The 72,089-nt window shown below is 43.4% G+C and overlaps 1 protein-coding gene across 1 annotated transcript; it reads left to right on the forward strand.

The window, feature by feature from the left end:
• The first annotated feature begins 9,766 nt into the window (after positions 1-9,766).
• LOC141102992 (uncharacterized) lies at positions 9,767-49,897 on the forward strand. Its single transcript, XM_073592082.1, has 12 exons — positions 9,767-9,861; positions 11,750-11,779; positions 22,818-23,374; positions 23,574-23,605; positions 23,682-23,878; positions 23,934-25,930; positions 25,988-28,774; positions 30,950-31,011; positions 35,169-35,311; positions 42,788-42,906; positions 44,565-44,678; positions 49,693-49,897. The coding sequence occupies exons 1-12, from the start codon at positions 9,816-9,818 to the stop codon at positions 49,717-49,719; spliced, it is 6,111 nt and encodes a 2,036-aa protein (XP_073448183.1). The 5' UTR covers positions 9,767-9,815; the 3' UTR covers positions 49,720-49,897.
• The last annotated feature ends 22,192 nt before the right edge of the window (positions 49,898-72,089 follow it).

Raw genomic sequence — 72,089 nt, forward strand, 5'->3', positions numbered from 1 at the left:
CTTCTGTCGCTGGAGATCGGGTCGGATCACCTGCAGAAAAGTTATGTATACTGATTTTTTGTGACGGCGGCGAGCTGTGTCCTCCATGCATCTTCTCCCCTCCTCCTGATGGGCTCCAATCACAGCACCTGTCGTTTCAGCCAATCAGGTGATGGGTAACACACCTGCGCTTCCTGATTGGTGGAGAGGCAGTTCAGTGTTAGAAAAGCGAATATTCATTCGCTGTTCTAACACACCTGGGTGAACTACGAGCGCGATGCTCTGCACTTGCAGTTCACCTTTTTTGAAGCCTATTAGAGCCTATGGCTCTAATCAGGTGCTTCAAAAATACCCCCCACCCCCGCCGCTGTAATTCAGGTGCCCGAAAAGGGGCCGGACGACTGAATAGGGGGTGGCAGTGGCGGCCATGGATAGATTCATGCAATGCATGAATCTATCCATTAGTTATATAGTGGGGTGGCTGGAGACAGGGGGCGGCCCCCATGCACCCTTAATGGACGAGGGCCACTGAGTAAAACATGTTTGTTATTTTAATAACTAAATATGACAACTGGCCTTTAAAATCACTTAAATTGTGACAAATGTTCCTCTTTATTTATCAGCCCTTCCATTGTCTATTTTTCCTCCAGGCCTTCTAAATGTATCTTCTAATGAACCTATGTGACTGCTGACTGATCTTGATCAAAAATCAAATATACATTGATTACTCGCCAATGTTACTCTTTTTTTATTACCAACAATACATACATTTATGTATTGAGACATAACTGCTCTTTGCCAACTGTAATTGCATCTTATTTTATACAATAATTAAAGAATGCATTAAAAAAAAAAGCAAATTTGCACTCTCCCTTATTCTAAGCTGCTGCATAAATAATGCTAGTAAATAATATGTCGCATATAAAATGATGTTCTTCATTTTTTCATCACTGTCTGATGAGTCACAAACTTGGAACAAAGTGTGTATATCAGATGTCAGGTCAGTAAGTCTAAAGGAAGTAGGAAGAAGAGTCTTGAAATTTACACCTTCAAAAACATATCATCAATGACAGCTCACATATTTCCTGGCTGACAGGTCCCTTTAATTAAAGCAAATTATCCAGGCTTGTCTATACTATACTATGTACATTTTGTCCCTTCACCCTTACTGACATTTCCCCCACCACTTTTACCAGCAATTCCCAGCTGTTAAAATGACAGCCGGAACTTGTAGTGTAAACCCGTCAGTGGACTCAATCCGCTGCTGTCAAAAGCGAACATTCTAAATCAGTATTTATAAACTCTGTAGCTGTTTATAATTACTGTTACTTTACATTTATTCTGATTCATTCATCTGCAAATCAAAGGAGCAACCTCTGATATGCATATGAAGTTAGTTAAAACAACCTTCTAAAAAACAAAACAAAAAAAACAAAAAAAAAAACAACATTTTTTTCTAAAATAAAATGTGTTCCTTTCTTAATCATGACCCACCCTACTTTTTGTAAAGCATTCATATTTTTAAATTTTTTGTTTTATTCATTCTTTTTCTTAACTTTTTTTTCTTTAAATGCATAAATTTGGTGCCATTATAAATGGGACAAATTATAAAATAAATACTTTTTACACTAACACTATTTTATTTTATTTAACAGTGATCAAAATTAAAAAGTGTGTTTTTTTTTTGCAATTTATATTTTGTCTATAGATTGGGTAGAAAATAAAGTTATTTTTGCAAGGCAATATCACCAAATGAAATTATTGTTTGTCCAAAAAAAAATATATGTACTTATTTGTTATCTTAACCACTTGCCGACCGCGCTATAGCTGAATGACAGCTACAGCATGGCCGGCTAGTTCTGGGATGCCATGATAATACCGGCACTCCTTTTCTCATGCTGACAGTGTGAGGAGAGGAGAGCTGATAATCAGCTTCTCTAGATGGGACATCTACACTGATAAGCAGGGCACTGATTATCAGTGTCCCGATTATGAGTCCAGTCCTAACAGTACCCTCTAGTGCTGTCAATCAGTGTCCACCAGTGCTGCCAATCAGTGCCCATCATTGCCCATCATGTCACCTATCAGTGCTGCCCACCAGTGCCCATCGGTGCCACCTATCATTACCCATAAGTGCCACCTACCAGTGCCCATCAGTGCCATCATCAGTGCCCATCAGTGATGCCTATCAGGGCCCATGAACGTCCATCAGTGCAGCCTATTAGTACCCATGAATGTCCATCAGTGCAGCCTACAGTGCCCATGAATGCCCATCAGTGCAGCGTCATCAGAGCACATCAGCAAAGGATAAAAATTACCTCTTTGCAAAATTTTATAACAAGCTATGAAAATGTTTTTGGGGTTTTTCAAACTTTTTGGTCTTTTTTTGTTTCTTTTAGCAAAAAAAATAAAAGCTCAGTGGGGATTAAATACCACCGAAAGAAAGCTCTATTTGTGTGAAAAAATTGAAAAAATGTCATATGGGTACAGGGTTGCATGACTGCGCAACTGTCACTCAAAGTGTGACAGCGCTGAAAGCTGAAAATTGGCCTGGGCAGGAAGGGGGTAGTAGTGCCCACTGCCCAGTAGGCAAGTGGTTAAGTAATAGCAAAGTTATTGAAGAACACACAGGACCATAACAGAAAAATTGATCTTCTGTACAGGTGTGAGAGCTGAACTGGTTACTGAAAATAAGTAATTATTAGGAGTATTTTAAAAGTGTCAAAGTGTGACTGATTATTCTGCTCTGACGATCGGAGCCTGGCATGTATTGGAAGATATATGTTCTATGTGATTATACAGCAATTATGATACTGGAATTACCAGCTTCTGCATATATTCAGATAATTTCATACCTCACATCAGGTCAGATAAAATAAGTTGTCTGACCTGACCGGGGGTGGCGCCAACCCTAATGCCACGTACACGCGACTCCGAAGGTTTCTCCGACGGAACTCCGACGGAATTCCATTCAAGCGGTCTTGCTTACACATGTTCAACCCAAAGTCCAACCATAGTCCGACCGTCCAGAACGCGGTGACGTACAACACTTACGACGGGACTAGAAAAAGGAAGTTCAATAGCCAGTAGCTTGCGTCTCGTACTTGTTTCAGAGCATGCGTCGTTTTGGGTCCGTCGGAACAGCATACAGACGATCAGTTTTCCCGATAGGAATTGGTTCCGTCGGCAATATTTAGAACATGTTCCATTTCTAGGTCCATCAGAATTTTCAAAAAAAAAAAGTCTGATGAGGCCCAAACACGATCGGAATAGATGATAAAAAGCTTCCATCGAACTTTTTCTGTCGGACATTCCGCTCGTGTGTACGCGGCTTTACTGATGATTTTTTTTCCTGCTACAGCCTGGGGAATATGGTGAACTGAAAGTAAAGGGATTGGCTTTATTCTATATGGCCGGATCTTGTGATAAGCACAGCACATTCTCCAGACTGTAAAAGGAAGAATTATAACCCTGTTCAGACTATGTTCCTTTCAAAAGCAAATAAAGCTTGGAAGTTGTGACTTTGAGCATTTACAGGGTTCCTGTCAGCCTGCCCAATCAGGACAAAGTGACAGGTCCTCTTAAAGTTCAACAATACTCACCTCCAGTCCAATACTCCAATACTCCTCCAATACTCACCTCATAACACCATAAGCTCCCTTGCCATCGGAATAAACTCCGAAGGTTTCTCAGACGGAACTCCGACGGAATTACATTCAAGCGGTCTTGCCTACACACGGTCAACCCAAAGTCCGACCAAAGTCCGACTGTCCACAACGCGGTGACGTACAACACTTACTCCAATACTCCTCCAATACTCACCTCATAACACCATGAGCTCCCTTGCTGGTCCCGATACCTTCTCCATGGCTTCTTCCAAGTTCAAGATCTTGGGTCATTGGTTGGGCTAAAATGATTTATGTATGTAAGAAAGTGCAGCGCTAATATAATATCAGTAGAATAAACCACGATAGAATATAAATACTCAATACAGGGACCTGCTATGTGTAGAAGGTGCATAGATGTGTAAAAAATATCTAAGCTCTATATCTGAAGAGTCAGACAATACTCATATAATTTGTTTAGAGATAACTAACATTCAATTGTGAAAACAATCATGTGAAGCAAAAATGTAAATGGATATAAACAAATATAAATTCAAAAGTAAATATTCAAAGTCCATGAACAAATGTGCATAGTGACAAGGTGACTTGAAATATATGCTTTGGACAGACACAATTTGCCAGTAGATAATCTGCCACCAATACGTGCAAGGCTTACCGGAAGCGTTGAACCCAAATAGGCGTACGCCTAATAAGTCAGTAAAGCTTGTGGTGTAATACACCCAGGGGGACCATCATCGGCACACACAGCATCCAGTTGGGGATTTAGACTTCCATGGTCCTTCACAGCACCGCTTCCAGTGGGTATCCACCCAAGGGGTGATGACCAGGGGACGGATCAGAAGGTCTCTCCCAAATGTTACAATTTATGAGAAGAAGAAAAAATAGACCACATAGTGTAATTCCATTTCAATAAGATAGGGAATTTATTATATAAAAAAAGGGAACAATCACATTTGTGAAGATAAAAAAGCGTTTGTAATAAAAGATGTGACGCAGTGGCATCAGCAGAGCCCGTCCCGATGCGTTTCGTCTAATAAGACATCATCTGGGCCAAAATTATTTCACTGTCATGGAAAACCTGGCACCCCACCTGGGTGTCTGTTTGGCGGAGAGCTAATACCAGCCCTTTACCCCAAGCACCATACACAGACAAGATGTTGAGGTAAAAACCAAAGGAATGACTATTCAGGCCTGGTTCACACCTGTGCATTTTTTTGTGCGTTTTCAGTTTTGCAGAAACACACTACAGTCCTGTTAACCACCTCAATACCGAGCACCTTCCCCCCTTTCTGCCCAAGCCAATTTTCAGCTTTCAGCGCTGTCGCTTTTTAAATGACAATTGCGCGGTCATACAACGCTGTACCCAAACAAAATTTTTATAAATTTGTTCCCACAAATAGAGCTTTCTTTTGGTGGTAATTTATCACCTCTGGGGTTTTTATTTTTGCTGAACAAATGAAAAAAGACCGAAAATTTTGAAAAAAAAAGTTTTTCTTAGTTTCGGTTATAAAATTTTGTAAATAAGTACGTTTTCTCCTTCACTGAGGGGCACTGATGAAGCTGCACTGACAGGCACTGATAAGGCGACACTAATGGGCACTGATGAGGTGTCACTGATGAGGTGGCACAGATGGGCACTGATATGCGGCACTGATGGGCACTGATAGGCGGCACTGATGGGCACTCATAGGTGGCATTAATATGCAGCACTGATGGGCACTCATAGGCGGCACAGATGGGCACTCATAGGTGGCACTGATAGGCAACACTGATAAGCACTGATAGACAACACTGATGGGTACTGATGGGCACTGATAGGTGGCACTGATGGGCACTGATAGGTGGCACTGATGGGCATGGATGGGCACTGATAGGTTGCACTGATGGGCACAGATGGGCACTGATAGGTGGCACTGGTGGGCACTCATAGGTGGCATTAATATGCAGCACTGATGGGCACTCATAGGCGGCACAGATGGGCACTCATAGGTGGCACTGATAGGCGACACTGATGAGCACTGATAGACAGCACTGATGGGTACTGATGGGCACTAATAGGTGGCACTGATGGGCACTGATAGGTGGTACTGATGGGCATGGATGGGCACTGATAGGTTGCACTGATGGGCATGGATGGGCACTGATAGGTGGCACTGGTGGACACTGATGGGTGGCACTGGTGGACATTGATGGGTGGCAATGATGGGCATCAATGATATGGAGGCACTGGCAGGCATTGCCGATGGGCACTAATTGGCATCATATGTGGGCCCTGATTGGTATCATATGGGGGCACTGATTGGCATTCCTGGTGGCCATGGGTGGGATACCTGGTGGTCATCAGTGGTGGGCATCCCTGGTGGTCCTGGTACTGGGTGGGCATCCTTGGGGAGACTGCGCTGATAATCAATCAGCGCAGACCCCCCCTGTCAGGAGAGCCGACGATTGGCTCTCCTCTACTTGCTTCTGTCAGACGCGAGTGAGGAAAAGCAGCTACACGGCATTTCCTGTTTACATCGTGGTCAGCTGTGATTGGACACAGCTGATCACGTGATAAAGAGTCTCCATAAGCCCCAGTTCACACAGGGGTGACTTGTCAGGCGACTTAGCCGCCTGACAAGTCGTGTCCCGTTCTGTACTATGGAACCGTTCTAATAGGAGCCACGCAAGTTCCTGTACAATTTTTGGGGCGACTTCAGGAGACTTGCATCTATACAGAAGTCGTTTTGCAAGTCGCAGCTGAAGTCATGTGCAGGTCGCCTCTGTGAGTCGGCCTGCAAGTCGTGTTGCCCCTGTGTGAACCGGCAGTAAGAGACTCTTTACTGAGATAAGAGATCACACTGACACACGGCACCACCGATCGCGGTGCTGTGCGCCCCCCATGGGCACGCTGGCTTGTTGTCCTGATCATGTCATGTGACATCTGGTCAGGATAACACAACCATTTTGCGCATTCATATTGCTATATGGCGGGCAGGAAGTGGTTGACATGGTTTCCAATGGGTTATGTTTATGCATCTATGCATTTTATGGAAAGGGGCAGGGACTTTTTTCTGGTTTTTAGTTCCATAAAATTTAATGGATCAAAAACGTATATTGAAAAATCCAAAATGGAGCAATCCAATTAACAGTGATCTTATTAAACAGTAAATTAATTAACTTAAACACATAAACATCTCACAATGGTTCAGTAAGAAGGTAAAGTGGACACAATACTAATCACATCTCCAAGAGGATTAGCAGACAGACAGAAACAATAGGTGACTCATTTAACAAAGGGAATTCAAATGTGAAAAAACAGATTACACAGAGTGTCAGGACACCTTTTAAACGTAATAAAATCTTCTGCTTAGAGTCTCTAAAGTATAGGGGGGAGGGGGTGAAGGAGCCATTGCTGATTTGGGCAGCTAGGCCCCAAATCTGTATCCAGGTCCCAGGGTTCCCAGAATCTGTGTGTTTTGGGGAGACATGGACACAAATCTGAAGCAAAAGCACTCCAAATGTTCCCCAGGCACACACCTTCCAAGAATAGAACCCCTTCAAAAGCCAGGGCCCATCGTCAGTAGGAAAGAGGCCACCCTGCAGTCCCCTCCAAAAGCCCCTGTCCGATTGGGTCTGTCACACATATATTTAAGAGTTCTTTCATCCCAGCACCAAGGCTTGACAAGAGTATACACTGAGCTTTGCATGCAGTGGCAGGGGGCTGCTGAGAAGGTAATTATAATTGGTTTTGGTTAATTTAACTACTTCCTGGAAACCTCCGTCATTGTACATCGGTACTTTGACGTAGAATACCGGGGTTATGGCAGCAGATAGCTGCCATAACCCCAGTATTTTATTCAACGACGGGCAGTCTGCTTTCGGATAAAAGTGGTCTCCATGGCGGATTCCCCGCAAGATCACTTTTATCAGCAGCGGGAAAGTTGCCCCCGCCATGTTCTGGTCATCTCCACCGCTTACCGTACCCGCCGGTAGCAGCCGAGACCATCCGACCCTTTCCCCTTAGTAGCATGGAGCCAAGTAAGGGAATGATGGCCCCCACTCGGCTCCATAACATTGGATGACGGAAGTGACGGCAAACGTCACTTCCGCCCAATGGTCTTAAAGCATGACACATTGGGTATTAATTTACTCAGCGTAACATTATCTTTCACAATATAAAAATAAAATCTGGCTAACTGTTGTCTTATTTTTTAATTCATAAAAGTGTATTTTTTGGAAAAAAAAAATGGCACTTGAAAGACCGCTGAGCAAATATGGTGTGACATAAAATTTTGAAACGACCTCCATTTTATTCTCTAGGGTGTCTGAAAAAAATATATATAATGTTTGGGGGTTCTAAGTAATTTTCTAGCAAAAAAAAGGATTTTAACTTGTAAACATCAAGTGTAAAAAAATAGGCTTGGTTCTTAAATGGTTAATGTTGGTTACTTTTTATGGATGCAATTAGCATGAAATGCCTCCTTTTGGGTTACAGAAGCTCTTTGAAATACCCCGGATCTTTTCTTTTACAATGGTTCCTCATTATCGTAATTTTTTTAATACATTTTCCAAAAAAATCCCAGATAGTGTTAAAAAAAGTTTCCATTTAAAAAAAAAAACAGATACATAAAGGAGTGCACGAATCTAATGTAGTCCATTGTTGTAAAAATTAGATTCAATCCATAAAAATAAGAGTAGAAATCTGACTTTAAAGTGAAAACACCAAAGTCTGGCCATTTTACAGGATATCACATTAATTTCAGGTTAGCTTGGGTAAAAGATACTGTAAATGGGACAGAAAACTAAAGCAGGAATGCAATTGTGTGGTATTGGCAGTCGGCTTTCATAATGTAGGTGTTCATTTTGGACACGGTGGTTAAGGATTGGACACTTCGTTTTTTTTTTATTGCTGCCTGTGTACCAACTGGGGAGATTCACCCGATCTATTGTTGGGTCTAATTGGCTTACCAGGCATCTGGATGTCATTACTACAAGCTCAGACAAATCAAAGTAATCCACAAACACAGACTTTTCATTAAGCTTCAAAAGAATTTTTTAAGACAAACAATTAAGACCTTTTAGCAACAATAAACAATCCTTTTTTAAAAAAAAGTCTAGTACGGCGGCACAGTGGTGTAGTGGGTAGCACTTTCGCCTAGCAGTAAAAAGGTTCGCTGGTTCAAATCCCAACCACGACACTACCTGCCTGGAGTTTGCATGTTCTCCCTGTGCCTGCGTGGGTTTCCTCCGGGTACTCCGGTTTCCTCCCACACTCCAAAGACATGCTGGTAGGTTAATTGGATCCTGTCTAAATTGTCCCTAGTATGTACGAATGTGAGTGAGGGACCTTAGATTGTAAGCTCCTTGAGGGTAGGGACCGATGTGAATGTACCATGTATATGTAAAGCGCTGCGTAAATTGACGGTGCTATATAAGTACCTGAAATAAATAAAATAAATAAAATAGTACACACTATCAGTTTATTTTTTGTTCAATGCAGTGAGCTGAACAAAAAAAAAGAGCTGAAGAGCTTGGGTGGCGATCCTGTACTAACAATTTGATGTCAGTACAGTGATCGCCCTGCAGAGCTATTGTGTTCTGAAGTCGGAGCTCTCAGCCTTTAGTACCTAATGTGGTTTGTAACTACTTTAGCCAGGAGTTAAGGGAGTAAACATCTGAAGTTTGGTGTTTTAATGCCCATCATTGGTCATTGTAAAGCCATTTAGCAGTTTAACATTTGAGGACTAGCAGGATCTGACCTAGAAATGACTGTTCAGACAATTCAACTCTGACGTAAAATCATAACTTCTGATTTGATTATATTACATTAGTAACGATCATCTCCTCAAATAAAGAAGTTGATTCAATCATTTTGAGACTAAATGAAAGGTGCAGGGAGCATATAATAGGGCACATTATCCCTTTGCAGGGAGCCTCACATAATGGATATTTCAAGTTTAGTCTCGTCCAAATCATGAGATCATGCAGCATGATAACATGAATGATGAGTCTGAGAGTGTCATCATCACATAGTTCAAAACTTTGAAGAGGTCACCAAAGCAAGACGTGGGGGAACAAACATGTCATATTACACAGATTTCATAGCTGTAAATGGTAATGTCAGGTGGAAACTTTCTTTTTTTCAAGATAAAGAGTATTTATATCTATATTTTATTTTCCAGCAGGATTTTCTGAGCTGTGTCGAGGGGGCTGAGAAGGGATCTCAGCATGAGTACTAGAATGGCAGGGGGGTTCCGCCTTCTGCTCTTGACAGGTAAGAAATCAGGTTGTGCGATCTTCTAATGTTACTTAGCTTGCAAGTTCCATATTCATTCATTGATCGTTCACCATTCTTCTGCCATCTAAAGATCGCTAGTCTCATTTATAAAGCACGTTTGCTGCTCACTTTCAGACACACATTTGCTCCACCTAATTACATTTTGCACCTTTCATCCAAAACCTGGATTTCCATTTCATTTTGAAATCCACGTCTCAGGAACATTCCCTGAAATTACACTATATTGCCAAAAGTATTGGGAAGCCTGCCTTTACACGCACATGAACTTTAACCACTAGCTGCCCGCCCACTGTCATATGACGGCGGGACGAGGCAGCTGTTGTTCTGGGCGGACGTCATATGACGTGATCGCCCTCCCAGGCCACTAGGGGGGTGCGCGCGCCGCGTCGCTCGGGACCCGATGCGCGTGCCTGGCGGCCGCGATGTCCACCGGGCACCCGCCATTGCCGGGTAACAGAGCAGGACCATGGATCTGTGTGTGTAAACACACAGATCCACGTCCTGTCAGAGGAGAGGAGACCGATGGTGTGTCCCTTGTACATAGGGACACCGATCGATCTACTCCCCCAGTCAGTCCCCTCCCCCCACAGTTAGAATCACTCCTAGGACACACATTAACCCCTCAATCACCCCCTAGTGTTAACCCCTGCCCTGCCAGTCACATTTACACAGTAATCAATGCATTTTTATAGCACGGGTCGCTGTATAAATGTGAATGGTCCCAAAAATGTGTCAAAAGTGCCCGATATGTACGCCACAATATCGCAGTCACAATAAAAATCGCAGATCGACGCCTTTACTAGTAAAAAAAATAAAATAAATAAAAATGCTATAAATCTATCCCCTATTTTGTAGACGCTATAACTTTTGCGCAAACCAATCAATATACGCTTATTGTGATTTTTTTTTTTACCAAAAATATCTAGAAATATACATATCGGCCTAAACTGAGGAAAAAATTTGTTAAAAAAAAAAAAAAAAAATTGGATATTTATTATAGCAAAAAGTAAAACATATTGTGTTTTTTCAAACTTGTCCCTCTTCTTTTGTTTATAGCGCAATAAATAAAAAACACAGAGGTGATCAAATACCACCAAAAGAAAGCTTTATTTGTGGGGAAAAAATTATAAAAATTTCATTAGGGTGCAGTGTAACATGACCGCGCAATTGTCATTCAAAATGTGACAGCGCTGAAAGCTGAAAAATGGCCTGGGTAGGAAGGGGGTGAAAGTGCCCGGTATTGAGGTGGTTAATGACACCCCAGTCTTAGTCCGTAGGGTTCAATATTGAGTTGGCTCCGCCCTTTACAGCTATAACAGCTTCAACTCTTCTGGGAAGGCCGTCCACAAGGTTTAGGAGGGTGTCTATGGGAATGTTTGACCGTTCTTCCAGAAGAGCATTTGTGAGGTCAGGCGCTGAAGCGAGGTGTGTTGTTTGTAGGATTTTGTAGGATGTGCTGCTGGGGAGGGAGGCCTGGGCAGCGGGTGAAAGGGGACGCAGTTTCTAGAACCGATCACCCCTGCAGTGCAGCCAATGGGAGAAAGCTGGCAACACAGCAGGGAATCACAAGGCAGTACAGCCGGCCCTTCTGCTTAACAGATGCTTGACCCCCCCCCCCCCCTTTTGAACCGATGGGTCCTGGGCCCGGTACAGAAGGGCCGGCTGTACTGCCTTATCAGCAGCCCTGGTTGTCACCCCCATAAGAGGAAGTGTATGAACAAAAACTTTTATGGCAGGATCACCAAGAGTAATTTTAATGAATGCTGCAAATCTAATAATATTGAAAATGAGTTTTCAAGTTACATTTACATGGCAAAGCTTACATGAGATTTTAGTGAAATATCATTTGTTTTTTTTCTTTCAGGGCTTATATTGGCTACAAACTGCCAAATAGGTGAGTTTTTGTTTTGTGCATTTTGAAAAATATAAAGAAAAACACACTTAGGCCGATTCCATAAAACTTTCATAGTCAATCTTCTCAGCATGTCCATGAAATAGGTGGGGGGAATGTCATTATGAAACGAGAAAACATAAAAAAGAGCATCTAAAGGCAAAAAACAAATATGTATATAAAGCTATATTATATATATATATATATATATATATACACAGTATATATATATATATATATATATATATATATATATATATATATATATATATATATATATATATACTGTATATAAACATGCTGAGGAAGTTGACTCTATATATACAGTATGTATTAATAATAATAATAATTATATATATATATATATATATATATATATATATATATATATATATATATATATATATATATATATATAATATAATATAAATATATATATATATATATATATATATATATATATATATATATATATATATATATATATATATATATATATATTATATATATGCATATCTATCTATCTATCTATACACAATATTACCAAAAGTATTGGGACGCCCGCCTTTACACACACATGAACTTTAATGGCATCCCAGTCTTAGTCCGTAGGGTTCAATAGGAATGGGAAGGCCGTCCACAAGGTTTAGGAGGGTGTCTATGGGAATGTTTGACCATTCTTCCAGAAGAGCATTTGTGAGGTCAGGAACTGATGTTGGATGAGAAGGTCTGGCTCGCAGTCTCTGCTTTATTTCATCCCAAAGGTGTTTTATCGGGTTGAGGTCAGGATTCTGTGCAGGCCAGTCAAGTTCCTCCACCCCAAACTCGCTCATTCATGCACTGGGTTTGGGGTGCATGTGCTTGGACACAGCAGGAGCCAATCATGTTCTCCAGCACCCACCAATCATTCTACTGCATGCTAACAAGGCATACCTCCGTTTTGTGGGATCTTGTGATTCTGCTAAGCATCGCTCACTCAGTTAGAAAGCACTCCCAGGGAACACATTTAACCCTTTGATCGCCCCCTGATGTTAACCCCTTCCTTGCCAGTGTCATTAGTACAGTGACAGTGCATTTGTTTTTAGCACTGATCACTGTAATAATGTCTTTGGTCTCTAAAAAGTGTCACATAGGGGTTTATTTACTAAAGGAAAATCGAGGATTTTATTTACTAAAGGCAAATCCACTCTGCACTACAAGTACACTGCAAGTGCACTTAAAAATGCACATGGAAGTGCAGTCGCTGTAGATCTGAGGGGTAGATCTGAAATGAGGGGAAGCTCTGCTGATTTTATCATCCAATCATGTGCAAGCAAAAACGCTGTTTTTTAAATTTCCCTTGCATGTCCCCCATATCCCATAGTTTGTAGACGCTATAACTTTTGCACAAACCAATCAATATCAATAATCCCGCTTATTGGGATTTTTTTTTTTTTTTTACCAAAAATATGTAGCAGAATACACATTGGCCTAAATTGATGAAGAAATTAGATTTTTTTTTAATTGGGTATGTTTTTATAGCATAAAGTAAAAAATATATTTTTTTAAAAATTGTCGGTCTTTTTTTGTTTATAGCGCAAAAAATAAAAACCGCAGGGGTGATCAAATACCACCGGAAAAAAAAGCTCTATTTGTGGGGAAAAAATGGACACAAATTTTATTTGGGTACAGCGTCGAACGACTGAGCAATTGTCAGTTAAAGTAACGCAGTGCCGTATCGCAAAAAATAGCCTGGTCACAAAGGAGGGTAAATTTTCCAGGGCTGAAGTGGTTAAAAAAAAAAAAAAAAAAAGATACGTTTTAAAAGAAGTCTTAAAAAGTTTAATGCGGAATATATATTAAAAAAAAGATACAGTATTTGCTATGTCAGGATTTAGCAATCCCTTTCCTTACTCAGCCTTAATGTTGCAACATTATATTCCATGTATCAATTAAATAGAAATGATAAAGATAAGAACAAATGTAACACATCAGATGGGTATATGATGAAATGACACGTGTACTTCTGGAAAGGATACAATACAAAATTACACCAAACTATTTCTTTCCCGACACAATCCATTCATCATGACATATTGCGCAGGCTTTTTGTTTCAACCAGTTTGTTGCTGCCCAATAATTACAACTGCAACCAGCAACATCAAGGGCTTGTCTACAATGGTGCCACCAGGGCTGATTCAATCATCTGTCACCGCAAGGACACACAGGAAACAATCGTTTTCTATAGGAAAAAGGAAAGAACCTGGTGCTGGTAAGGCACGGTAGTACCCCTCTGGATTTTATAGGCAGACCAGGTAATGTAGTAAAGAAGTATTTTATTGTACATATACAAGATAGCAAAAAAAGAGATGTATACATTTCTATAAAACAATTTGTAGAAAAATGTACTTTTGATAAACAAATGTATGAAACTCGGCTGTCCTATAGACACTGTTGGACTAGCAAGAGCACATACTGGAAATGACGCCTGACACGTTTCGGACCTTGTTGTCCTTCTTCGGAGGCTTATGTCATTTTTCTATAAAGAATCCTAGGTATTCTAAAATATAAATACAATGATACATTAGTGTAGCAAAAAGTAAATATAATAATTAGATCTATGATCATTTCAACAAGACAGGAGAATGTTTTGTTGAAGGATTTAACTTGACAGATAGTAACCCACGTTTAAAACATCCGTTTTGCTGCATTTACATTTGTTTGTGTTTAGAAGCGTTTGAAAAAAAAAAAATATTTAAAAAAAAAAATAGCCAAAAAAGAAAAACGCCTGTAAACGAAACGCAGCTAAATGCGAGTTAACGTGTTTAGCCGTGTTTAGAAGCGTTTGGCACTTGAAATGCCTCTAAACTCAGCGTCTGAACTCATTTTTTTGCTTTCCACAAAAGGCCTCTAAACTCAACTGCCTAAAAACAACATTTAACAAACCTGTGTACATCTACTGGTAAGATAACATTGGATGAGTTCAGGGGCAGCTGATAAAAGCACCAACTGCCTCTGAACGGCCGTTTACCAGCAGCAGAGTACATGAGGCCTAAAGGGGTTGTAAAGGCTCTTTTTTTTTCACCTTAATGCATCCTATGCGTGAAAAAACACCTTGCAGTCACCGGCCCCCTAGCCCCCCCGTTTTACTTACCTGAGCCCCGAATTTCAATCGGCGTGTCCCCACCATCCCTCTCTCCACGGGTTCCTGGCTCTTGATTGGATAGATTGATAGCAGCGCAGCCACTGGCTCCCGCTGCTGTCAATCAAATCCAATGATGCCGGGCGTCAGGGGGCGGGGCCCGAATGCCGAATGCTGGACTCGGGAGTGCGCCCGCAAGGTAATCCCCCGAGAGGGCGCTTCTGCAAGGGGGTTATCCGATGCGGGGAGAAGCCGTGAGAGCTGCCGAGGGACCCCAGAAATGGATGTTCGGGGCCACTCTGTGCAAAATGAGCTGCACAGTGGAGGTAAGTATGACATTTTTGTTATTTAAAAACGATAAAAAAATGATCCTTTAGTATCACTTTAATATCAGTGTAACAGCTCAGGAGATTATACTTACAAAGATGAACCAATCGCTGATAAAAACTAACGAGGGGGGTGTACTCTCTTATTTTCAGTCATGGAGACTGAAAGAAGGAACCAGCTATCAGAGCACATGTTGGACTAAAACTTGTATCCCCTATACGCAGCATCACTGTATTAATTTCACTAAAGACAAGAATTTAAAGTAATTTTTGCCAGAGGGTGATGATGTCATAAATGAACCTCAGAAGTGCCTTTATGCTGTCATATGCCCGTTTTTATACTGCTGTCTGACGGATGTGGATCGGCTGTGCTCCATCTTTATTTGACCCGTAAGGAAAAGCTTTTGTGACCCTCTATAACCAAAGGGTCCCTGCTGCAAGGTGAGAGGCCATCCTTTGCATTGGTGGAGGGTTCACTGAAAGTCACTAAGATGTCAGCATGAAGCCACACTGCACCTGAACGATTGGATTTATTGAATGTTTATGGACTATTATGGTTGTTTTTCCTGAGCTGTTACACTGATATTAAAGTGATACTAAAGGATCGATTTTTATTGTTTTTAAATAACAAACATATCATACTTACCTCCACTGTGCAGCTCGTTTTGCACAGAGTGGCCCCGAACATCCATTTCTGGGGTCCCTCGGCGGCTCTTGCGGCTCCTCCCCGCATTAGATAACCCCCTTGGAGAAGCACTCTCCCGGGGGGGTTACCTTGCGGGCGCGCTCCCGAGTCCAGCATTTGGCGTCCATAGAGGCCGAATGCAGGACTCGGCCCCGCCCCCTGGTGCCCGCATTTTGGATTTGATTGACAGCAGCGGGAGCCAATGGCTGCGCTGCTATCAATCTATCCAATCAAGAGCCGGGAACCCGTGGAGAGAGGGATGGCGGGGACGCGCCGACGGAAATTCGGGGCTCAGGTAAGTAAAATGGGGGGGCCGGTGACTGCAAGGTGTTTTTTCACCTTAATGCATAGGATGCATTAAGGTGAAAAAACACGAACCTTTACAACCCCTTTAAGCATGATCAGAGGTGAATGTCCTTTGGACTATAAAGCATTCTCCTGTCTTGCTGAAATGATCATAGATCTAATTATTATATTTACTTTTTGCTATACTAATGTATCATTGTATTTATATTTTAGAATACCTAGGATTCTTTATAGAAAAATGACATAAGCCTCCGAAGAAGGACAACAAGGTCCGAAACGTGTCAGGCGTCATTTCCAGTATGTGCTCTTGCTAGTCCAACAGTGTCTATAGGACATACATATGTTTATATTTTTCTACAAATTTTTCTATAGAAATGTATACATCTCTTTTTTGCTATCTTGTATATGTACAATAAAATACTTTTTTACTACATTACCTGGTCTGCCTATAAAATCCAGAGGGGTACTACCGTGCCTTACCAGCACCAGGTTCTTTTCTTTTTCCTTTTTGAATTGGATCAGTCATTCCAGGTGTCTCACACACAACGCCAATCCCGGCCTTATTATCTCTAATTGTTTTTATATGACCCACTCACAATGCAGCCTATGGCTGAGCTCCAGCATGTTGTGATAAAATGCAGAAATGCTGCAATTTTTTTGCAGTGCACGGTGCCGAAACGCATGGCAATGTACAGCGGTGCAGTGCATGGCATTGCTGTACATTGCCATGAATGAAGTTTACCCTTTGTACACTTCAAGTAAAGTTTGTACAAAAAAAAAAAAAGGGAGCCCTGTGATGCGCTGAATCGAGCACCACACTGCCCTCTACTGCAGCTGAGGATGGATTGCTGCTAGAGCAATAAAGCGCAGCTGTCCGTTCCCATGTGAATTCCTGCTGTGCGGCCCGTTTCCTAACAGGCCATGGACCAGTACTGGTCTGCAGCCCGAGGGTTGGGGACCTCTGCCATAGTCAAGAAAGAGCAGAGAGAGGGTGGCTACTTTCCTACATATGGTGGGACTATGGAGAACGAACATAGCCACCCTCTAACAGGAAGTCTCCAGAAAAACATCACTTCCAGGTTCATCCCAGCAAGCGGAGATCAGTGAACAGATGTTCGCTGGTCTCCCTTCCTTCCACCTGACGGATCCTGCCAGCTTACTAACCAGAGTGAGATTTCCCCGGACTATCCTGTAAGCTGGAATCTTTGCACACTTTCACCCTTCCCACCGCTCACATAGACACACACAGCAGACTCACCACTTATGCCGCGTACACACGACCGGTTTTGCCGTCGGAATAAACTCCGATGGTTTCTCCGACAGAACTCGACGGAATTCCATTCTAGCTGTCTTGCATACACACGGTCAACCCAAATTCCGACCGTCCAGAACGCGGTGACGTACAACACGTACGACGGGACTAGAAAAAGGAAGTTCAATAGCCAGTAGCCAATAGCTTCCGTCTCGTACTTGCTTCAGAGCATGCGTCGTTTTTGGTTCGTCAGAACAGCATACAGACGAGCGGTTTTCCCGGAAATATTTAGAACATGTTCTATTTCTAGGTCCGTTAGGATTTTCAAAAAGAAAAGTCTGATGAGACATACACACGATCGGTTTTGCTGTCGGAATAAACTCCAAAGGTTTCTCCGACGGAACTCTGGCGGAATTCCATTCTAGCGGTCTTGCCTACACACGGTCAAACCAAAGTCCGACCGTCCAGAACGCAGTGACGTACGACGGGCCTAGAAAAAGGAAGTTCAATAGCCAGTAGCCAATAGCTTCCGTCTCGCACTTGCTTCAGAGCATGCGTCGTTTTTGGTCCGTTGGAACAGCATACAGACGAGCGGTTTTCCCGGAAATATTTAGAACATGTTCCATTTCTAGGTCCGTCAGAATTTTTGAAAAGAAAAAGTCCGATGAGGCCTACATACGATCGGAATAGACGATGAAAAGCTTCCGTCTGACTTTTTTTGTCGGACATTCCGCTCGTGTGTACGCGGCTTTAGGGTAGCTTGTCAACATCTGCAGTTTGTCGGCTTGTTAGAGGGGCTTTGTGGATGGCTAGATTGGGCGCCATTAACACAAGTCTCTCCTCTCGCTTCAACCCTGTTATAACACTGTCCCTCCTGCTGAAGCTGAACCCTCCGCCATCTTGTGCCCTCCTCCTCGCCAGAGTCCCTCACACGACATTCCTGGCCATAGACCTTTGTATCCCCAAGGAAGGAATGTCCACATAAGAAGTAGTCTTGTTGCACTTTACTGGTAGTGTTCAGGAAACGGCATTAGAGAGATATCACGAGGACATACATTCCGGAGTCACTTGACAATTTTCAACTTGTCAATCACATTTAGTGGACAGTCCACAGTAGTCACAAGTGAAAGCATGTGCAGCATCTCAGCAGCCATCTCCCTTAAAATCTCTCCTCTGCCAGGGGTAATAGTACTCACAGGACTGTGCTCTCTGCAGTCACCTCCTTGCTAGGTACATCTCTCCTGGCAAACAGTGGCGGCTAGTGCTCAATATCTTTTTGAAAGGGGGGGGGGACAAGCCTCCCCCCTCACTCGAGCTGCCACCCCCCCCCTCACTCACACAACCCCCCCACAGGAGGTGGATGAGAAAGCGGCCTTACCTAAGGAGGCAGATGACTACGATCCGGCGTAGGGCTGCTGCTCCAGCTTGCCAAAGGAATAGCCAGGGCTTCTCCTCCCGGCCGAGCAGGAAGTGAGTCCTAAGGCTCCCTGGCCAATTGGGTCTCAGGACCTGCTTCCTGATTGGCCAGGAGGAGAATCAGGAAGACAAATGGGAGCCAATCAGCAGGTCCAGTGGACCCGATATCTACTGGGACCTGCCGATCGTTCCTGAGTGAGGCAGAATGGCAGTCTGTGACAAGGGAAGGCATAGATCTGTGTTTCTGCAGGAACACGGATCTCTGTCTGCCCACAGTTAAAGAACCCCCCCCCCCCACACACACACACAGTTAGCAAGAACTTCCTAGGCACACAGTGAACCCTTTTGATCGCCCCCCCATGTTAACCCCTTCCCTGCCAACGCATAAAAAAAGCCCTGCCAACGCATAAGTACTTTATAGTTCGCCTCTAAGGCTACTAAATTATGAGAAGATATTTTGGGATTGGCCCAGACTTTATCCCATTTGGATGAGTCCATGTGAAAACCAAGATCATTCTCCCATTTTTCCACATAGGAGGGTGTTTTTGTATCAGGCAAAGCATTCAGGTGACTATACAACGTTGACACAAGCCCCTTTGAGTGGGGGTCATTTTTACACATACGTTCAAAATGCGTTATGTCACATAGATCATCTCTACCTTGTATAAATGGCATAAAAAAATGTTTGATCTGTAGATAACAAAAGAGTTCTGAATCTGGAAATTGATGGGTTTCACATATTTCAGGAAATGTTTTAAGTGAAGTGGTCGTTATCAGGTCATAGAGTTGTGTTAAATAAGCAGAAATCCATTTTTTAAAAGTTTTAGGAGATATATGAACTGGGTAGAAAAATGGATTTCTAATAAATGATACAAGAGGTATATGCGGAGATTGTAGTCTTTTGATTACTTTTGAATCTATCCCATATGGCAATTGTATGTTCAGTAATCCTATTTTTTATTATCTTATGGTCAGAAGAGGTAGACCATAATAGATTTGGTATGGAGATCGGATCACAGTCGATTGATTCAATCGCTACCCAGCAGTGGCGTCTCCAGCTTTCATATTTAGGGGGGGCACATGGGGGGACAGGGATAAAAGTAGGGGGGCAACTATAAAATGCAATTATATATATATATATATATATATATATATATATATATATATATATATATATATATATGCTGGGGCCCTTTACTACGGTCCCACAATGGCTCTTTCACATGTTCTGCAGTAAGCTCCCTTCCTACTGTATTGAGGCCCCCCCAGGGTGGCAGAAAACAAGAGATATATGTCACCAGCATACCAAGAAAATATAAGGGTCCAAAGCAGTGGGAGAACTATCAGGGTTGCAAAGGTTATCTTGCCACCGGGCCCTGGTGTTCCGCCACTGTGGGGTTCCCCAGCCTCCTCTTGCTGTCCTGCCCCTGCTATTGACAGCGCTGGTCTGGCATCTCTTGGAATTTACAGGCTGGTTCTCCTGTCCTAAGGACGGGAGAATTCAGTCTGTTTTTTCAGTAACTGAGAGTCCTGGTGGAGTCCTTCCTGCAACTCGCTCTTCTCTCTGCCAATGAGGATGAAGGGGAAGGAGCAGATCGGGCGGCCGTGGTTGTGTGAGCGCTCGCATTATGCAGTGTCAGCAAGCAGAGGGAGGGGGGAGGAATCACCCGCAGGAGCTGACTGGGGACTCTCTCCCTCTTAGACATTGATTTTTTGTAAAAAAAAAAAAATGTTTTTTTAATTGGGGGGGGGGGGGGGGGGGGCACATGGTGGGGCACAGCATAATGTTGGGGGGGTCAGGGCCCCCTCTGCCCCCCCCCCTAGGGACGCCATTGCTACCCAGAGGGGGATCTCATGTTTCATGTAATATTTAGGAATATGTGCTATTTGTGCTGCATGGAAATAATCAGTAAAATTAGGGAAACCTAATCCTCCTTTAAGCTTAGAAAGATAAAGGGTGTGAGTAGGTAAGCGAGATTTTAAGGAGCTTCATATTATGAATGCTTAACTGAGCCATTCTAACACATGAATATGCTTTGATCTAAACCATTCCATTGTAGCTCTGGCTGTATGTTTCGGGTCGTTGTTCTGCTGGAAGGTGAACCTCCGCCCCAGTCTCAAGTCTTTTGCAGACTCTAACAGGTTTTCTTCTAAGATTGTCCTGAATTTGGCTCCATCCATCTTCCCATCAACTCTGACCAGCTTCCCTGTCCCTGCTGAAGAAAAGCATCCCAACCACATGATGCTGCCACCACCATGTTTCACAGTGGGGATGGTGTGTTCAGGGTGATGTGCAGTGTTAGTTTTCCTCCACACATAGCGATTTGCTTTTAGGACAAAAAGTTAAATTTTGGTCTCATCTGACCAGATCACCTTCTTCCACATGTTTGCTGTGTCCTCCACATGGCTTCTCACAAACTGCAAACAGGACTTCTTATGACTTTCTTTCACCAATGTCTTTCTTCTTGTCACTCTTCCATAAAGGGCAGATTTGTGGAGAACACGACTAATAGTTGTCCTGTGGACAGATTCTCCCACCTGAGCTGTGGATCTCTGCAGCTCCTTCAGAGTTACCATGGACCTCTTGGCTCTTCTCTGATGAATGCTCTCCTTGCCCGGCCGGTCAGTTTAGGTGGATGGCCATGTCTTGGTAGGTTTGCAGTTGTGCCATACTCTTTCCATTTTCTGATGATGGATTGAACAGAGCTCCGTGAGATGTTCAAAGCTTGGGATATTTGTTATAACCTAACCTTGCTTTAATCTTGAAATTAAATTACACACAGGTGGACCCTATTTACTAATTAGGTGACTTCTGAAGGCAATTGGTTCCACTAGATTTTAGTTAGGGGTATCAGAGTAAAGGGGGCTGAATACAAATGCACGCCACACTTTTAAGATATTTATTTGTAAAAAAAAATTAAAACCATTTATCATTTTCCTTCCATTTCACAATTATGTGCCATTTTGTGTTGGTTTATCACATAAAATCCCAATAAAATACATTTACATTTTCGGTTGAACCATGACAAAATATGGAAAATTTGAAGGGGTATGAATACTTTTTCAAGGCACTATATATACAATAGTAAGGTTATATAAATGAAGAAGAACGTGATAATCTATGGTAATCTTTTTTCTTGGGGCAAATCTCTTCACTCATTCTATTTGTAACTGAAATTCCTCAAACATTCATAAATTTTGTCTCTTTCCACCTTTAAAGAAGGAAAAGTTCAATAATACATTCATGTTAAAAGACATTGACCGGACCCCTGGGAAACTCAGATTGGTGGGATGTTTAATCAGCGCTCAGTAACCAAAAAGTCTGTAGAATCTGGTAAAATCAGTAACGATAGAGGGAGGATAAAATGGGACTGGCAATAGTTTCTGAACTTAATATATATCCAGTGGCGGCCGCTCCATCAGGGGTGCAGGGGCGGCGCCCCCCTAATCCATGCGCCCAGCCCCTAATCTACATGCAGGGTGCCGGACGCATGGATTTTAATGTTTTTTTTTTTTTAAACATGTGATTAGAGCCTAAGGCTCTAATTGGCTTCAAAAAAGGGTGGGCTCTTGGTGCAGAGCCCTGCGCCCTGAGCCCACCCAGTTGTGTGACAATAGCGAATTAATATTTGCTATTGTCTTCCTGATACTCCTCCCGGCCAATCAGGAAGCAAGTCCTGAAACATGATTGGCCGAGAGGAGAAGCGACCATATTGGCTGCCGAGGAGAAGACGCCGAGCAGTAGACACCAAGGAGGAGATGCCAAGAAGGAGACACCGAGTGGGAGACGCAGGCTTGTGACCTAGATGGGGTAAGTGACCGACCGATCAGGAGGGTGGGGTGGAGATGGTGTTTGTTTGCAGCCCCCCAAAAAATGGAGCACCATCCGCCATTGTATATAACACAAAAACAATGTTCCTTACATCTCATTGCAGAACCAGCAACTACTATAGCTTCAACAACACCTGCCGAGACAACTACAATTGCAGCACCCACATCTTCATCAACACTTACTACAACTATACCAGCTACAACTCTTGCAGAAACGACTACAACACCTGCATCAACTACTCCTACAGAAACTACTACAAACCCTACATCAACTACTCCTGCAGAAACGACTACAACACCTACATCAACTACTTCTACAGAAACGACTACAACACCAGCATCAACTACTCCTACAGAAACGACTACAACACCTGCATCAACTACTCCTACAGAAACGACTACAACACCTGCATCAACTACTCCTGCAGAAACGACTACAACACCAGCATCAACTACTCCTGCAGAAACGACTACAACACCTGCATCAACTACTCCTGCAGAAACGACTACAACACCTGCATCCACTACTCCTGCAGAAACGACTACAACACCTGCATCAACTACTCCTGCAGAAACAACCACAACACCTGCATCAACTACTCCTGCAGAAATGACCACAACACCTGCATCAACTACTCCTGCAGAAACGACTACAACACCTGCATCCACTACTCCTGCAGAAACGACTACAACACCAGCATCAACTACTCCTGCAGAAACGACTACAACACCTGCATCAACTACACCTACAGAAACGACTACAACACCAGCATCAACTACTCCTGCAGAAACGACTACAACACCAGCATCAACTACTCCTGCAGAAACGACTACAACACCAGCATCAACTACTCCTGCAGAAACGACTACAACACCTGCACCGACTACTACTGTAGAAACGACTACAACACCTGCATCGACTACTCCTACAGAAACGACTACAACACCTGCATCAACTACTTCTACAGAAACGACTACAACACCAGCATCAACTACTCCTGCAGAAACGACTACAAAACCTACATCAACTACTCCCGCAGAAACGACTACAACACCTGCATCAACTACTCCCGCAGAAACGACTACAGCACCAGCATCAACTACTCCTGCAGAAACGACTACAACACCAGCATCAACTACTCCCGCAGAAACGACTACAACACCAGCATCAACTACTCCCGCAGAAACGACTACAACACCTGCATCAACTACTCCTGCAGAAACGACTACAACACCTACATCAACTACTCCTGCAGAAACGGCTACAACACCTACATCAACTACTCCTGCAGAAACGACTACAACACCTGCATCAACTACTCCTGCAGAAACGACTACAACACCTGCATCAACTACTCCTACAGAAACGACTACAACACCTACATCAACTACTCCTGCAGAAACGACTACAACACCTGCATCAACTACTCCTACAGAAACGACTACAACACCTGCATCAACTACTCCTGCAGAAACGACTACAACACCTGCATCAACTACTCCTACAGAAACGACTACAACACCTGCATCAACTACTCCTGCAGAAACGACTACAACACCTGCATCAACTACTCCTGCAGAAACGACTACAACACCAGCACCGACTACTCCTGCAGAAACGACTACAACACCTGCATCGACTACTCCTGCAGAAACGACTACAACACCTGCATCAACTACTCCTACAGAAACGACTACAACACCTGCATCAACTACTCCTGCAGAAACGACTACAACACCTGCATCAACTACTCCTACAGAAACGACTACAACACCTGCATCAACTACTCCTGCAGAAACGACTACAACACCTGCATCAACTACTCCTGCAGAAACGACTACAACACCAGCACCGACTACTCCTGCAGAAACGACTACAACACCTGCATCGACTACTCCTGCAGAAACGACTACAACACCAGCATCAACTACTCCTGCAGAAACGACTACAACACCTGCATCCACTACTCCTGCAGAAACGACTACAACACCTACATCAACTACTCCTGCAGAAACGACTACAACACCTGCATCGACTACTCCTGCAGAAACGACTACAACACCTGCATCCACTACTCCTGCAGAAACGACTACAACACCTGCATCAACTACTCCTACAGAAACGACTACAACACCTACATCAACTACTCCTGCAGAAACGACTACAACACCTGCATCAACTACTCCTACAGAAACGACTACAACACCTACATCAACTACTCCTACAGAAACGACTACAACACCTGCATCAACTACTCCTGCAGAAACGACTACAACACCGGCACCGACTACTCCTGCAGAAACGACTACAACACCTGCATCAACTACTCCTGCAGAAACGACTACAACACCGGCACCGACTACTCCTGCAGAAACGACTACAACACCTGCATCGACTACTCCTGCAGAAACGACTACAACACCTGCATCAACTACTCCTGCAGAAACGACTACAACACCTGCATCAACTACTCCTACAGAAACGACTACAACACCTGCATCAACTACTCCTGCAGAAACGACTACAACACCTGCATCAACTACTCCTACAGAAACGACTACAACACCTGCATCAACTACTCCTGCAGAAACGACTACAACACCTGCATCAACTACTCCTGCAGAAACGACTACAACACCAGCATCAACTACTCCTGCAGAAACGACTACAACACCTGCATCGACTACTCCTGCAGAAACGACTACAACACCAGCATCAACTACTTCTACAGAAACGACTACAACACCTACATCAACTACTCCTGCAGAAACGACTACAACACCTACATCAACTACTCCCGCAGAAACGACTACAACACCAGCATCAACTACTCCCGCAGAAACGACTACAACACCTACATCAACTACTCCTGCAGAAACGACTACAACACCTGCACCGACTACTCCTACAGAAACGACTACAACACCAGCATCAACTACTTTTACAGAAACGACTACAACACCTGCATCAACTACTCCTGCAGAAACGACTACAACACCTACATCAACTACTCCTGCAGAAACGACTACAACACCTGCATCAACTACTCCCGCAGAAACAACTACAACACCAGCATCAACTACTCCTGCAGAAACGACTACAACACCAGCATCAACTACTCCCGCAGAAACGACTACAACACCTGCATCGACTACTCCTGCAGAAACGATTACAACACCTACATCAACTACTCCTACAGAAACGACTACAACACCTGCATCAACTACTCCTGCAGAAACGACTACAACACCTACATCAACTACTCCTGCAGAAACGACTACAACACCAGCATCAACTACTCCTGCAGAAACGACTACAACACCAGCATCAACTACTCCTGCAGAAACAACTACAACACCTGCATCGACTACTCCTGCAGAAACGACTACAACACCAGCATCAACTACTTCTATAGAAACGACTACAACACCTACATCAACTACTCCTGCAGAAACGACTACAACACCTACATCAACTACTCCCGCAGAAACGACTACAACACCAGCATCAACTACTCCCGCAGAAACGACTACAACACCTACATCAACTACTCCTGCAGAAACGACTACAACACCTGCATCAACTACTCCCGCAGAAACAACTACAACACCAGCATCAACTACTCCTGCAGAAACGACTACAACACCTACATCAACTACTCCTGCAGAAACGACTACAACACCAGCATCAACTACTCCTGCAGAAACGACTACAACACCTGCATCAACTACTTCTACAGAAACGACTACAACACCAGCATCAACTACTCCTACAGTAACGACTACAACACCTACATCAACTACTCCTGCAGAAACGACTACAACACCTGCATCAACTACTTCTACAGAAACGACTACAACACCAGCATCAACTACTCCTGCACAAACGACTACAACACCTGCATCAACTACTCCTACAGAAACGACTACAACACCTGCATCAACTACTCCTGCAGTAACGACTACTACACCTGCATCAACTACTTCTACAGAAACGACTACAACACCTACATCAACTACTTCTACAGAAACGACTACAACACCAGCATCAACTACTCCTGCACAAACGACTACAACACCTACATCAACTACTCCTGCAGTAACGACTACTACACCTGCATCAACTACTTCTACAGAAACGACTACAACACCTACATCAACTACTTCTACAGAAACGACTACAACACCTGCATCAACTACTTCTACAGAAACGACTACAACACCAGCATCAACTACTCCTGCAGAAACGACTACAACACCTGCACCGACTACTCCTGCAGTAACGACTACAACACCTGCATCAACTACTCCTGCAGAAACGACTACAACACCTGCATCAACTACTCCTGCAGAAACGACTACAACACCTGCACCGACTACTCCTGCAGTAACGACTACAACACCAGCATCAACTACTTCTACAGAAACGACTACAACACCTACATCAACTACTCCTGCACAAACGACTACAACACCTGCATCAACTACTCCTGCAGTAACGACTACAACACCAGCATCAACTACTTCTACAGAAACGACTACAACACCTGCATCAACTACTCCTGCAGTAACGACTACAACACCAGCATCAACTACTTCTACAGAAACGACTACAACACCTACATCAACTACTTCTACAGAAACAACTACAACACCTGCATCAACTACTCCTGCACAAACGACTACAACACCTGCACCGACTACTCCTGCAGTAACAACTACAACACCAGCATCAACTACTTCTACAGAAACGACTACAACATCTGCATCAACTACTCCTGCAGTAACGACTACAACACCTGCATCAACTACTCCTGCAGTAACGACTACAACACCTGCATCAACTACTCCTGCAGTAACGACTACAACACCAGCATCAACTACTTCTACAGAAACGACTACAACACCTGCATCAACTACTCCTGCAGTAACGACTACAACACCTGCATCAACTACTCCTGCAGTAACGACTACAACACCTGCATCAACTACTCCTGCAGTAACGACTACAACACCTGTATCAACTACTCCTGCAGTAACGACTACAACACCAGCATCAACTACTTCTACAGTAACGACTACAACACCTGCATCAACTACTCCTGCAGTAACGACTACAACACCTGCATCAACTACTCCTGCAGTAACGACTACAACACCTGCATCAACTACTCCTGCAGTAACGACTACAACACCTGCATCAACTACTCCTGCAGTAACGACTACAACACCTGCATCAACTACTCCTGCAGTAACGACTACAACACCAGCATCAACTACTTCTACAGTAACGACTACAACACCTGCATCAACTACTCCTGCAGTAACGACTACAACACCTGCATCAACTACTCCTGCAGTAACGACTACAACACCAGCATCAACTACTCCTGCAGTAACGACTACAACACCTGCATCAACTACTCCTGCAGTAACGACTACAACACCAGCATCAACTACTTCTACAGTAACGACTACAACACCTGCATCAACTACTCCTGCAGTAACGACTACAACACCTGCATCAACTACTCCTGCAGAAACGACTACAACACCAGCATCAACTACTCCTGCAGTAACGACTACAACACCTGCATCAACTACTTCTACAGAAACGACTACAACACCTACATCAACTACTCCTGCACAAACGACTACAACACCTGCATCAACTACTCCTGCAGTAACGACTACAACACCTGCATCAACTACTCCTGCAGTAACGACTACAACACCAGCATCAACTACTTCTACAGAAACGACTACAACACCTACATCAACTACTTCTACAGAAACGACTACAACACCTACATCAACTACTCCTGCAGTAACGACTACAACACCAGCATCAACTACTCCTGCAGTAACGACTACAACACCTGCATCAACTACTCCTGCAGGAACAACTACAACACCTACAGCAGCACCTATGCCCCCACCTGCTAATCAAAAAATCTATATTTGCAGATTCCAATTTAGAATGGATCGGGCATTCAGACAAACATATAATGATCGTTCATCCCAAGACTACCAGGAACTTACTAGAATAGTTGTGAAATATGTGAGTATAAGAACATCTGTTATTGAACTAAATGTTATCAGGAGTTTCTTAAAGGTATTTTAAATGCAGATAAAAGGTGCACATTGCCCGGAGGTAAGATCCGCTTTAATATATCATATTCACCGCATGCAGGCAGCGGGTTGCAAGTTAAAAGGCAAAACATTCGTTTTCCTGAAGACTTATTTATCGTCTGTTGTGAATAGTTTTGAAAATCAACATATCAGATTACACACATAGCTAAATGTCTCAGAGGATGGAGACACCCCTCCCTCTCTCCTAACAAAAATAGGATCCCCTCCTCTGAGTTGTCAGTTAGACAGAGGCAGCCAACAAGCGTGCAGGCCCTGCTGACCATGTGCTGCATCTACAATGAGTGTGATGCAAACTGATGTTATAAAGGCATCTCATATCAAATATTATTTATTAAATGTATAAAATAACACTTGCTAATGATAACATAATAAAGAAATCATCACTTTATAAATGTACATAAAAAATTTTAAAAAATCAATTAAAATAAAATTACAAAGAAAAATTATAAATTGGTCCTAGGGGGAGGTGTGGGCTGTGGTCGCAGACTTTGGAAAATTACATTTTTTTGGCTGTCATGTGAATATATTATCTTCAATACTTTAACCCCCCCACCCCCACCCCAGCCTACAGTAAATTGAAGGCTGCGCGGGTCTCTTGTTTTATCCGGGTGGCGCAGGGCCGCACTGCGATGTGATCTGTCACCAGCTGCATCCACTGAACACAGCCATTGACTGACCACTGTACCGGGTACCATGTGACCACTGTAACCAATCACAGCAGGTCACATAACAGCTATACACAATGGATTCAATCCATTGTGTACAATTGTGTTGCTAGCTGTGATTGGTCACAGTGATCACATGGCACAGACTGGGCCAATCACAGCCCATCTGTGCCATGTAATCAGATGTGGCCAATCGCAAGCTAATCACAAAAACAAAAACAAACTGAATGAATCCAGTTTATTCAGTAAAGTGTTTGCTTAGAGCAATGAAATTCATTGCTATATGCAAACATAAAAAAAAAAAAAAAAAAAAAAATACTGATCACTTCGCCAGAGTAGTAATTCAAATTTTCGGATTTTCTTTCTTATTTTCGGATTTTCGAATTGTCGAATTTACAAATTTATGAATTTTTCGAATTTACAAATTGCAATCATAACGAACGACCTAAAAAACAAAAAAAACAAAACAAAACAAAAAAATAATAATACGAAAACGCAAACGAACTAATTTTTCGGCAGTGCACGTGTCTTGTTTCTTAGTTAAGTCCGGAGAAGGCATTGTGACTTCACTTCGCAGTTCTGGGTCAGTCACTCAAAATATTGAAGTCAACCAATCACCTAGGAGGTTAGCAATGGGATCCATATTCGTCAGTACCAATGTCAATTATAGTGATAAATAAATAAAAATCTTGCGAGCTGCCAAGAATATATTAGACTGAAAGCCTTGAAAGAAGCATCCTGTTGATGCGAGGAAATGTAATAATGCCTTTCAGCCACTGCCATATGTTGTGTTTAAATCAAACAATTATATATAAATATTGTGCCGTATACTTGCAGTATTATGTAGAGATATTTACATGGTGCAGCACAATATTTATATATAATGTCTATTATAGTGTATGTCCAGCTAAAACTTTTTAAAACTTTTTGGATGGAGTGAAGAAGGTTTAGATTTAGAACCTCTGTTAGTTGTTTTTTTTAGCTATCCGGGGCTCTAGCAGAGACATTTTGCCTGACTTCCAGGTGACAAAAAAGAATTTAGAGAAACTCTAAAAAGGGACATAGACAGATGTAAAAAAATTGACAGGGGCTCTAGCCTTTCCCTACTCTACTGAAAAAAATAATGTATTTTTGCCTTTGTAGATATTTGAGATTTCCCCTCACTTCCTGTCTATTAAAAAAGTTGCCGCAGGAAGTGAAGGAAAATCTCCCGATCACCCTGGATATGAGCAAAAATGCCATAGAGATTGTAATTCTTCCACATTACTTCCACATCCTCTTCAAAAAAAAAAAAAACTTTGGCTTGACTTACACTTGAAATTACATTTTAACATCTGAAACTCTCAAACGAAATACTGAGCCTTTAAATGTAGAAAATGACAAATCAATATGAGTAATTATCTATATTCTCCTTGCAGGCGCTCATACTCATTCAACAATCGTTCTTTGAATGTCTTAGTGTCACTGTATTTAACTACTGGTAAGTTATCCAATGTTATTATATGGAGGAGGGGGTGGTGCACAGGGTTCTGGGTAAGGCCACCCAAACTTCCATCTCACAGGACAACAATCTAAGCTCCAGAAGACTGAGAATGACCGTCACTGGGGAATGTCACCTGAGCGGATAAAGTGACTGTAAAGAAGAAATAAAAAAAATTTAAATAACAAAACAATGTTATACTTACCTGCTCTGTGTAATGGTTTTGCACAGAGCAGCCCCGATCCTCCTCTTCTCGGGTCCCCAGCCGGCTCTCCTGGCTCCTCCCCCCTTTTGAGTGCCCCCATACAGTGCATCCGGAAAGTATTCACAGCGCTTCACTTTTTCCACATTTTGGTATGTTACAGACTTATTCCAAAATGGATTAAATTTATTATTTTCCTCAAAATTCCACAAACAATTCCCCATAATGACAACGTGAAAGAAGTTTATTTGAAATCTTTGCAAATTTATTAAAAATAACAAATGAAAAAAATCCCATGTACAGAAGTATCACAGACTCCTCCCATGTACAGAAGTATCACAGACTCCTCCCATGTACAGAAGTATCACAGACTCCTCCCATGTACAGAAGTATCACAGACTCCTCCCATGTACAGAAGTATCACAGACTCCTCCCATGTACAGAAGTATCACAGCCTTTGCTCAATACTTTGGTGAAGCTCCTTTGGCACCAATTACACCCTCAAGTCTTTCTGAGTATGATCCTACAAGCTTGGCACACCTATCTTTGGGCAGTTTCTCCCATTCTTCTTTGCTGGACCTCTCAAGCTCCATCAGGTTGGATGGGGAGCGTCGGTGCACAGCCATTTTCAGATCTCTCCAGAGATGTTCAATCGGGTTCAAGTCTAGGCTCTGGCTGGGCCACTCAAGGACATTCACAGAGTTGTCCCATAGCCATTTCTTATCTTGGCTGTGTGCTTAGGGTCGTTGTCCTGTTGGAAGATGAACCTTCACCCCAGTCTGAGGTCCAGAGCACACTGGAGCAGGTTTTCATGAAGGATGTCTCTGTACATTGCTGCATTCATCTTTCCCTCGATCCTGACTAGTCTCTCAGTTCCTGCCGCTTAAAAACATCCCCACAGCATGATGCTGCAACCACCATGCTTCACTGTAGGTATGGTATTGGTCAGGTGATGAACGGTGCCTGGTTTTCTCCGGACATGACGTTTGCCATTCAGGCCAAAGAGTTCAAGCTTTATTTCATCAGACCAGAGAATTTTGTTTCAGAGAGCAGCGTCTCCAGCTTTCATATTTAGGGGGGGCACATGGGGGGACAGGGACAAAAGTAGGGGGGCAACTATAAAATGCAAATATATATATATATATATATATATATATATATATAGATATATATATATCTATATATATTATATATATATATATCCTGGGGCCCTTTACTACGATCCCACAACGGCCCTTTCACATGTTCTGCAGTGAGCTCCCTTCCTACTGTATTGGGGTCCTCCAGGGTGGCAGAAAACAAGAGATATATGTCACCAGCATACCAAGAAAATATAAGGATCCAAAGCAGTGGGAGAACTATCAGGGTTGCAAAGGTTGTCTTGCCACCGGGCCCTGGTGTTCCGCCACTGTGGGGTTTCCCAGCCTCCTCTTGCTGTCCTGCCCCTGCTATTGACAGCGCTGGTCTGGCATCTCTTGGAATTTACAGGCTGGTTCTCCTGTCCTAAGGACGGGAGAAATCAGTCTGTTTTTTCAGTAACTGAGAGGAAACACCCGCAGGAGCTGACTGGGGACGCTCTACCTCTTAGACATGGCCTTTTTGTAAAAAAGAAAAAATTTTTTTTTTTTTAAATTGGGGGGGGCACATGGTGGGGCACAGCATAATGTTGGGGGGGTCAGGGCCCCCTCTGGCCCCCCCTAGTGATGCCATTGTCAAAGAGTCCTTCAGGTGCCTTTTGGCAAACTCCAGGCGGGTTGTCATGTGCCTTTTCCTGAGGAGTGGCTTCCGGCTGGCCACTCTACCATACAGGCCTGATTGGTGGAGTGTTGCAGAGATGGTTGTTCTTCTGGAAGGTTCTCCTCTCTCCACAGAGAAACGCTGGAGCTCTGTCAGAGTGACCATCGGGGTTCTTGGTCACCTCCCTGTGTAAGGCCCTTCTGCCCGATCGCTCAGTTTGGCCGGGCGGCCCGCTCTAGGAAGAGTGCTGGTGGTTCCAAACTTCTTCCATTTATGGATGATGGAGGCCACTGTGCTCATTGGGACCTTCAATGCTGCAGAAATGTTTCTGTTCCCTTCCCCCGATCTGTCCCTCCATACAATCCTGTCTCGGAGGTCTACAGACAATTCCTTGGACTTCATGGCTTGGTTTGTGCTCTGACATGCACTGTTAACTGTGGGACCTTTATATAGACAGGTGTGTGCCTTTCCAAATCATGTCCAATCAACTGAATTTACCACAATCAAGTTGTAGAAACATCTCAAGGATGATCAGTGGAAACAGGAGGCACCTGAGCTCAATTTTGATAACGCTCACTTATGTACATGGGATTTTTTTTTTTCATTTTTTTTTTTTAATAAATTTGCAAAGATTTCAAACAAACTTCTTTCACGTTGTCATTATGGGGGATTGTAGAATTTTGAGGAAAACAATGAATTTAATCCATTGTGGAATAAGGCTGCAACATAACAAAATGTGGAAAAAGTGAAGTGCTGTGAATACTTTGCGGATGCACTGTAGCAAGCTGCTTGCTCTCGGGGCACTCATGCGGGCTCAGATAAGTATAAGGGGGGCTGGGTGGGGGAGCAGAACACAGAAGGTTTCTTTTTATCCTAATGCAGAGAATGCATTAGCATACCTCCCAACTTTTGGAGCAACCTGCATTGCGCAAGTAGCACCTCACGCCAAAAGTAAGCCTTTGTGCACTGGTGAGCAGTCATGTTGGAACAGGAAGGGGCCATCCCCAAACTGTTCTCACAAAGCATAAAATTGTCCAGAATGTCTTGGTATGCTGATGCCTTAAGAGTTCCCTTCACTGGAACTAAGGGGCCAAGCCCAACCCCTGAAAAACAACCCCACACCATAATCCCCCCTCCATCAAATGATTTGGACCAGTGCACAAAGCAAGATCCATAAAGACATGGATGAGCGAGTTTGGGGTGGAGGAACATGACTGGCCTGCACAGAGTCCTGACCTCAACCCGATAGAACACCTTTGAGATGAACCAGGCCTTCTCGTCCAACATCAGTGCCTGACCTCACAAATGCGCTTCTGGAAGAATGGTCAAACATTCCCATAGACACACTCCTAAACCTTGTGGACGGCCTTCCCAGAAGAGTTAAAGCTGTTATAGCTGCAAAGGGCGGAGCCAACTCAATATTGAACCCTACGGACTAAGACTGGGATGTCATTAAAGTTCATGTAAAGGCAGGCGTCCCAATACTTTTGGTAAAATAGTGTAGTGTGAATGGGCCCTTACACTATGGTAGCTTCTTCTGAGAGCAGAGTTCTTCCTTTTGCATTCAGAGATTCAGCGTAAAGGTTAAGTTCACCTTTTGTTATAAAATAATATATGCACGTCTTTTGCAGGTAAGAAAAAAATGTGCATTTTTTTTCTTCTAAGGAGCCTGCAGAGCATTGCACCTGTGATCAGCAGATCGCAGACACAATGTCAGGATCCTGCAGACTCTCTGCATAGCTGTCTGCCTGTACCTCCGATACAGGGAGTCAGTTACTTGAGAGCAGGAAGATCAATGAACGACGAGAGCGCTCACCAGCTCCCTCGCAGTTCATTGGGAAGTGCAAGCCTCAACCGGTGGGACGGAAGGCAGTGGAAGGCAGCGGGAGGGAGGGGAGACCCCTTTCTGCCGCATGTAAAAGCGATCCAGCAGCTGTTTAGCTGCTTGGATTGCTTTTACTTTATTCAGCATTGCCAGCTGAAAAAAAAAAAGGATTTATGGCTGCAGCCATCTCCCCGATATAACCACTGAGACTCATGGACATACAGGTACATCCATTTGAAGGAAGTGGTTAGAAGATCAATGTACGCGGTATTTTGCTCAGACATTATACATAGTACGGGGTTTATAGAAGGAGAAATATGTCTGTGTGAGGGGCAGATCTGAGCAGGGAAAAGGCAAACAAGGTTGAGATATTTCTATGTGTTTTCTCTACAGGGAAGGTTCCACCGTGACCAACGCTTCAGCACAATTCCCGGCTGACAATCACACCGATGCAACGGTACAGGCAGTCTTTGATATGAATGGGCGAGCTAATGGCACCATCGGGGGCATCCCTCTTATTTTCGAAAACACTCCAGGTAGGTGAAACCATAAAGGAGTATTCATTAACCACTTACTTACCGGGCACTTAAACCCCCTTCCTGCCCAGACACATTTTCAGCTTTCAGCGCTGTCGCACTTTGAATGACAATTGCGCGGTCGTGCTACACTGTACACAAATGAAATTTTTATCATTTTTTTCACATAAATAGAGTTTTCTTTTGGTGGTATTTAATTACCACTTGGGTTTTTATTTTTTGCTAAACAAACAAAAAAAAGACAAAAAGGTTTGAAAAAAAAAAAACACGTTTCATAGTTTGTTATAAAATTTTGCAAACGGGTAATTTTTCTCCTTCATTGATATTCGCTGATGAGGCTGCACTGATGGGCACTGAAGGGCTACATTGATAGGCACAGATAAGGCGACACAGATAGGCACAGATAAGGAGACACTGATATGCACTAATGGGTACTGATAAGACAGCACTGATGGGCACTGATAAGACGGCACTGATGGGCACTAATGGGTGTCACTGATGAGTGTCACTGATGAGTGGCACTGATGAGTGTCACTGATGAGTGGCACTGATGGGTGGCACTGATGGGTGGCACAGATGGGCACTGATGGGCACTGGTAGGTGGCACTGATGGGCACTGGTAGGTGGTATTGATAGGCAGCACTGATGATGAGGCACTGATTGGTGACATTTATAGGTGGCACTGGTAGGTGACACTGTGGGCACTGATGGGTGGTACTGTGGGCACTGATTGGTGGTGCTGGTGGGCACTGGTAGGTGACACTGTTGGCACTGCTGGGTGGTAATGTGGGCACTGGTAGGTAGTGCTGATGGCACTGGTAGGTGGTGCTGATGGGCACTGGTAGGTGGTGCTGATGGCACTGGTAGGTGGTGCTGATGGACACTGGTAGGTGGCGCTGGTGGGCACTGGTAGGTGGCACAGAAGCCTCTGCAGAGACTCTCCAGATCGGGACTGATGTCCCTCTCACAGCTGCCGGTGATCTGCTTTTTTTTCCTCCTCACGCTACCAGCATGAAGAGAAAAAATAGCTGATTACTGGCTCTGGTTACATCACATGATCAACTGTCATTGGCTGACAGCTGATCACGTGGTACGGGGTCGGGATCGACCCCTTATTCCGATCTGTGATCAGCCGAGTCTCATAGACATGCTGATCACAGAGCGCGCCATGTGCAGGCCGCTCGGGCTTGGGAGGACGTCTATGGACGCCCTCCCGGCAAAGTAGGTCCGCACTGTAGCCGTCTTTCGGCTATAGCGCGGATGGGAGGTGGTTAAATATAGCTTATGAGCAACAGGGAATAGAAACTGTTATCATGCAAGATGTTGGTGCATAACCAGAAATCCACAGGTATCAAAGGCTGAGGCCCCCTGAGTCCAGATTCACCCACTGCAACAATAACAGTAACAATCGTTTTACACGTATCGCCACCATACATGGTATTGCGTGACCAGTGTGGTGTATGAAGGGCCATTCATTTTAAATCACATCCTGATGAACCTTCCAAAAAAAAAAATGTATTTTGTTCAAGGTGAGCTGCCGCTCATCACAGGCTTCTCTACTCAGTGCCGGGACAAGGCCATCTAGAGCCCAGGGTGAACATGCCAGATTTCGCCCCCCCCCAAAATCTATGAGTGCTATGTGTCAGCGAAAATCCCCTCTCTAACAAAATCAAATCAAACACTAATCTGCATGCTCACCCCCCAGGCACCCAGCTCAAATCTCCTATCTCCCCGTATGCGCCCAGCACAAATTCCCCCCCTCCCCCCCAAAAGTAATCTTCCCCCTCCTAGCACAAATTCTCTGCCCCTCAACTTTCTCCTCCAAGTTCAAATCCCCCCTCTTAGCACAAATTGCCCTCCCCAATCCCCCATCTTAACACAAATCCCCCCACAAGTTTCCCCTCCTAGCACAAATACCTCCCTCTTATCCCTACTAGTACAAATTCCACCCCCCCCCCCCCCCAGAAAGAAATATTTCCCCTCTACCATGTTACATTTATAGCACAAACCCTCTTCCCATATCCACCCTCCCAACACAAACCCCCCAAATCACCACTCCTAGCACACCACCCCAAATTTGGCCTCCTAGAACAATTCTTACCCCCTGTCACCTGCCAAATTCCCCTTTTCATCACAAAGATACTGACTCGTTTCTGCCGTTATAGGCCTTAGTCATAGCGAACTACAAAAGGATAACAGCACTCTAATAACCTCTTTCTGGATTTACAAGGAGGGTCAATAGTTAACCCTTTCATTAGGGACATAAATCCTTCAATGAAAGGGTTAACTCTTGATCCTCCTCTCATTTTAAATTCTTTAATAGGTTATTTAGAGTGCTGTTATCCTTTTTTAGTTTTCTACGACTAAGGCCAGTAAGGGCAGAAACACGTCAACATCTTTTTGTGTATCCAATCCTTTTTGTCCCTATGGGTTTGTAATAAACAAGATTTTAAATGCACTGAACTGCTGTAGTTCATTTTACTGTATATATAATTGTAAGGTTATGTAAACAAAAAAGAAAATGATAATTGATGGTAATTCTTCACCCTCTCTTTTTATACTTGGAATTCCTGAAACATTCATAAAGAAATCTTGATTCATTCCACCTTTTAAAGAAGCAAAAATTACATAATACATTTGTGCAGTGGTGGCTGGTACTCAAAATTTTTGGGATGGCGCAAACAAACTGAAAAATTTTGAAAAGACCCCATCAATTGCAGCCTCACTGTGCCATCAATCGCAGCCACTGTGCCCATCAATTGCCGCCACTGCGCCCATCAAACGCAACCACTGTGCCATCAAACGCAGCCACTGTACCATCAAACGCAGCCACGGTGCCCATCAATTGCCGCCACTGCGCCCATCAAACGCAACCACTGTGCCATCAAACGCAGCCACTGTACCATCAAACGCAGCCACTGTGCCCATCAATTGCCGCCACTGTGCCCATCAATTGCCCACACTGTGCCCATCAATTGCCCACACTGTGCCCCATCAAACGCAGCCACTGTGCCATCAAACGCAGCCACTGTGCCATCAAACGCAGCCACTGTACCATCAAACGCAGCCACTGTGCCCATCAATTGCCGCCACTGTGCCCATCAATTGCCCACACTGTGCCCATCAATTGCCCACACTGTGCCCCATCAAACGCAGCCACTGTGCCATATCAAATGCTGCCAGTGTCCCCCCCCCCCCCGCCGGCCCGCCGTCTGCATATACCTGTCTCGGTGTGACAGCTTCTCGATGTCTTCTCCCATCCTCTATTCCCATCCTCTTCTATGATTGGACACCTGGTGCCCAATCACAGCACCTGTCGTTTCAGCCAATCAGGTGACGGCTAACAGATCCAAGCACCTGATTGCAAGAGAGGTGGTTTAGTGTTAGGAAAGCGAATATTCATTCGCTTTTCTAACACAGCTGAGTGACCGAAAAGGGGCCGGGCCCCTGCATAGGGGGTGGCAGCGGCGGCCATAGATAGATACATGCAATGCATGAATCTATCTTTTGGTGCTAGAGGGGTGGCTGGGGAGAGGGGGCAGCGCCCGTGCACCCTTAATGCAAGGGCCGCCATTGCATTTGTGTTAAAAAACACTTACTGATCCCTTGGGAAACTCATATTCGTAGAATGTTTAATCGGAGTTCAATAACCAAATAATCTGATAATCAATAGATTTAAAATACACCTAAACCCAAATCTCGTATAAGCTTTAAAGTGTTTCTGTGGTCAAATGTGTGGTCATACGTTCATTTTTGCTATGCTCTGGGCCACGGTCACTAGACATGTGCACTGCCGAAAAATTTGTTTAGTTTTCGTCTCATTTGTTTTTGTTTTTCGGGTCATTCGTTATGATAGCAATTCGGAAATTCAAAAAAGATTGGAAATTCGAAAAAAAAAAAAGGGAAATCCGGAAAAAAAAAATCAGAAATTCGGAAATTCGAAAATTGAAAATTTTGAAAAAAATTGGGAAATTCAGAGAAAAACGGAAATTTGAAAAAAATCAGAAATTCGGAAATTCGAAAAAAATTGGAAATTTGAAAAAAAAATTTAAAAAAATAGGAAATTCGAAAAAAATTGGAAATTCTGAAATTCTAAAAAAAAAAAATTTGGAGATTCGGAAATTCGAAAGAAAAAAAAAAGGTAAATTCTAAAAAAAATCGGAAATTCGGAAATTCAAAAACACCCGAAAGTTCAAAAATCTGAAATAATAACTTAACTATTACTAACTATTATAGGTACTGGAATTTCCTTTCAAATTTGGCTGTTAGTGAACGTAACAAATATGAATTTAAGTTACAAATTATCCGAAATAATGAATGGCGCGTCTAAACAAATGGAAAGGAACAATTTAATAATAAATAATAATAATACAATTTTCTTGTGAAAAAAATAATAATAATAAAATGTTTTTATTATTATTATTGTAATTATTAATTAATTACGTTCCATTCATTTAGATACAGCATTCTTTATTTTGGATGATTCGTAACTTCGGATAAATTCACATTTGTTGCGTTCACTAACGGACAAATTTGAAAGGAAATTCCAATACCTATAATTTAATAGCTAGTAATAGCTGGTAAGTTATTATTAGTTAGTTATTATTTCAGATTTTTGAATTTTCGGGTTTTAAAATTTATGATTTTTTTTTCGAAATTATGATTTTTTTCCAAATTTACGAATTTCCAATATTTTTTTGAATTTCCAATTTTTTTTTGAATTTCCAAATTTTTTTCAAATTTATGAATTTCCATTTTTCAAATTTTCTGATTTTCTTAGAATTTCTGATTTTTTTCGAATTTACAAATTTTTTTGAATTATCTAAATTACGAATATTTGGAAAAGTTTGCTAAACAGGTTTTAGGTAATTCGGATATTTCCAAAGATCCCGAATTTGTCGAAATTCGTTAAAAAAAACTAATTTGGAACGAAACTAATTGCACATGTCTAATTGTCACTCAAGAAGGACCTAATCTGCTCACATACACCCTGGTCCCCTGCCTGATCCAGACCCTATAGCATTCACATGGGCTACTATGGCAGAATGTCCACCAATGTTGTTACAATTAGGGATGCGCTGATACCATTTTTTTATGGGAACGATACTTTTTTCTTTAGTACTCGCCGATACCAATTACCGATACCCACTGCGACATATTTTTTTTTTCCATTTTGCGCTTTTTTTCAATGTGAAACGTGTAAATATATGTTAAAGGAGTAAAAATATTAATAAACTAAGCAAACAAAAAAAAGTTTATAAAATAGAAGTGAACAAAAAAAAATAGCAGAAAAATAATACTTAAATGGAGAAGCAGAATAAGGAGTTAATTCATGTGGATTAGCGTAAATTAGACCCCTTTCACACTGGGTCGTCTTGCAGGCGCTATTGCGCTAAAAATAGCGCTTGCAAACCGACCTGAAACAGCCGCTGCTGTGTCTCCAGTGTGAAACCCCCCGAGGACTTTCACACTGGAGCGGTGCGCTGGCAGGACGGTAAAAAAAAGTCCTGCCAGCAGCATCTTTGGAGCTGTGAAGGAGTGGAGTGTATACCGCTCCTTCACCGCTCCTGCCCATTGAAATTAATGGGGCAGCGCGGCTATACCGCCAGCAAAGCGCTGCTGCAGCAGCGCTTTGCGGTGGTTCTAACCCCTTCTCGGCCGCTAGCAGGGGGGTAAAACCGCCCCCGCTAGCGGCTGAATACCGCCGCTAAAACGATGGTAAAGCATTGCTAAAAATAGCGCTGTTTTACCGACGATGCCGCTCCCGCCCCAGTGTGAAAGGGGCCTTAAGGGTTAATAAGGGGCTAAACAGAGGAACACTTAAGCGAAAACAAAACATTTTTTTTTTATTTGACAGGTTACTTTAAACTGACTTCATCTGCAGGTCGAAGTTCATCCTTTTGATCTGTAGCTGAATAAACAGAAAGATACAAAAATAAACAATGTTTCTTTTTATCCTTCTGTTTCAGCAGCTGAGCAAAGCTGTTGCTTTTTTTTTTTTCTGACAGCTACAATTGCCGGGACTTGCTTTACACTTCATCTGTCAACAGGGGAACCCCACTGGCAGCTGAGTGAGTCATCGGTTGTTAACGACGTGGCAGCCCCCCGCTCTTTTATTAACAACCGATAATGGCTGCCTTTTTTTTTTTTTTCTTTTTACATTTGAGCTGTCAGTGGGGAAATCTCGCTGACAGCTGAAAGAACCGAGCCTGAAAGTATTGGTGTCAGGTATCAGAGCTGTTGCTCGAGTACCGATATACTCTTAGTATCGGCACGGATACCGGTATTGGTATCGGTGCATCCCTAGTTACAATCCCCTAAAATGTCCTTTAAACGTACCAAAACTTAAAATATGAGGGCAAACCTAAACAATCCATTTCATTTATATCCCGTCCCTTACGTTTTTGAAAGGCCTAAAGGAAATTGTGCAGTCACATTGTATACTGTATGGTCAGCTTTAAATGTACACAGATTGCAGATCAGATATCTGAATGGAAGGCCATTTTTTACACAGAGTTTCACAGCTGCTATGTAAGAACTGCTAGAGAATTGGGACATGAGAGAGAGAACAATAAAAGCAACTACAGCCTCTATCCACAGGGACTCTTAGATAGGATAGCAAGAGGAACTGCATGGATCACTTTAGAGGACAAAGGGGTGTGTTTGTAAAGGAATGGATAGGCCTTTGTCAGCCTGTTGACCTGGGCAGAAACTGATGTCTCACAGACCTTGAAATCCAGAGAAATCCACAGGGATATATATATACATCTAGATATATATATATATATATATATATATATATATATATATATATATATATATATATATATATATATATATATATATATACACAAGACCACACTTTTTTTTTGGTACTTTTTTATTGCAACTTTTTTGAAAACACTTTGGTGCCAGGCGTTTGTCAATGACGTCCAATATAGTGTAAAAACACAGCCACGCAAGGCCCAACTAGAGCCCTCTAATAAAAGATAACATAAAATAAATAAAAAAACATGAAGCCATAACATCCCCAGCTAGAAAAATTACCCCCCCCCCCAGCCCCACCCTTCCCTATTCTCAACTGATAAATGCAGTCTGAAGACCATCCCTTCCATCCCTTTGCCTCTGCTGCCTTTAGGCCCGTGCCTACCGTGGTTGATAGTAAATTCGGCATTGCCAGCGTCATTAACTTACAGAGGTTTTAGATTTGGTTTTAGATTTGGTTTTGGATTTGGTTTTAGATTTGGTTTTAGATTTGGTTTTAGATTTGGTTTTAGATTTGGTTTTGGATTTGGTTTTAGATTTGGTTTTAGATTTGGTTTTTGATTTGGTTTTGGATTTGGTTTTAGATTTGGTTTTAGATTTGGTTTTAGATTTGGTTTTAGATTTGGTTTTAGATTTGGTTAGGTTCCCCATGAAGCCAAAATGTTCAAATCTTTACACAACTTTTTTTTTTTTCTATTTATTTCCATTTAGCGCAAAATGTTGGAAGTGGCTCCTCAGACGTCCCCTCTGGATATATACCTACCTTCGGTATTGTTCTCATTGTGCTGGCGGCTGTTGCGTTGGCTGTGATCCTATTAGGGGGATTTCTGGTAAGTGTCCATATTCCGGTGGGGCACCTTCATATAGTGGGAACTTATGTACTTTAGTGATTTACACAAAACTGATTTGTGCCGTGAATTTACCAATTTTCTTCTGTATCTTCAATTTCCCCATATGGGCTCCTTCAGCAAAATTTTCTTGAAAAAACAAAAAACAAAAAAAAAAGGATATTTCTCTGTTTTCTAACAAAGGGCCAACCTGGAGATCCCAAGGCCCACATTTTATATGATTCAGCAGGAATTGGTACGACCAGCTTAAAAGTGGCTGTAAACCCTTACATATACCCAGCTGAGTGACTGGCCTCGAGAGATACACAGAGATAAAACAAATCCTCCTACATACGTTGTACCTGTTTATCTGCAGTCTTCTCTTCTCTACATCAGTTCAAAAGTGATTGTAAGCCCTTGTCTTGTAAAACAACCCATTTAGTTTAAAATAGAAATTAAAGGCAAAACGTGTGTATAGATATAAAAAAAACTTTATAAATACCCCCCCCCCCTTTTATGTGATCAGAATCCCTCTTTTTTCTGCTGTATAAGAGTTTGGGGAGAAGTAACAGCAGTGCACTGAGCTTCCCAGTGAATGGCTGGGGGGAGGGGGGGGTCTGGACAAGTCTAATCATAGGAGGAGAGTACACTGAATTCCCAGCATAGCTGGAGAACTGACCACTCTGTGCTCTCCTGCTTAGTGTGGTCAATTTTTAAAGGGAAAGCAGAGGGACTGACTAGGGATTTCACATAAAGGAAGCAATACAAAGAGAACAGGATACTTTTTTATACAAATACTTAGTACAAGAGGCACATACACTATATTGTCAAAAGTATTGGGACACCTGCCTTTACACACACATGAACTTTAATGGCATCCCAGTCTTATAGGGCGTACACACGGTCGGACTTTGTTCGGACATTCTGACAACAAAATCCTAGGATTTTTTCCGACGGATGTTGGCTCAAACTTGTCTTGCATACACACGGTCACACAAAGTTGTCGGAAAATCCGATCGTTCTGAACGCGGTGACGTAAAACACGTACGTCGGGACTATAAACGGGGCAGTGGCCAATAGCTTTCATCTCTTTATTTATTCTGAGCATGCGTGGCACTTTGTCCGTCGGATTTGTGTACACACGATCGGAATTTCCGACAACGGATTTTGTTGTCGGAAAATTTTTACATCCTGCTCTCCAACTTTGTGTGCCGGAAAATCCGATGGAAAATGTCCGATGGAGCCCACACACGGTCGGAATTTCCGACAACACGCTCCGATCGGACATTTTCCATAGGAAAATCCGACCGTGTGTACGGGGCATAAGTCCGTAGGGTTCAATATTGAGTTGGCCCCACCCTTTGCCACTATAACAGCTTCAACTCTTCTGGGAAGGCCGTCCACAAGGTTTAGGAGTGTAAAAATTACATTTTTGATTGTACATGATTGGATGATGGGAGTCAGCAGAGCTTCAGCTCATGTACTAAGCTCTGGAGCAACTACACTTTGCAGAGGGCACAGTCGACTTGCCTTTAGTAAATCAACCCCCATACTGTCTTTCATGTCATGTTATGTTGCTAGTTTTATTAGTTTGTTCTTTATTGCTTTATCCAATTTGTTTTGTTTGCTCACCCTCATTCATTTTTTTTTTTTTTCCACAGGCTGCCAGATTTGGATTTTTTAATACCGTGGTTTCAAGAGAGATCCCATCTTATAGCTTTCCAGAGTCTGGAATGAGGGTGCGAAATTTCGAAATGTCTGTGCCAACAAACAGGGTAAGACTCGTTTGATCTTTAAAATTTTAAAATTTGCAATTTCTGGGTGAGCAAAGACCTGTCATGGTGTATGGACGGCACAGGGTCCTGTCCATTTGTAGGGGGCTATCTGGGGACACAAGAACCTTATAAAAGTGATACGGCATACAAAGACATTGTAGACATACAGTGGCGTCTCCAGCTTTCAAATTTAGGGGGGGCACATGGGGGGACAGGGACAAAAGTAGGGGGGCAACTATAAAATGCATATATATATATATATATATATATATATATATATATATATATATATATATATATATATATATATCCTGGGGCCCTTTACTACGACCCCACAACGGGCCCTTTCACATGTTCTGCAGTGAGCTCCCTTCCTACTGTATTGGGGTCCCCCAGGGTGGCAGAAAACAAGAGATATATGTCACCAGCATATCAAGAAAATATAAGGATCCAAAGCAGTGGGAGAACTCTCAAGGTTGCAAAGGTTGTCTTGCCACCGGGCCCTGGTGTTCCGCCACTGTGGGGTTCCCCAGCCTCCTCTTGCTGTCCTGCCCCTGCTATTGACAGCGCTGGTCTGGCATCTCTTGGAATTTACAGGCTGGGTACTCCTGTCCTAAGGACGGGAGAAATCAGTCTGTTTTTTCAGTAACTGAAAGTCCTGGTGGAGTCCTTCCTGCAACTCGCTCTTCTCCCTGCCAATGAGGATGCAGGTGAAGGAGCAGATCAGGCGGCCGTGGTTGTGTGAGCGCTCGCATTATGCAGTGTCAGCGAGCAGGGGAGGGGGAAGGAATCACCCGCAGGAGCTGACTGGGGACTCTCTCCCTCTTAGACATTGATTTTTTGTAAAAAAAAAAAAAAAAAATTTTTTTTTTTGGGGGGGGGGGGGCACATGGTGGGGCACAGCATAATGTTGGGGGGGGGTCAGGGCCCCCTCTGCCCCCCCCCCCCCCCCTAGGGTCGCCATTGTAGACATAGTCAGTCAGGTTGAAAAAAGAAAAGGCACAAGTCCATCTAGTAAGGGAAAAAATATGTATATCATACAATCCCATATACACAATCCTATACCCACAGCATGATCCAATTTGCTCCAGCAGAGGAAAAATTCCTTCCTGACCCCCCGAGAGGCAATCAGATTTTCCCTGGATCAACTTTACCTATAAATGTCAGTACCCAGTTATATTCTGTACATTTAGGAAAGAATCCAGGCCTTTTGTAAAGCAATCTAATGAGCTGACCAGATCCACCTCTGGAGGGAGTCTATTCCACATTTTCACAGCTCTTACTGTGAAGAAACCTTTCTGTATTTGGAGATGAAATCTCTTTTCCTCTAGGCGTAAAGAGTGTCCCCTTGTCCTCTGTGATGACCTTAAAGTGAATAACTCAACACCAAGTTCACTATATGGACCCCTTATATATTTATATATGGTGATCATATCTCCCCTTATGTATTTATACATGGTGATCATATCCCCCCTTATATATTTATACATGGAGATCATATCTCCCCTTATGTATTTATACATGGTGATCATATCCCCCCTTATATATTTATACATGGAGATCATATCTCCCCTTATGTATTTATACATGGTGATCATATCCCCCCTTATATATTTATACATGGAGATCATATCTCCCCTTATGTATTTATACATGGAGATCATATCTCCCCTTATGTATTTATACATGGAGATCATATCCCCCCTTAATCCCCTCTTCTCAAGAGAGAATACATTCAGTTCCTCTAATCTTCCCTCATAGTTGAGCTCCCCCATGCCTCTTATCAGTTTGGTTGCTCTTCTCTGCGCTTTCTCCAGTTCCCCGATATCCTTTTTGAGAACTGGAGCCCAAAATGATTGTGCTCTTCCACTCTTGTGGTAACAGTTGTGAGAAGAGCCTTTTCTCATTTCGGAAATGCTCCCTTTTATCTTTTCCTGGTGACCATTGGAACAGAATATGATGGTAAACCTCAAGGATGTGGAATTCCCTTCCACAGGCGGTGGTCTCAGCGGGGGGCATCGAAGGTTTCAAGAAACTATTAGATAATCACCTGAATGACCACAACATACAGGGATATACAATGTAATACTGACACATAATCACACACATAGGTTGGACTTGGACTTGTGTCTTTTTTCAACCTCACTTACTATGTAACTATGTAAAAATTAATGGCTATTGGTTCAGTGACCACTGTCCAGTGCTGACCATACACGGGTCAAATTTTGGCTGATACCTGATACCACAATTTATACCGTGGATGGTGCTGTTGGCACCAGCCAGCTTGGCAAGCTTTGATCTGAAAATCTAAGGAGCTGGGCAGAAAATTCCGAGCCAAGCAGATGCAGTCACTGGTCAGGTATCCTGTCACAAGACAATAGCCAGCGGGGGGGGGGATCTCCCATCAAGGCTGTTTAGCTGGATGGGGGAATCTACTGATTTCTCTTATGTAACCCAATGGCTGAAGGGCTGATATCGTAATGTGCTTCATTAGCCAAAGAGGAGACTTCTCCTCACTTTGGAGAGATTTCCTCTTACTGTTGTGTCTTGGGTGTCCAGGTGTTCCTGGGACAGGAAGACACAGAGACCATTACGAACTGCCACATGTTATATCCCTAAACTTTCTACTAAATAAAAGTGCTTTTGTTGCATCCTCTGTTTCCATCAAATATCCATCTCATCACTTTCTGTCCTTGTGGTTCTTTGTCGCAGGACAGAAAATTAAGGTAAATTTCCCCAACAGGGATTTGGATAGCAGCCAGGTAACCAACACATGGCCACTGATAAGGCAGTACAGTCAGCCCTCCTGTACTGGGCCCCATCAGTTCAAAAAGGGGAGCCCAGGCACCTGCTGAGTAGGAGGGCCGGCTGTACTGTCTTATTGTAGACACTGATCATCTTCTGCCTCCCCCTGCAACAATGCCAGCTTCTGTGGTCACACAGGGGGGTGTTTTAGGATGGAAAGTGGGGGAAGGGGCCAGTAAATATGTAATTTGCTGGCCCCTTCATTTCCCAAATAAACACAGTGAGTGATCAGTACCAATCGCTCCTGTGCCCATTCATCACTGAAGCATAGTAGACTGTGTTTATTATGCTTCTGTTTGTGAATGAGCAGGAAGCCTCAGAGCCCTGTTTGGTGTGGAGGAACTGGAGTGTCCTGCACAGAGCTCAGACCTCAACCCTACTGAACGATTTTGGGATGAACTAGAATGCTGTTTGCGAGCCAGGTCATCCAATATCAGGACCTGACCTCATAAATGGGTACAAAGTCCCACGGACACCTTCCTAATTCATGTGGAAAGTCTTCCCAGAAGAGTGGAGGCCAGTGGTGGCCACTCATGCAGGGCACAAGCACCTAGATCCTAATCTCCATGCAGGGCGCTGCATGCATGGATCCCAGTAGGGGTTTTTTTTCTTTTTTCAAAGCACATGATTAGTGCCTGAGGCTCTAATTGGCTTCAAAAAGAGTGGGCTCAGGGGAAAAAGCACTGCGCCCGGAGACCACCCAGTTGTGTGACATTAGTGAATTAATATTTGCTAATGTCTTCCTGTTTCTCCTCCTGGCCAATAAGTCCTAAGACACGATTGGCCGCGAGTCCTAAGTCCTGATTGGCCGGGAGAAGAAGCGACCACCAAGACTCGGGAGGAGACGCAGAAGGGAAGCCGACGAAGCCTCCACCTGGATGGGGTAAGTGCGGGGCTGGCGGGGGGCCTGGTGGGCGACGGGCGAGCGATGGGGAGATCAAGCGATGTGGGAGGGGAGAAAATTGAGCATCAGCCGCAACTGGTGAAGGCTGTTAGAGCCACAAAGGGGAACTAAATCCATGTTGCAGGCCATGGTTTTGGAATAGAATGTCCAAAAACCCTTCATAGGGGTGATGGTCAGGCAATATAGTATACTGATTTACCATTTTCTTATACTGCTCTTCATGTACAGAATATTATGTTGGTGTCACTGTCTTCCTGGAGATACGGGAACATATCCTCTAATGTTTTGGTTTGTATAACGGACTACACGGTGGATTCTCCACCTTATTCATATACTCTGTAGCCTTATGTCCACTTCATAATGTAGGTCCTAGAGTAGGTCCCCCACGTCTGGAGACACCAGCCTCCCAGTAATCAGTTGGGGGAGCCTGGTTCCCCAAGCCATGGAGGGACTCAGTCCAGACCCCACCATGCCAGGGTCCTACAGGGGGGAAAGGGGGAAAGATGATGAGAGGAAGGAAAGATGGACTCGGAGGGAATAGGAGGCAGGATTGGTGGGGGAAAGGGGGGGTGGGGTGAGAGGACTCCACGCTCCTTATTATGTAATTCAGAAAAAGGTCCTAGTTAGCGATTGTCCGGGGGTCATTTGTTAAGTATCTGATCCATGGGTCCCATACTTTATTAAACAACTTCATGTTATCCTGCATAACTGCTGTTAATCTTTTATTTAGCATAAGCCAAGACATTTTGTGTTTAAAGTTGGTCGAATGGTAGGGCTGCAGACTTCCAGTTTCTTGCTATTGTGATTTTAGCCGATATGAAAATGAACGTAAGAAGCTGTCTGTGGATTTTTGAGGCTTCCACGCTACCCAAGAGTGCGTGCTTTGCGGATTTGGTCAGGTTGATCTGGGTGAGAGTGTATATGAAGTTGTAGACCCTGATCCAAAATCTCCGTGCTTTGGGACATGTCCACCATACATGGTATGCCGTTCCCACCTGACCGCAGCCCCCTAAGCACTCAGTGTAGCACACGAGTAGCCCCGGGTACAAAAGTGGCCAGTCTAGCCGGTACCACATACCACCTTAATAAAACCTTATAATTTGCTTCTATAATTGAGGTGTTGGCAAGTGATCTAAAGGTTGTCATTGCTATGGAGTGCCATTCCTCGAGGTCCAGAGTTTCTTGTAAGTTCTGTTCCCATTGAGTCATTTAGGACAGTTTTACTGAGACATATGTCAAAATCGTGTATATCGCGGTACTGGTATTTATTTTTTAATACTTAATAAAAATTTCCTCTTTTTACAGACTGGAAGATATACTCTTAGGTCTTAGAACAATCCAAAACCTTCGGCCAAATCGGACTACTCTGGGAGGAATCTGAATGTTTTAAATTTATTTGCGGACACGCGCAATAAGAAACTGTTATCCTGTCACGCCTCGGCTCTGCGGGGATCACCGATAATGAAGTCATGTTGTGGATCTGTTTACAATACTGCTATCCCTGCTCCGGCTCCGGACATATTTATTAGGCAGAAATTGAACTGAACTTTACATCTCAGGTCACTCTTTGTAGTGGAAATAGACTCATGTCTATTACCCTGTTTCCCCTAAAATAAGACCTAGCGTGATTGTCGGTGATGGCTGCAATAAAAACCCTACCCGCCAAATAAGCCCTAGTTAAAGTCCTTGTAGGTCTTATTTTCAGGGTAGGGCTTATTTTCGGGGAAACAGGGTAGGGCTTATTTGGGGGGGTAGGGCTTATATTGCAGCCATCACCGACAATCACGCTAGGTCTTATTTTCGGGGAAACAGGGTAGTACAGATGGACTCTGCCTATTGCCACATCACATTCCAATTGAAATCCAGGGCACTGCTACTAACAGCGTAAGTAAAGAAACCCATGCATGCGCAGTCACCTCTCTTTCACTCTCCAGAATGCTGAACTGGGAGAGAAAGCACACTGCGCATGCGTGGGTACAGGAGAGTGTTCTTTATGAGTATTTAGAGCTGTGCACGCTTGGTATGTCCTGCCACCTACAGGACAAAAAGGGGAGGACAATGAAATGAGCATCTTAAAATGTGAGGCTGGGTTCACATATATGCAAATTGGATGTGCGTCTTTAACCACATCCAATTCGCATGCCATGTGAATGTGAATGGCTTCCAATAGAGCCGGTTCACACATTTGTGCGGGGCGGCTGTAGTGCGGTTTTTATAATGGGTCCTGTGTGTTTTTGGGTTCTGGATCAGGCATAGCTCCCAACTGCCCCTGATTTCGAGGGACTGTCCCTGATTTGGAGCAATGTCCCTCTGTCCCTTATTCCTCCTCATTTGTCCCTCATTTTGGTCTGATCTATATAGATGTATATAAAATACACTTTTTATCTATAAAAAAGTGTTTCCCAGTGCTAAACCTTTCATCTGATTTCTAAATTGCTGCATTTGTAAATTCCAAAAGCTGATATAAAGGAATAGTAGTGGTAAAAAAAACATTTGTGGGTTTAACAAATCTTGTTTTTTTGTACAATTCTCCTTTAAGGGGGCGTGGCAAGGGGCGTGTCCTATGCCTGCATACTTTTGCTGATAGGTGTCCCTCATTCCCCTCTCAAAAAGTTGGTAGGTGTGGGATCAGGTGGGATTTCAGGTAAAAATCTGCACCTGAATCGCACCCGAACCGGAGAACAGAGGTCCACCGGACTGCCGCACTGAAACCGCGGCCGCACATGCGTGAACCCAGACTTAACATTCTATTACAATATAGAGCTCTGCATATTAATGTACTGAGGACGTTATAAGCTTTTGGCAATTGTCATTGAAGGTGACCTAACCCTTTAAACAAGGAACATTATTTACTTTATCCAGTTATAACTAATAACTCAATCTAATGGAATGTGCTGCAGGTATAGGCACAGCTCATTGCAGCGCACTGACTCCATAATCAACCTGTTAATTAGCAAATGAGTTCTAATTTATTTTTTACAAGATAATTTTATTTTTTATGATTCGTATTACGCATCTGTTTGCAAATGTGTGAACATGTCAGGTCATGGCACCCGATATTTATGCTGATTAATCTTATTTATAGCGATATTAATAAAGAAGTGTCATGGTAGATCTGTGGTTGTCATTATGAAGAAGCTGTTTTTGGAGCGCTATTGTGGGAAATAATGTAACTATTTGTTTTACCATTTCATTATTACAGGCTGGAGCAAAAAATGATACAAAGGGAAAGGGAATGCATTCATCAGAAGCACACATCTATGACAGCTTGTTGATGTATTATTGACATTGCTGTCACAGCGTGAGTTTAGGTTCACACAATATTCCAAATAGAAAGCAATTTTGCTGAAAGTTTGAAAATGACTTGCTAAGCTATTAGCTAGACTTGCCAGGCTTTGCAAGTTTGTTGCCCAATTGCAGCATTGTCCGCATTGCATGACTCCAGATCAACTTTCTTTGCAAGCAGTCTGCAAGTCTGCTGCAAGTTCTGGTTCTGTTATGTTGTGCAATATAGTCCTCCCACCACAGGGGGTCACTGTGGCTGAATTTTCATGCTGTGGACTTGCCTCCGGGCGACGGATGGGCAGCCAGCTAGCTTCCCCTGTGTCTATTCTGCTCATGTCTCCTCCCCCATCCTCCTGGCGGCCAGTGTAGCTTCTCCTTTCGGCCAATTAGGAAACGGTTCTCAGACCCACTTCCTGATTGGCCGGGAGGAGAATTAGTGTGACACTAGCAAAAATTAATTTGCTAGTGTCACACAACTGGGTGTGCTTTGAGCGCAGTGCTCTGCGCCCCGAGCCCACCCTATTTTGAAGCCTTCTAGAGCCCCTGGCTCTAATCACATGCTTAAATATAAAATAAATTAAAAATAAAATATCCCCCCTATTGGAACCATGCATCCGGCGCCCTGTGTGTAGATTAGGGGTCGGGCGCATTGATAGGGGGGCGCCCATGCGTCTCTTGTGGCAGGGTTAGTAGACTTGCAGGGGTGCCATTTTTTCTTGATGGCACCCCCCTGCACTGAAAATCACAGCGCAATTTCCTGTGCTGGGAACGGCATAGCACTATGTGGTTTCCCTGCGGCTGTGATTTTGGAAAAGGTGCAGCAAGTCCACATTGTATGACTCCAGATTAGTGATGGGCTCAGGGCGTGTTCGGATTGACCACACCAGGAAGCTGTCACTGCACACCACCAATCATAGGAAGTGAAGAATTTCCCGACTGGCAGCTGCACATACACACGCTGCCTATGATTGGTGGTGTGCAGTGCCAGCTTCCTGGCGGGTTCGATCCGAACGCGCCCGAGCCCATCCCCCTTTCAGATCAACTTTCTTTGCAAACATTCCGCAAGTCTGCTGCAAGTTCTGGTTCAGTTGTGTTGTGCAATAGTACAAACAAATGGCCACTGCCCCCACCTATAACTGGCCTTTGCAGCAAGGAGCACATGGAAGGGCAACACATACAAAACAAAACTAAAGAAACTCCCAGCTCAATTTACCAACCAGCCTGCAACTAACTGAATGATCCTTTCTAACAGTATGCAACAGGGGTTTAGTTTGCAGCAGGGCTTTTTTTCAGCGGGAACGTGGGGGAACACACTTCAGGCACCTCCAGAACTGAATGGTAAGGGGTGCTGGAGGGTCTATTGATGCTAGCTGCTGGGGAATTTATTGTTGCTGGAGGGGATCTATTTTTACGGGGGATGCTGGCTGCTGGGGAGGTCTTCTGTTGCACGTGGGGGGATCTATTGTTGCTGGGGGGGTGGGTCTTATGCTGCAAGGGGGTCAATCATTGCTGGGAGTGATCCACTGTTGAGGGAGGGGTCTTTGTTGCTGGCTGCTGAAGGGTCTTTTGATGCTGGCTGTTGGGAATCCATTGTTGCTGGTGGGGATCTATTGTTGCTGGGGTGTCTATTGTTGCTAGATATACAGTATTTCACTGTCTTTCTTGTTATCATTAACAAATTCCATACAAATTACTTAGCACCACAAAATTATATTTGGTTCTGTATTCTCTAAAAGGGGTGGTACTGGGAGGCGGGTAGGGGGTGGACCTAAGGAATGGTGTTCAGAGATGGGTAGGGGGCGGAGTCAAAGGGTGACTCGGAAGGGAGGAGTTCCTGCACCTATTCTCTGAGAAAAAAAGACCTGGTTTGCACACATTTGCAAATATATGCATAAGCTACAGAGCCCCATCAAGGCACCCCTAGTATTTTCTGTAGTCCTAACTCTGAATTTTGAGAACCTCCACAGTGGAAGCACATGCATTATAATGGATAGGCAGAGGGCAGGTGAGCCTGGAGGGAGCCCACCCATCCTTAAATGTACAGGGGCACACTGGACACCCAGCATATAGCACCATGGCAGCAAAGGTGTCCAGTGCGTCCCCTTACCAATATTTCAACAGTACAAACAAATGGCCACTGCCCTTACCTATAACTGGCAGTTGAAGCAAGGAGCACATGGAAGGGCAACACATGCAAAACAATACCAAAGAAATTTCCAGCTTAAAGCGGAGCGCCGCCGAAAATTTTTTTTTTAAAAGTCAGCAGCTACAAATACTGCAGCTGCTGACTTTTAAAACATGGACACTTACCTGTCCAGGGCGCCCGCGATGTCGGCACCCGAGGCCGAACCGTCTCTCCGTCCTCGGGTGCTGCCGCCTCCATCTTCGGTAAGGGAATCAGGAAGTGAAGCCGTGCGGCTTCACTTCCCGGTTCCCTACTGTGCATGCGCGAGTCGCGCAGCGCAATACGGATGGTCCCTGCTGCCTCTGGGACCCGTGTGTTTCCCAGCAGGCAGCGGGGAGGGAGCAGGAAGTGGCGTAAATAACCGCAGATTCTGCGGCTATCTATGCCGAAAGTGGGTACAGAAACCTGTAATATACAGGTATCTGTACCCCCCTCCCCCCTGAAAGGTGCCAACTGTGTCACCGGAGGGGGGGAGGAATCTGATGAGTGGAAGTTCCACTTTTGGGTGGAACTCCACTTTAACTTACTGATCACTGACAGCCTGCAATCAACCAAAGTATCCTATGTTGTGCAATAGTCATCCCACCACAGGGGGTCACTGTGGCTGAATTTTCATGCTGTAGATATGTAGAGCTCTTGCTGTAGACTCACCACTGCAACTTTGCTCTCGGTAGAGACTTGCCACGCAAATTTGCTACAAATTGGAAAAGTGTCAACTAGAACTTGTGCTTCAAGTGCTCTGCAAGTGTACAACTTGCCAGTAAAAATGTGCAGCAAGTTAACAAGACTTACAATTCAACACTGAGGTAGAAAGAAATCCTGGATAGCCGCACTCTGGGATAAGGACATCTTTATTTCAATAAAATCCAACAATACAGTCAATAGCAGAGACGTACAGGGTGGTAGACTGCTGACGCGTTTCACATCATTTGGATGCTTATTCGTAGCTAGAGAGGGATAGTAATAGTGCGGTATAAATAGAAAAGTAAAAAAGTAAAAGAGGGAGGGCGGGGTATGCACGCCGGTAGAACAACCAATCACCGCGCTGCATAGCAAACTCACCCTCTCAGTGTAATTAAAACAATAATGATCCCATTATAAAAACCTACACCTGCAAAAAAGAGGAGAGAAAACATCCATTGTTGACCAAACCAAAATGCATAAAGAAAAATATGAGTAGAAAAAACAATCATGCCAATATAAATCAGCATGAACTCATAAAAATAAAAGGTAGGTATTGGATGCTAAAACCCTCCACAGCAGGTGAAGCCGCAACAATTAAAATTTGAGTCGTTGGGAGTGCCAAAAAGTGTTAAACCATAAAGTCGTATAACCACAGGGTACTCTGCTCACACATTTGCGAAAACAAAAAATACACAAAAAATGTATATGTATGTACATAAACCTGAATAAAACATGCATAGATGTGTGACAGCGCGGTCCCCACATAATGTACATAAGCACTCAAAAGCATCCTCGCAACCTGAAAACAGCAAATGTGCATAAGCAGTTTATATGAAATATACACACATTTTCATGAGATCAAAACACAAGCATATTAACCACTTCAATACCGGGCACTTAGACACCTTCCCGCCCAGGCCAATTTTCACCTTTCAGTGCTGTCGCAATTTGAATGACAATTGCGCGGTCATGCTACACTGTACCCAAACACATTTTTTATCATTTTGTTCCCACAAATAGAGCTTTCTTTTGGTGGTATTTGATCACCTCTGCGGTTTTTATTTTTTGCGCAACAAATAAAAAAAGACCGAAAATTTTGAAAAAAAACAAGTTTTTCTTTGTTTCTGTTAAAACTTTTTGTAAATAAGTACGTTTTCTTCTTCAATGACGGGCACTGATACGGCTGCACTGACGGGCACTGATACGGCGGCACTGATGGGCACTGATGAGGCGGCACCAATGAGGTGGCACTGATGAGGTGGCACTGACGGGCACTGATGATGGGCACTGATAGGCGGCACTGATGGGCACTGATAGGTGGCACTGGTATGTGGCACTGATGGGCACTCATAGGTGGCACGGATGGGCACTTATAGGCGGCACTGATGGGCACTGATAGGTGGCACTGGTATGTGGCACTGATGGGCACTCATAGGTGGCACGGATGGGCACTTATAGGCGGCACTGATGGGCACTTGTAGGTGACATTGATGGGCACTCATAGGTGGCATTGATGGTTACTTATGGGTGGCACTGATAGTTGGCACAGATGGGCATGGATGGGCACTGATAGATGGGCACTGATGGGCACGGATGGGCACTGACAGGTGGCATGAATGGACACTGATGGGGTGGCACTGATGGCACTGCTTGTTTGCAGTGATGCCCCTAAGGGTGGCATTGCTGGGCATCACTGCAACATAATGGTGCCAATCAGTGCCCATTTGTGGGCACTGATTGGCACAGATTTGGCACACTGGGCACATGTGGATGGCCATGGGGTACATACCTGGCCATCCACATGTTGCCCCTTCCCTGGTGGTCCTAGTGGCGATCCCTGGTGGTCCAGTGTGGTGATCTGAGGGGGGGCTGTGCTGATAAACAATCAGCGCAGACCCCCCCCCTGCCAGGAGAGCCGCCGATCGGCTCTCCTCTACTCGCGTCTGTCAGACGCGAGTGAGGAAGGGCCGATCAACGGCTCTTCCTATTGACAGCGTGATCAGCCGTGATTGGACACACCGCTCCACACCGACCGCCGCGATGTGCGCCCCCCGGGGGCGCGCTGTGGCACGTTATCCTGCTGGACGTCATATGACGTCCAGTCAGGATAACAGAACCACTTCCCGGACGTCAATCCGCCATAAGGGCGGGCGGGAAGTGGTTAAACATAGGATCAGAGTGTATGTACATTAAACATGAAATTAAATATATATATAAATCTGAAAAAAGGGAGGTCGGTCCAACTGCCCCGAAAAAGTGGTTACAAATGTATCAAAAATATCAAACATGTAGCATCGCATCCAAAACACCGGTGTCAGATAAGTCTTTACTTTCTGAAAAGAAGAAACAGTAAAAAAACAAACAAACAAAAACATGGAAATGGATTAGACGCCAGATAAACCACAAAAAAAGTATGAATAAATATCCATTGTTGTTGATGTTAAACTCCCACGACAATATCATGTTAGCTATGCGGCCAATAGTGAAAAAATCTATAAATATATGTTCAACCACATAGGAAACATAGAAGAACCCAACAAAGGAACCAAAACAAAAGACCGAAAAAACTATTAAATGAATGCAGTTTCCACAAAGATCAATGTGCTAGCAGGCTATGTTACAACAGCAAATGTATAGAGACCAGAAGTCTCACTCCATGTGCTGAAATAGGTTAAGTACTCCATGTGCTGAAATAGATTAATAGGTTAAGAGACCAGAAGTCTCACTCCATGTGCTGAAATAGTTTCCACATAGATCAATGTGCTAGCAGGCTATGCTACAGCAGCAAATGTATAGAGACCACAAGTCTCACTCCACGTGCTGAAACAGGTTAAGTTGAATAATAACACAAAAGAGAGTGACCTCAAACGCACACAGATATAGTAGGGTAGCTATAGAATCTGCATCAAACAAAGCCCAGACCTGCATCAAAAAGAAAAATTAAGAATTATTTAAGGCGGCCTTGCTACATAGTACCATGCGATTAGAAATTCCCAAAGTCTCACTTCTCGTGCTGCAAAACACCATGGCTGGCTATAAGAATACCATGGATCTAGAGTGGGATTGACAAAAATAATAAAGCCAAAAGGCGAAAAGAACAAAATGGTCTCCAACAAACCCAACAGCATTATGCCATGTATTCGGAGACTCGGAAGAGTCTCACTTGAAGTGCTGCAGCATATCACAGTTAACTGTCAAAAAATGTATTATGTCAATGGGACTATAGCTTAGTATATCTGACTAGGTGAAACTAGTTTTTTTTTCTCCATATTATATATTGTTAAGGCGGCCTTGCTGCATAATACCATGCGATTAGAAATTCCCGAAGTCTCACTTCTCGTGCTGCAGGACGCCACGGCTCGCTATAGAGACACCACAAATCCAGAGTGGGACTGACAAAAATAGAACCGAAAGGCAGAAAGGACAAAATAGTCTATACCAAGCCTTACTGTATTATACCGTACATTCGGAGACTCAAAAGGGTCTCACTTGAGGAGTCTCACTCAATCTGCTGAAAAAATGCTACTACTTGCCATGGCATAAGGCTGAAGTCTGAAAAACTTAGGGCCTAGGGAATTGTATTTCCAATCTATCAAGAATGCAGAATATATGGGTATTTGGAAACCTTGCTACATAGTGCCAATGCGATTAGAAATTCCCAAAGTCTCACTTCTCGTGCTGCGGAACACCATGGCCCGCTATAAAAATACCATAAATCTAGAGCGGCATTGACAAAAATAATAATAATGAAGCCGAGAGGCGAAAAGAACAAAATGGTCTATGACAAACCTAACTACATTATGCCATGTATTCGGAGACTCGGGAGAGTCTCACTCGAAGTGCTGCAGCATATAATGATGTCAATGGGACTATAGCTTAGTATATCTAACTAGATAGATCTAGTATTATTTAATTGTATATTATTAAGGCGGCCTTGCTACATAATACCATGTGATTAGAAATACCCGAAGTCTCACTTCTCGTGCTGCAGAACGCCACGGCTCGCTATAGAGACACCACAAATCCAGAGTGAGACCGACAGAAATAAAGCCGAAAGGCGGAAAGGACAAAAGTAGTCTATACCAAGCCTTACTGTATTATACCGTGCATTCGGAGACTCAAACGAGTCTCACTTGAGGAGTCTCACTCAAACTGCTGAAAAAATGCTGCTACTTGCCATCAGAGGCGGCTCTAGGCTTTGTGAGGCCTTAGGCAAAATGTACACATGAGGCCCCACGGACTGGGACGCTCCGTGATGAGGCCGCTATTCCTCAGGCTGCGGGCAGTGTCTGATTTGTCCGTCAGCTCCTAAGCCACAGAGTCCCAGTGGGGGTAGGCGGAGCCACCGGCGTCAACTTCAGTGATTGAGAACAGGCAAATTAGGAGGTCGCGAGGCCCCTGTGAGTGTGAGGCCTTAGGCGACCGCCTAATTTGCCTAATTAGAGAGCCGCCTCTGCTTGCCATGGCATAAAGCTGAAGCCTGAAAAACTTAGGCCTGGGGGGGGTTATATTTCCAGTCTACCAGGAATGCAGAATATATAAGTATTTGGAAACCGGATCTCTAATCTATCAACAGTAAAAAAATATATAATGTAAATATGAATGGGACATAGTAAATTGTAGACAATGCATAGGCAGGCTGGTGCAACTTTCTAATGATGAGAAATTTAGGGAAGCTGGTTAATGTTGGTAAAATCCCAAATGGAGGACTACTAAGGATGTGACAAACAGGAACTACAGATAAAGTCATATATATGTATGCGAAGACGCAGGACGCATGTACGGTTATTCATAAAAATGTGACACATCCCACTCGAAATTGAGCCCGAGGGGTCGTCTGGTGTTGAGAGAGAAGATCCATTGGACTTCACGTCTGCATAGGATTCTAAATTTGTCACCCCCCCTCGGTGGTGTCCTAATTTTGTCAATGCCTTGTATAACAAGGCAAGGCGTGTCCTTCTGATGGACTTCGTTCCAATGACGTGCAACGTTTGTGGCATTGGTCCTTGTCAATGTCGTAGAGATGGTCGTACAACCGGTCTTTCAGCCTGCGTGTCGTTCTCCCTACATATTGGATGGAACATGTAGTGCATGTAATGACGTATATTACATAACGTGTGTTGCAGTTAACAAAAGAATAAATTTTATGGGACTTTCCTGTGGACATTGATGTCACCACGTCTCCACCCTTAACAAATAGTTGCAGTTACGAGCACCGCACGTAAAAGTGCCCTGGAATGATAACCAACTTTTAGATTTATTTTTGCTGGAAAAAAAGGCTGGGTGACAGAAGGTTACCAAGGGATGGTGCTTTTCTAGAGACACTGCGGATACCCTTAGCCAAAACTTTGGAGTAGATGGGATCATTGGACAGGACCGGGAGATACTTAGAGACAATTTTTTGTATCTTGTGGAATTCCACACTATAGGGTGTGGAGAAGGTGGGGATAAAGGATGGTCCCTTGCGGGATCTAGGATCCTCCCTGTCTTTAATCCAATCCACAAGGAGCTGGTGACGGGGTGTCTTTTTGGCTATGGACAGACCTTTATTGATGGTGGCCCGGAGAATATCCTCTGTCCATAAACCTCCGGAGAATATCCTCTGTCCATAAACCTCCGGGGAATATCCTCTGTCCATAAACCTCCGGAGAATATCCTCTGTCCATAAACCTCCGGAGAATATCCTCTGTCCATAAACCTCCGGAGAATATCCTCTGTCCATAAACCTCCGGAGAATATCCTCTGTCCATAAACCTCCGGAGAATATCCTCTGTCCATAAACCTCCGGGGAATATCCTCTGTCCATAAACCTCCGGAGAATATCCTCTGTCCATAAACCTCCGGAGAATATCCTCTGTCCATAAACCTCCGGAGAATATCCTCTGTCCATAAACCTCCGGGGAATATCCTCTGTCCATAAACCTCCGGAGAATATCCTCTGTCCATAAACCTCCGGAGAATATCCTCTGTCCATAAACCTCCGGAGAATATCCTCTGTCCATAAACCTCCGGAGAATATCCTCTGTCCATAAACCTCCGGAGAATATCCTCTGTCCATAAACCTCCGGAGAATATCCTCTGTCCATAAACCTCCGGAGAATATCCTCTGTCCATAAACCTCCGGAGAATATCCTCTGTCCATAAACCTCCGGAGAATATCCTCTGTCCATAAACCTCCGGAGAATATCCTCTGTCCATAAACCTCCGGAGAATATCCTCTGTCCATAAACCTCCGGAGAATATCCTCTGTCCATAAAACTCCGGAGAATATCCTCTGTCCATAAACCTCCGGAGAATATCCTCTGTCCATAAACCTCCGGAGAATATCCTCTGTCCATAAAACTCCGGAGAATATCCTCTGTCCATAAAACTCCGGAGAATATCCTCTGTCCATAAACCTAGAGGACATAGAGATAGCCTCCCTATCAAAATCACTCTCCTTGCTGAAGTTCTCCTCAGCCTTAGGAACTGTCCAAGTGGGATATTCCTAATAGTATGTCCAGGATGATTAGAATCGGCCCTAAGGAGTGTGTTACCCGCACTGGGTTTTCTGCATTCATTTAATAGTTTTTTCGGTCTTTTGTTTTGGTTCCTTTGTTGGGTTCTTCTATGTTTCCTATGTGGTTGACCATATATTTATATATTTTTTCACTATTGGCCGCATAGCTAACATGATATTGTCGTGGGAGTTTAACATCAACAACAATGGATATTTATTCATACTTTTTTGTGGTTTATCTGGCGTCTAATCCATTTCCATGTTTTTGTTTGTTTGTTTTTTTACTGTTTCTTCTTTTCAGAAAGTAAAGACTTATCTGACACCGGTGTTTTGGATGCGATGCTACATGTTTGATATTTTTGATACATTTGTAACCACTTTTTCGGGGTAGTTGGACCGACCCCCCTTTTTCAGATTTATATATATTTTTAATTTCATGTTTAATGTACATACACTTTGATCCTATGTTTAATATGCTTGTGTTTTGATCTCATGAAAATGTATGTATATTTCATCTAAACTGCTTACGCACATTTGCTGTTTTAGGGTTGCGAGGATGCTTTTGAGTGCTTATGTACATTATGTGGGGACCGCGCTGTCACACATCTATGCATGTTTTATTCAGGTTTATGTACATACATATACATTTTTTGTGTATTTTTTGTTTTCGCAAATGTGTGAGCAGAGTACCCTGTGGTTTTACGACTTTATGGTTTAACACTTTTTGGCACTCCCAACGACTCAAATTTCCATTGTTGCGGCTTCACCTGCTGTGGAGGGTTTTAGCATCCAATACCTACCTTTTATTTTTATGAGTTCGTGCTGATTTATATTTGCATGATAGTTTTTTCTACTCGTATTTTTCTTTATGCATTTTGGTTTGGTCAACAATGGATGTTTTCTCTCTTTTTTGCAGGTGTAGGTTTTTATAATGGGATCATTATTGTTTTAATTACACTGAGAGGGTGGGTTTGCTATGCAGTGCGGTGATTGGTTGTTCTACCGGTGTGCATACCCCGCCCTCCCTCTTTTACTTTTTTACTTTTCTATTTATACCACACTATTACTATCCCTCTCTAGCTACGAATAAGCATCCAAATGATGTGAAACGCGTTAGCAGTCTACCACCCTGTACGTCTCTGCTATTGACTGTATTGTTGGATTTTATTGAAATAAAGATGTCCTTATCCCAGAGTGCGGCTATCCAGGATTTCTTTCTACCTCACTGCAAACCAGCAAAGCCAGTACCAGTTCTTACTAGGGTGGTGTCATTCCAGAGCAAGAGTGTTTGTGAGCTGCATCTCCTTTTTTTCCTACAATTCAACACTGCCACAAATTTGTGGCACGTTATCTTTGCTATCTGGGTTCCCAGCATTTTCCAAAGGTATGGCAGCGCATTGAAATTAATGGGTTGCTGTGCCTGCACAAACCACTGGGAAACCGGCATAGTGTGAACCTAGCCTGAGACCATCCCTTCGTTCACCATTAACATGCAATGCAATATGGTAACTTTTATGCAAATGAACTGCTTGTGAACATTTTAAGCCTTTGTGACATAGAAAATCCATGAATTTATCATGTGGCCTTCTATATATGCCATGAGGCACTGACAGACAGGATTGTCGATGGTGTATATATGTCACCTAGATTTCTCACCCAGGCGTGGTGAGGGGCTCCAGGGTTTGTGTCTGCTTTGAAGAAAACACATTTTGTTGTTTTCTACGGCCCTAATAAGTCTGGTTCTGTTTTCTGGAGCCTGGAGGCTTTGTAGAAATGTGGGTGGGATAAAGCTTCAAGTCCTAGATCTTATCTGGTAGCCAGACCTCACAGTTGTCCACAGGTCTTATAATATCTAAGGTGACTTCTTCCAGAGGCTCTCTATCTCTCTCACTCAATCTCTGAGCCGGTCCCCCTTGAAACTTGATGCTCAAATTTGGTCGGCAGGTTGAAGAGACAGACACATTATTAAACAATATGGAGGAGCTTGTAAAACAACTCATAGTGGTGTAGCGCTACCCCTGCAGGAACCGCTGGTAATTTTGGGTCATCTGCTCTCTTTAGCCCTAGGCGAGGCCTCATCCCGACTGACAACACCAGAATGCCTTGTTTGGAAACTCCCAGCAGATTGACAAAGATTGCACACGCTACCTCTTTAAGAACATAAGCAGACTATTTTGGCAGATTAATATTACAATATAACAAAGCAGACTGGTGTATTATTATTATAATTATTATTATACAGGATCTATATAGTGCCGACAGGTTTGCGCAGCACTTTACAATAGTAGGGCAGACAGTGCAATTACAATACAATTCAATACAGGAGAAATCGGAGGGTCCTGCTCCGTAGAGCTTACAATCTAGGAGGGAGGGTCAAGTGATACGAAAGGTAATAACTGTGGGGGGATTAGCTGATGAAGAAAATAAAAGAACAGTTGTTAGGTGGGGGCAGGATAGGCTTCTACCAAGAGAAACGTTTTCAGGGATCACCTAAAAGTGGATAGATTTGGATATAGTCTGACAGATTGGGGTAGGGAATTCCAGAGGGTGGGCGAGGCTCGGGAGAAGTCCTGGAGGCGGATATGGGAGGAGGTGATGAGGGAGCTAGAGAGCAGGAGGTCTTGGGGGGAACGAAGAGAACGAGTAGGTTGGTATCTTGAGACTAGGTTATTGATGTAGCTGGGGGCAGAGTTGTGGATGGCTTTGTAACTTATTGTTATTATTTTGAATTTAATTTGTTGGGGCGAGTGGTAGCCAATGGAGGGATTGGCAGAGAGGGGTAGCAGACACTGAGTGGTTTGTAAGGTGGATGAGTCTGGCAGCAGCATTCATGATGGACTGAAGGGGGGAGGAGTCTATTTATAGGTAAACCAATGAGGAGGGAGTTGCAGTAGTCGAGGCGAGAGATGACCAGGGAGTGAACAAGGAGCTTTGTAGTTTCATTGGTTAGAAAGGGACGTTAGCGTCAATGCACATAAACACCAAAAAAACAAATACAATGCAATAAACAGAGGTGCCTGTTATGCCGCGTACACGCGATCGGATTTACCAATGGGAAATGTTGGACGTAAGCTTGTTGGAGGTAAGTCAGAGCATGTGTACGCTCCATCGGACATTTGTTGTCGGACTTTCCACCAACAAATGTTGGCTAGCATGTTCTCAAATTTTCCGCCAACAAATGTTTGTTGTCGGACTTTCTGACCGTGTGTACACAAAAGTCCAAAGTACAAACACGCATGCTCGGAAGCAGAAGCGGTCGGTCTTGTAAACTAGTGTTCGTAATGGAGAATTAACATTCGTGACGCAGCAAATTATGAAGTCTGGAAATGCAGCGCACAATTCTTTTCTTCTTTAATGGGATAATAATGAAGCTGCTTTGCTGGTAATATTGATGGAGTTATTGCAAACTAATTTTCAAAGGTTTTTTTTTTCTAGTGATATCAAGAATAATATTATATTTTTTTTTTTTGTTTGGGCAAGTTACCACAACACCATTATCCCGGAGTTTTTAAGATCAAAGATACAACTATGTTGGTGCCCCTTGTCAATTTTACATTGTATTTTTTAAAATGTAACTGCCGACTCCCAAACTGTCATTTGAAGTAAAACACAAAGCCAAGTATTATTATACACAATTGTTTTTTTGTGCATTAAAAAAAAAAAACAAATAAAATTAGACATGATATCTGCCAATAGAAAATAACCAAAAAGTGCATTCTATGCATCCAAAAATATAGAAAATATACCAAATCAAATCATTATTATTCAACCAAAAAAATAATGTCAAAGCAATAACTCCAAGGCCAATAATAAATAACACGTTATCTCCTCCGATTCCGCGACACGGCTGGTTGACAAATGGCCGTTCAGAAACTAACTGAAAAGCACGAAATGAAAAGCGATAAATGAAAAAGAAAAGCGCGAATCAACGCTCACCAAACTTCTACTAACATGAAATTAGCAGAAGGAGCCCAAAGGGTGGCGCCAGGGGCGGACTGACCATTCGGTCACTCGGTCGCCGACCGAGGGCCCGACGTCAGGAGGGGCCCCATGAGCTGCTCAGTCAGCAGCGGAAAAAAGCCGCCCGCCGCACCACACAAAAACCCCGTCCTCCCGGTCGCCGCGGCCAGCCCGCTGCCAGAGCAGACCTCGGCTTAGGATGAGAGAGGCTCTGTCAGCAGGGAGGGGCGGGGCAGGGAGCTCCACTGACGCTCTGACCCTGCCCTGCCCCACCCCTCCTCATGTAGTCTGAGTCTGTATAGAGCGTCTCTCCTGCACTTCTGAGAGCTCCGCTCTGGACCACAAAAATCCCCGCCCCTACCGACGAAAGCTCCGCCCCCTACTGACGAAAGCTCCGCCCCTATCGATGAAAGCCCCGCCCCCTACCGACGAAAGCCCCGCCCCTGGACCTCTGAGAGCGGGAGGTGAGCCCGACTGGTCAGGTAGGTCCTTCTGCCTACCGTATATACCCGGCCTGTAGACCCCTTTTTTTTTGCTAAAGCATCCCTGGAAATGTTGTTTATCCCCGTGTATAGCTGTGCATTGCTGAAAGTTTGAATTTTAAAACTGGCTACCTGGTCATCTCCTGTAGTCGCAACCCCAGTCTGGTTATCTCCTATAGTCGCATTCGCAGTCTGGTTACTTCCTGTAGTCGCATTCGCAGTCTGGTTATCTCCTGTTGTCGCATTCGCAGTCTCTGTTTATCTCCTGTAGTCGCATTCGCAGTCTGGTCATTTCCTGTAGTCGCATTCGCAGTCTGGTCATTTCCTGTAGTCGCATTCGCAGTCTGGTCATTTCCTGTAGTCGCATTCGCAGTCTATGGTTATCTCCTGTAGTCGCATTCGCAGTCTGGTTACTTCCTGTAGTCGTATTCGCAGTCTGGTTACTTCCTGTAGTCGTATTCGCAGTCTGGTTATCTCCTGTTGTCGCATTCGCAGTCTCTGGTTATCTCCTGTAGTCGCATTCGCAGTCTGGTCATTTCCTGTAGTCGCACTCGCAGTCTGGTCATTTCCTGTAGTCGCATTCGCAGTCTGGTCATTTCCTGTAGTCGCATTCGCAGTCTCTGGTCATTTCCTGTAGTTGCATTCGCAGTCTCTGGTTATTTAATGTAGTCGCATTCGCAGTCTCTGGTTACTTCCTGTAGTTGCATTCGCAATCTGGTTATTTCCTGTAGTCGCATTCGCAGTCTGGTTACTTCCTGTAGTCGCATTCGCAGTCTGGTTATTTCCTGTAGTCGCATTCGCAGTCTCTGGTTATTTCCTGTAGTCACATTCGCAGTCTGGTTATCTCCTGTAGTCGCATCCCTAGTCTCTGGTTATTTCCTGTAGTCGCATTCGCAGTCTGGTTATTTCCTGTAGTCGCATCCCCAGTCTGGTTATCTCCTGTAGTCGCATTCGTAGTCTGGTTATTTCCTGTAGTTGCATTCGCAGTCTCTGGTTATCTCCTGTTGTCACATTCGCAGTCTCTGGTTATCTCCTGAAGTCATTTATGATATCTATGGCTATGCATATTTATTGAATCCATATTGAGCACTATATTTGATTGGCTGTTTGCTTCTGCTTAGGCCTGGCAAACACGCACAATCGCACATGATGATGACTTCATCATCAAGTGCGTGATTGTGATTGTGCGTGTGTGCCAAGCAGAAGCAGCCAATCAAATATAGTGCTCAATATGGATTAAATAAATATTGGGAAGAATGTTCCTTACATTGGATGTCAGTGAGAAGAATGTTTCTATACATTGGTGGTCAGTGGGAAGAATGTTCCTTACATTGGTGGTCAGTGGGAAGAATGTTCCTTACATTGGTGATCAGTGGGAAGAATGTTCCTTACATTGGTGATCAGTGAGAAGAATGTTCCTTACATTGGTGATCAGTGAGAAGAATGTTCCTTACATTGGTGATCAGTGAGAAGAATGTTCCTTACATTGGTGATCAGTGGGAAGAATGTTCCTTACATTGGTGATCAGTGAGAAGAATGTTCCTTACATTGGTGATCAGTGAGAAGAATGTTCCTTACATTGGTGATCAGTGAGAAGAATGTTCCTTACATTGGTGATCAGTGAGAAGAATGTTCCTTACATTGGTGGTCAGTGAGAAGAATGCTCCTTACATTGGTGATCAGTGAGAAGAATGTTCCTTACATTGGTGATCAGTGAGAAGAATGTTCCTTACATTGGTGATCAGTGAGAAGAATGCTCCTTACATTGGTGATCAGTGAGAAGAATGTTCCTTACATTGGTGATCAGTGAGAAGAATGTTCCTTACATTGGTGATCAGTGAGAAGAATGTTCCTTACATTGGTGATCAGTGAGAAGAATGCTCCTTACATTGGTGATCAGTGAGAAGAATGTTCCTTACATTGGTGATCAGTGAGAAGAATGTTCCTTACATTGGTGATCAGTGAGAAGAATGCTCCTTACATTGGTGATCAGTGAGAAGAATGTTCCTTACATTGGTGATCAGTGAGAAGAATGTTCCTTACATTGGTGATCAGTGAGAAGAATGTTCCTTACATTGGTGATCAGTGAGAAGAATGTTCCTTACATTGGTGGTCAGTGAGAAGAATGTTTCTATACATTGGTGGTCAGTGGGAAGAATGTTCCTTACATTGGTGGTCAGTGGGAAGAATGTTCCTTACATTGGTGGTCAGTGAGAAGAATGTTTCTATACATTGGATGTCAGTGAGAAGAATGTTCCTTACATTGGTGGTCAGTGGGAAGAATGTTCCTTACATTGGTGGTCAGTGGGAAGAATGTCCCTTACATTGGTGATCAGTGGGAATAATGTCCCTTACATTGGTGATCAGTGGGAAGAATGTCCCTTACATTGGTGATCAGTGAGAAGAATGTTCCTTACATTGGTGATCAGTGAGAAGAATGTTCCTTACATTGGTGGTCAGTGGGAAGAATGTTCCTTACATTGGTGGTCAGTGGGAAGAATGTTCCTTACATTGGTGATCAGTGGGAAGAATGTTCCTTACATTGGTGATCAGTGAGAAGAATGCTCCTTACATTGGTGATCAGTGAGAAGAATGTTCCTTACATTGGTGATCAGTGAGAAGAATGTTCCTTACATTGGTGATCAGTGAGAAGAATGTTCCTTACATTGGTGATCAGTGAGAAGAATGTTCCTTACATTGGTGATCAGTGAGAAGAATGTTCCTTACATTGGTGGTCAGTGAGAAGAATGCTCCTTACATTGGTGATCAGTGAGAAGAATGTTCCTTACATTGGTGATCAGTGAGAAGAATGTTCCTTACATTGGTGATCAGTGAGAAGAATGCTCCTTACATTGGTGATCAGTGAGAAGAATGTTCCTTACATTGGTGATCAGTGAGAAGAATGTTCCTTACATTGGTGATCAGTGAGAAGAATGTTCCTTACATTGGTGATCAGTGAGAAGAATGCTCCTTACATTGGTGATCAGTGAGAAGAATGTTCCTTACATTGGTGATCAGTGAGAAGAATGTTCCTTACATTGGTGATCAGTGAGAAGAATGTTCCTTACATTGGTGGTCAGTGAGAAGAATGTTTCTATACATTGGTGGTCAGTGGGAAGAATGTTCCTTACATTGGTGGTCAGTGGGAAGAATGTTCCTTACATTGGTGGTCAGTGAGAAGAATGTTTCTATACATTGGATGTCAGTGAGAAGAATGTTCCTTACATTGGTGGTCAGTGGGAAGAATGTTCCTTACATTGGTGGTCAGTGGGAAGAATGTCCCTTACATTGGTGATCAGTGGGAATAATGTCCCTTACATTGGTGATCAGTGGGAAGAATGTCCCTTACATTGGTGATCAGTGGGAAGAATGTTCCTTACATTGGTGGTCAGTGGGAAGAATGTTCTTTACATTGGTGGTCAGTGAGAAGAATGTTCCTTACATTGGTGGTCAGTGAGAAGAATGTTCCTTACATTGGTGGTCAGTGAGAAGAATGTTCCTTACATTGGTGATCAGTGAGAAGAATGTTACTTACATTGGTGGTCAGTGAGAAGAATGTTTCTATACATTGGTGGTCAGTGAGAAGAATGTTCCTTACATTGGTGGTCAGTGAGAAGAATGTTCCTTACATTGGTGGTCAGTGAGAAGAATGTTCCTTACATTGGTGGTCAGTGAGAAGAATGTTCCTTACATTGGTGATCAGTGAGAAGAATGTTCCTTACATTGGTGGTCAGTGAGAAGAATGTTTCTATACATTGGTGATCAGTGGGAAGAATGCTCCTTATATTGGTGATCAGTGAAAATGATATAAAGTTAATAAAAATAATAAAAAAAAAAATGTAAAGCACCCCCATGATCCCCACACATGCTCTATATGAAAAGCTTTATGTAGGATGAGCACATGTATGTAAACGTGTCTATAGACGCAAATGCTGGACACGGGAGCCCACCTGCAAGGTAACCCCCCCCCCCGGAGAGCGCTTCTCCTAGGGAGTTATCTGATGTGGGGAGGAGCCGCGAGAGCCACCCCCAGATGTCGAGGTTTGGGGCCATTCTGTGCAAAACGAGCTGCACAGTGGAGGCAAGTATGATATGTTTGTTATTTAAAAAAAAAAAAAAGAGCCTTTACAATCACTTTAATTTTGGAAAGGTACCATTGTTGCACTTTCTTTAATGTAATTCTGTGGCGAATGCATGTAGTGTGGGCAGTGCAAAATGTAGGTGGGGATTTGTGTGGGTGTGGCTTGAGTGTGGGTGGGAACACATGAGCGGGGACAGGGGGCCCCAGGATCTCCTATTGCCCGGGGGCCCCATGAGTTGTCAGTCCGCCCCTGGGTGGCGCTAAAGAGCTGAAAAACCACGTAGTACGTCTAGTACGTCATTATGTTCATAATTGCTGGCCAACATTTGTGTCAAACTCAAACTCAGTGTATACTGCAGTACTAAGAGCATAAACAGTAGCTTTCTGAGAGGTTTCACCTCAAGTGACCGAGAAGGGTTATACAGGGATAAAACAGGCTAAGTCAGCTAAGGGCTCTCAGACCAAAGGGCTAGACTGTCATTAACTCAATGACAACAACCCAGTTCTGCTCTCAGGTAAATGTGGTGACTTGGATAGTCTTTATAGTGAGCTTCTGCCGGCAATGTTGGGGCCCTTTAAATGTTGGCACGCAGAAAGGTGAAGATGACTCAAAGGGGTGGCGTTCAATGGAGGTCTGGTGTAAAGTTTGATCTAGTATGTAGGAAGGCTCCTTGGTGCAGACAGGCAGAAAATTAAGCAAGTTCAAAGGGGAAGTTGGGGGTATAAAGTTTAAAATATGAGATAGCAGGGGGGGTAGATGAGAAGTGAAGCAGAGTCCGCATTCTGGGAACTCAACGGCTTAGGCTTCTGTATTTGTCTTTGATGGCTGCCGCCTGATGATAAATACAGCAGCAGACATGATGGGTCTCTTATAGCAAAGTGGCTGTGGATGGGAGTGATTCGTTATCAGATTTAGGCTGAAAGCAAGGGTTAAAAGTTAGCTATAACTACGATGCAGGTCAGAGACCCTCTCACTGGGGATCCCTCTACAATAGTCCTCAAATAACAGCAATTGGTTTGTATGGTGGAACCCCCTTAACAGCGACACAGCAGTGGAAGTAGATGCGATGGGTAATTGAACAGCGATTCTGGTTGGTAGAAGCTCGCACTCCAATCAACTCATGGTCTCAGCGTCCAGCACAGCAGTCTCTCTATCCCTGACACTGCACTGCTTGGTACAGTTCGGCCTGGCACAGCTTGGCTTGACAGAGTACAGCAATGCTTGAAACAGCACGAGTCTCTCACTCCATCCCGGCTGGCGCATTTCCCCAACTACCCCGGCTCCTTCCCTGGTTTTTATTTTTTTATCATCCCTCCTACCTCCAGGTGCTTATGGGCCTTGTAGTTGCGGCCCGAGGACAGCTGTAGATAGGATCCTTCTTCAAGACTATATTTCCCAGGCTGCCCCTGGCAATTGTATTCCAGTTACAGTTAGACAAACTAGTTGACACTGCCATCTTGTGGACAAATAAAGTTCTGCAAATCAGTAACAATGCCCTGTAGACATGTGCACTGCCAAAAAATTTGTTCATCTTCGTTTCATTCGGTTTTTTTGGGGGGTCATTCATTATGATCATAATTCGTACATTCGTACATTCGTGCATTCATAAATTCATAAATTTGTACATTTGTAAATTAGGAAATTTGTATATTCGTAAATTCGCACATTCGTAAATTAGAAAATTCATAAATTTGGAAATTCTAAATTAGAAAATCCGAAAATTAGAAAATCTGAAATAGTAACTAACTATTAAATTAGGTATAGGTATTGTAATTTCCTTTCAAATTTGGCTGTTAGTGAACATAACAAATTTATCCGAAGTTATGAATTATCCGAAATAACGAATGCCGCGTCTAAACAGATGGAACGGAACAAATTAATAACTAATAATAATAAAAGGTTATAATTATTGTTATTTATTATTATTAATTCATTACGCTCCATTAGTTTCTATGCGACATTTGTTATTTCGGATAATTCATAACTTCGGATAAATTTGTATTCATTACGTTCTCTAACAGCCAAATTTGAAAGGAAATTACAATACCTACAATTTTATAGTTAGTAATAGTTAAGTTATTATTAGGTAATTATTATTTCAGATTTCTGAATTTACAAATGTACGAATGTATGAATGTACGAATTTAAGAATTTACGAATCTACGAATTTATGAATGTACAAATTTATGAATGTACGAATTTAAGAATCTACGAATTTACGAATGTGCGAATTTACCAATTTACAAATGTACAAATGTGCAAATTTTCAAATTTTCAAATTTACGAATATTTGGAAAAATTCATTAAAGGGGTTTTTCGTTAATTCGGATATTTCCGAATGAACAAATTTGTTGAAATTCGTTAAAAAATGAATTTGGAACGAAATGAATTGCACATTTCTAATGCCCAGTGTTTAAGTGGCAAAGGCTAATCAGCAAGAGACAAACCGTCGAAACACCCAGCAGGTACAACAGCTGACTGAAACCCGCCTTGCCTCCTTTAAGGTAAAGCAGAATCTACAGTGG

This window comes from Aquarana catesbeiana, linkage group LG07 (assembly GCF_042186555.1).
Source record: "Aquarana catesbeiana isolate 2022-GZ linkage group LG07, ASM4218655v1, whole genome shotgun sequence".
NCBI classification, from domain to species: Eukaryota; Metazoa; Chordata; class Amphibia; order Anura; family Ranidae; genus Aquarana; species Aquarana catesbeiana.

Bases quoted from the DNA above. Each gene is read 5' to 3' on its own strand.
- LOC141102992 (XM_073592082.1), top strand. From the start codon at position 9,816: ATGAGTACTAGAATGGCAGGGGGGTTCCGCCTTCTGCTCTTGACAG. The intron at 9,862-11,749 runs GTAAGAAATCAG...TTTTTCTTTCAG, and splicing joins CCGCCTTCTGCTCTTGACAG to GGCTTATATTGGCTACAAAC. The intron at 23,606-23,681 runs GTAGAAACGACT...CTACTTCTACAG, and splicing joins CACCTGCACCGACTACTACT to AAACGACTACAACACCAGCA.